Here is a 72,089-nt window from a genome sequence, read left to right on the forward strand (position 1 = left end):
GAGGATCACTCCTGCCATCTATCTGCGATCCACATCCCAGGTGTGGAAAACTGGGAAGCGGATTATCTGAGTCGTCAGACATTCCATCCGGGGGAGTGGGAACTCCACCCGGAGATCTTTGCCCAGTTGACTCAATTATGGGGCATTCCAGACATGGATCTGATGGCGTCTCCTCAGAACTTCAAGGTTCCTTGCTACGGGTCCAGATCCAGGGATCCCAAGGCGACTCTAGTGGATGCACTAGTAGCACCTTGGACCTTCAACCTAGCTTATGTGTTTCCACCGTTTCCTCTCATTCCCAGGCTGGTAGCCAGGATCAAACAGGAGAGGGCCTTGGTGATCTTGATAGCTCCTGCGTGGCCACGCAGGACTTGGTATGCAGATCTGGTGAATATGTCATCGGTTCCACCATGGAAGCTACCTTTGAGACAGGACCTTCTTGTTCAGGGTCCATTCGAACATCCAAATCTGGTCTCCCTCCAGCTGACGGCTTGGAGATTGAACGCTTGATTCTATCAAAGCGTGGGTTTTCAGATTCTGTGATAGATACTCTGGTTCAGGCCAGAAAACCGGTAACTAGAAAGATTTACCATAAAATATGGAAAAGATATATCTGCTGGTGTGAATCCAAGGGATTCCCATGGAATAAGATAAAAATTCCTAAGATTCTTTCCTTTCTGCAAGAAGGTTTGGATAAAGGATTATCTGCGAGTTCTCTAAAGGGACAGATTTCTGCTTTATCTGTCTTACTACACAAACGACTGGCAGCTGTGCCAAATGTTCAAGCATTTGTTCAGGCTCTGGTTAGGATCAAGCCTGTTTACAGACCTTTGACTCCTCCCTGGAGTTTAAATCTAGTTCTTTCAGTTCTCCACATTCCATAGATATTAAGTTGTTATCTTGGAAAGTTTTGTTTTTGGTTGCTATTTCTTCTGCTAGAAGAGATTCAGAGTTATCTGCTCTGCAGTGTTCTCCGCCCTATCTGGTGTTCCATGCAGATAAGGTGGTTTTGCGTACTAAGCCTGGTTTTCTTCCAAAGGTTGTTTCTAACAAAAATATTAACCAGGAGATAGTTGTACCTTCTTTGTGTCCGAATCCAGTTTCAAAGAAGGAACGTTTGTTACACAATTTGGACGTAGTCCATGCTCTAAAATTCTATTTAGAAGCTACAAAAGATTTCAGACAAACATCTTCTCTGTTTGTCGTCTATTCTGGTAAAAGGAGAGGTCAAAAAGCGACTTCTACCTCTCTTTCCTTTTGGCTTAAAAGCATCATCCGATTGGCTTACGAGACTGCCAGACGGCAGCCTCCTGAAAGAATCACAGCTCACTCCACTAGGGCTGTGGCTTCCACATGGGCCTTCAAAAACGAGGCTTCTGTTGATCAGATATGTAAGGCAGCGACTTGGTCTTCACTGCACACTTTTGCCAAATTTTACAAATTTGATACTTTTGCTTCTTCTGAGGCTATTTTTGGGAGAAAGGTTTTGCAAGCCGTGGTGCCTTCCGTTTAGGTAACCTGATTTGCTCCCTCCCTTCATCCGTGTCCTAAAGCTTTGGTATTGGTTCCCACAAGTAAGGATGATGCCGTGGACCGGACACACCAATGTTGGAGAAAACAGAATTTATGCTTACCTGATAAATTACTTTCTCCAACGGTGTGTCCGGTCCACGGCCCGCCCTGGTTTTTTAATCAGGTCTGATGAATTATTTTCTCTAACGACAGTCACCACGGTACCATATGGTTTCTCCTATTTTTTCCTCCTGTCCGTCGGTCGAATGACTGGGGTGGGCGGAGCCTAGGAGGGACTATATGGCCAGCTTTGCTGGGACTCTTTGCCATTTCCTGTTGGGGAAGAGATATTCCCACAAGTAAGGATGACGCCGTGGACCGGACACACCGTTGGAGAAAGTAATTTATCAGGTAAGCATAAATTCTGTTTTTCACACGGTATATATGTATATAAACAAGATACTGCAACTTTTGAATACGCAAGTCTGTCTGGAAAAAGTGTTAGCTTATATGCCAGACTATGGAAAACTAAATTTTAAAGTTTAACTGGTTTTCAGATATTGAATATACATCAGGACTGTATTATGATGGAATATATATATGTATTAGGAGAATGGTTTATGGTTTATAGGCGCAGGACTAGCCTAGCCCTAATTCTCTAGTAGTAAATTGATCAATGTGTGCAGATAACGATTATCCAAAAATTCATGAACAGTATTCGACTCTTATTTATTGTCATCAAAAATTCAAAATCAAAAGGAAAATGGGAAAGTGGTTATAGTTCTCTAATTAAAAAGAACCCAAAGAAATAAAATATTTCTAATTTGTAATAACAAACATGTATATATTGCAATCTTATCAATATAGTAAGTCCACAAATTGGTTACATTTCTTGTAGAGAAGATAAAGAAAGTCCCAACAGGTGAATTATAATAAAGCAGTTCTCAGAAAATCCAAGTATAGACAATTCGATTCCAAATTAAAGGTTAGTTGGTGTGCCCAAATACCCGTGGTGATAGGTAAACTTCCTACTTACAATAAAATACCTCAATCAGAATGAGGTAAGTGCCGCACAGATTGTTAGATAGAAAAGCCTCTCCAGATCACTGGTGACCTACTGTTCAAACGACCCTTTGCTTCAATCCCTTTGTTTCTTTCCCCTCTCACGCTTGTAATGGTACGGTGCGGGGTCCTCTCTGCGGGTACTAGGCGGTGCAGGAGGGTAAGTGCTAAATCCGACCCCCCAGTTGTTATACAGTCCCAACACTGGCCAGTTCTAAATATGGCTGGTACATACCTATATAATTTCTACTATGATTTGTATCATAAATATGTTTCTATACACTCAAAATAACATTAGGAAATGTCCTCAGATAATGGAATATAGTTATATCAGATGGAATACAAATCAAATATATATATCTATAATGATTTAATAATGACATAATTCTACTCACATGTATGTGTATGATATGACAATAACTAGAAAGTGTAACAATATATATCAAAATATGAAATGACACTATTAAAATCAAATTATTAATATAATATTACTACTTAAAATATTATTATATCCCTTAATCTCCAGGTATCAATATAGCTCTCAAAATACATCCCTTAAGAAATACCATAAAGAGAAAACTCTTGGAAACATACATTAAATATAAATATAAATATATATATATATATATATATATATATATATATATATATATATATATATATATGCATTATTTATTATCAGATTATACACATATCTAATATTAAAATATATAAATGCATCCTCAGTTCAATTAAATAGGCCATATAAATATATATATATATGGTCATAAGTGATATTCTGTTTTCTGCATAAACATAATCAATGTGTTTATAGAAATTACCTGATCAGAATTTAGGAATTATTTTAATTTGGGATTAATATTTAATAATAATTGTATTGTCATTAATTGCTGAACACCTCAACAGTATTATTTTGGAGTACACTACAGAAATTATCTAACATTTAGCTGGAGTGTACTGCTAAGATTCTACTATATTCATTAAAGCTGACGATAATTTTATTATTGTTATTGATTATTAATATTCATAATCCATAAACTGTACTAATATTACTGGAGGACACTCCTGAGATGTACTAATATTATTTAGAGGCAAATAACTGAGATCAGTAATTTTTATCGCAGTGTGATATAATATATTTTGTAGTAAGTTATACATATTCGCTAATAACAGGATCATCTTGTGTAAATTATTGTAAAAAAATAGTGATACCTTTAAAATTGTATTAGCGCTTTAAGTTAATTAAATACTAAGCTAAAATCACAATGTCTATGACAAGAAGTGACTCAAATGAATCTGTTAACAATATTTCAAATGTGTTCCCCAAAATTGCCCATTAGTAAGGCGGAATCCCTTAAAATGGAAGCTATCGGTCACATCAGTATTAGGTTTAATATTGAGAGTGATATAAATGATTATGTTGAAATGCTTACAACTAAGGCCAAATATTATTCCCTGGAATAATGTGTGGAATGAAACAAGTGAATTATTCCAAGAATTATCAAAAATTAACCAATTTCAAGGGATCTGAAAAACAGGATGAGATAATACTCAAATCTTGGCCGCTGATAATATGCATTAATGATGAACTGTCCACCCTCATTATAGGACAGGACTTGCAATTACAGCAACTGAGAGATGAGATTCGCTCATTACGCAAATGCAAAGAAAATTAAGAAATAGCCCAAAATGAAATTGATACTGTTACACAAAAAATGGCTACCTTAGATAGACATAATCAAAAATAAATAGCCAAATTAAAACGCTTAAAGGAACACTGAACCCAATTTTTTTCTTTTGTGATTCAGATAGAGCATACAATTTTAGCAACTTTCTAATTTACTCATATTATCATTTTTTTCTTCTTTCTCTTGCTATCTTTATTTGAAAAAGAAGGCATCAGCCTTTTTTTTGTTCAGAACTCTGGATAGCACTTTTTTATTGGTGGATTAATTTATCCACCAATCAGCAAGGACAACCCAGGTTGTTCACCAAAAATGGGCCGGCAAAAAAACTTACATTCTTGCATTTCAAATAAAGATACCAAGAGAATAAAGAAGATTTGATAATGGGAGTAAATTAGAAAGTTGTTTAAAATTTCATGCATCACAAAAGAAAAAATTTGGGTTCAGTGTCCCTTTAAATGAACAATTCACAGAGAGCCAGGAAGAAATAAAATTATTAAAAAAGAAATACTTTAAGGCTGAAAAACAGCATCAGAAAGAAATAAATTAAATCGAAAGATAGTATAGAAATGATAAGCAGACCTTAACCAATAATGAAAATAATGATAATGCAGAAATTATTCACTCCATAAAGGAATTTGTTAGAAATGAACTGCAAGGTATTAGGGAAGAGTTTAAACAGAGAACCCCAAATGACTCAGAAATAAACTTTCCAGATAGGCAATCACCTAATGCTTTAAATTCAGGTAATTTCTACACCTCAGAGGAAGAAGTCAGTTACTATAGTGAGTAAGAGGGCGGAGCGAGTTACTCAGATAACTCATATAAAAATAAGGCACATAAGGGAACTCCCTATAGTAAAAATAGGACAGATAGAGGGCGCCCCAGCCCAAATAATAACCTGGTAAAATGTATGACACCCCCAAAATAATTAAATTCATAACAGATGCAGTACCTATATTTTCCAAAAGGGGGACCATTTCTATAATTCACCACTTAGAGGCCTATGAAAATGCTTTATCTATATTAAATGTTAATAGTGAGCAGTCTAAAATTTACTTTCTGCCATGGGTATTTGAAGGTAAACACCGTAAATTCTTTGCTTCTCTGAAGGATAAGAATATTCATTCTTGGAGTGAAACAAAGCAGAAGCATAAAATGGAATTTGGGCAATACCACACGACCACAGCTGCAAAAGCAGCTGTCTACAGTTTGAAATGTGGTCCAAATCAGAGCCCAATCGAATTCCTTTCTATACTAAAAGGAGATTACAGCATGGCAGAAAGCAAACCCCAATTTGAAAGCCCAGAATTTGTAAATTTATTTTATGAAGCATTGCCCTCACACATCGAAGTAAATCTGGCTAGAGACTTAGATGATAACTGTTCATTGGATTGGCTGATTAGAGAGAGTACAAAATTGTACTCCATACAGCAAGCCAGTGAACATGGGGTTAAAAGAGACACAAGGCCTAACCATAAAATAGTAGCCAAAGCTAGGGTGTCAACTTGCCCTCTAAATTCAGAGTCCAAAAGGAAAACTTATGCGGAGGTGGCCAGAGGAAACATGTCTTACCTACAAAGTTTTAAATCTGCCCCCCCCCCCACCAAGGGCTGAGACACAGAGGCCACTGGCTGATAGAAGGGAATATACTCAAAATGGGGGGGCATACCCAGATAAATAGGTCTCCCCAAGGAAGTAGATACCCCAAAGGTATGGATACCCACAAGGTAATTGGCATCCCTGTGAAAATAGATATCCTGAAAGGCATAGGTATCCTCAAAATGACAATTTTCCAAGAGATAATAGATACCCTGAGGGGCCCAGATACCCTCAAAGTAACCAAACACCCCAATTAAATAGGGCACCCAGGATAGTAATGCAAGACAAGTTGAACCCCAAAGGCAACCACGTCAGAATAGATACAGCCGCTCTGATTCTGACGGATCCCAACAGTCTAGGAATCATTACCCTGGGGCATCAAGAATTCGGCCATAGGGTAGAGATAACTTGTACAATCAATTAGGTCAACTTAGTACCCAGTTAACTCAATTATGTGAACAATTTGCTAATATGAGCCAAGCCTTTACAGCTCAGCAACCTATTAATCAATTTTTAGGGGTAGCGCCAGTGGCCAACAATGCACCACAGGAACAGTCATAAATACTCAGGTATTACCTGAGAAAAAGGGGAGATCAAATGAGATAATAAATGTTAATAATACAAAATCTCTCCCTACAGCCCAGCACCGGAAGGCCTAACTGTGATAACAGATTAACCCAGTCTGGAAGAATTAATAACGCTCCTATTTTGCAGTTGTCCCTAAGGATTATTCCCACTCATGCAGAGCAGTCCGTGCACAGGGAATCAACACCTGACTGCCACGCAGTATGCAGGAAACCCGTCATCTCTATTATAGAGGAGGCAATTGGTAAGTATGATAATTCATCTGCATCAGGTAAGGTGGTTGATCCAAGTAAACCGTGGAGAAGTCCACAAATGTTAAAACATGATAATTTTATGTGTGAACTTGTAGAATCTGAAGGGAGGTATTACGTGTCTGTTGAGCTCCAGGATTCAGTCAGCAACCCTATAATGGGATTAATTGATACTGAATCTCAAGCAACTATTTTATTCCACAGGTGCTACATAAAACATACGGAGACTAACAACCCACAAACCGAAACTTAGGGAATTTGATGGCTCATTACTGGGTGTTGGAGTGACTCTCTTAAAGTCTTGGGCACTGCATGGTTAAAACTAAATCTGGGAAACAGAGTAATAAGACACCCTGCCTTTATAGTTGATCTGCCAAATGATCGCTTAATAATCGGTATTGATCTTCTCAAGAGATTAAATACCATATTTGATTCCATAAATAATATAATTTGGTCCCAGGTCAAAAGACCTATTAATTATGAACGGTCCAGCATACCTCACACAAGACATAAAACAAACAAAATATGAGGAGCACCAGACAAGCAGCGGGTGTTAAAAGACTTCTTTATTGTTATATATTGTAAAAACGAACGGATTATACAAACAACCCTGGTGAAACAGGGTAAAGGGGTTTAGACAAATTGCAAGGCTGACATGTTTTGGCGTGACGCCATACTCTAAGCCCTATGTGACATAACTGTCATGTGGTGGAGGAGAAGCCAGATGCTGTCGAAATTCATTTCAGGAACAGCTCTATGCCTTAAATAACTGTCTTACAAATAGATGAACAAACCCCCATTAGAGGCTCTGATTCACATACAATTAAAATTCCGCCTGGAAAAATAGCAAATATTTCTCTAGAAGGCAATGTATTAACCATATCTCTACACAAAGGGGATCTTAAGTCTTCTAAAGGGGGCGATCATTCTCAGTTCCTTACAGGAATTGAGAAAATTAAGGATGATTTATTTATCCCTTTGCAAATGCATGACCTTGGGAAAACCAAGTATACTAAATTGAATTTAAAACAGGAAGCTAGCTATATAAGCCAAGGCTTATTAGCACAAATAATAGATCCTAAAAGGATGAAATATCTTTCTCCCCAAGATCACTGGGTCCATGACCTAGATGATAATTCTGTAAACTGTAACATTATAGCTAAATGTTTATTATATATTTCTATAGGTAATAAGTCAGCAAAACACCTGTTTATAGTTCTGAATAATCCCCATAATCAAATATATATTGGCAATCATCTCCTGCATAGATATGCCATACAAATAGATTTGATTAACCTTTGCCTCTGGAGCAGGTTAAAAGGGTAAGGTATTTCAGAATGAAAATGCAGCCCTGAAATCAAATCAGCAAATGCCATATGCTGTAAATATGCAGGTGTCTAATGATATTGTTATCCCTGCTGGGGTTAATAAATGTCTATTACCCATACAGGTAAAAAGGGGTCAGAAGTTAAAAACTTCTGAAGCATTAATTTGCATCTCCCAGAGAATGCAAAATATGGGCATAACAATGACCCATAGTCCCATGGTGAATATTGGAAATATTCCAATACATGTTATTGTGCATAACATGGCCCCATAGGATATCACCTTATCCAAGTGAACTACTGTGGGATTTACTCTGGAATCTAGTCATTATACTTTCAGATTCCAAAATAATGTAATAGGGCTAATACCTGAAAGGTATTTAACTGAAGAACAGTTAATAGAACAGTCATTTGCATCCATGTTAGAGGGATTGTTCACAATTAAATTTATTTATCCTATTAGTTCAGAGGAAGGCATCTGTAAAATTGATAAAGCCTACCTGGTATTTGATCAACCGATCAAAAAGCAAGAATACCCCAATATCCAGAATTATGGGTATAATGTAAATTATAACCAAGGGGACCTCACCTCCAGGCTTGAAGAAGCCTATGAGATAGGACAGCCTGAACTATTTCCAGGATTTCAGCAAATAGTCAAAGAGCAAATCTCCTTAGCTCATGGCTCTTCCAATGATGATGAACGCCAACAGCTAAGAAAACTTGTGATGGAGTACAAGAATATTTTTGCTAGGGATTCTTATGACTGTGGGACTACAGACCTACACATTGCAAGAATCCAAACAGATCTCAATGCACCACCTGTATTTGTTAAACAATACAGACTTCCCTTAGTGTCCTATGAATTTCTTTCAGAAGTCATAAGGAATTTGGAAGAAAGGGGTATCATCAGACAGGTACACAGTTCTTATAATAATCCTATTCTATGTATTTGTAAGCCCAATGGACAATCGTGTTTGTGTGCTGACTTAAGACAGCTAAACAAATGAGCATATATGTCTGGCTGGCCTGTACCATACATTGACCAGTGTTTAGCACAGATGCAAGGATCCAAAATATTCATTGCCATTGATTGTGCGCAGGGATATTGGACCACAAAGGTATATGAGAAAGACCAGTATTAATTAGCTTTCTCCTTTCAGAAGATCAAATATGCATTCCAAAGACTACCATTTGAATTCATAAATTCAGGAGATGAATTTGCTGTATTCATGCATAAGGCTATGCCTGATGCACTAGAAAGGGGCGGAGGTTATCTTATGTTGTTGATGTGTTAATCAAAAGCACAGACTTTGAAAAACACATTGCAGAGCTTAAACATTTTCTCAACCAACTTAAAAGGGCAGGTGTCAAATGATACCTAGCTCAATGGTGCCGTACTCGTGTCAACTTCCTGGGACATGAGGTTACTTTTGAACGTTTAAATCCTCAGCAGAAAAAGGTTGAAACAATAATAAATTTTAAGAACCCAACTAACTTAAATTAATTAAGATCATTCCTGGGTGTGACAAATTATTCTCGCAAATGTATTGATAATTATGCAGAATTAGTTGAACCGCTACTACATCTTCTAAAGTAGGATGTAGTATGGCACTGGAGTGAGACCCAAGAGACAGCCATAAGAGAGCTGAAGAGAAAACTCACTCAAGCACCTTGTTTAGCTTACCCTGAAGGCAGTAAACCTTCCTACTTAGAGACAGGTTCCACTGATGTAAGCATGAGTGCTGTTTTATACCAAAAACACGATAATTTAAGTAAAGTTATTGCTTATGCAAGCAAAACTTTATCCCCAGTGGTAATAAAATTTAATGATTGTGAAAAAGCCCTCTTATCTACTGTATGGGCTCTACAAAATTTCCACAGCTACATACAGGGCGAGAAAATTATTGTAGAAATGGCCCACCATACATTGCTATATTTGCAAAGTGAGAAAATAAGAGATGGGAACCTGTCAAATAGCCACATAACAGCTTGGACTTTATCCCTAGCTTACAAGACTGGCCATTAGAAATCTGCTATATGCAAAATAAAAAAAAACAGTCACACAGGGGCTTGCTGAGCTCCATGACCGTACTGCTAAAGATCATGGGAAAGAATTAATAGAAGATCATTTCCTAGAGGAGCGATTGCTTTCCCCATATAAAATATACAATGAAAAGCGTTGTCAAACATTACCTTGGGTATATGTTGATGATTGTTCTTACCATGCCACTCTTGATAATGAGCGTAGATTAGTCGCTGGCATTGGTATAGCTTGGGTAAATGGATTCCCAAATATTGATGTAGGATTCAACATTGGACCGAGATCCAGTCAAGTAGCAGAACTCACTGCTATTATAAACACCATTGAAATGGCTATTGAACAAGGTATTCGTGAATTTGTAATCATCACTGACTCAAATTACTTGTGTGATAGTTTTGTTGAATACCTCCCAACTTGGAAAAGAAATGGCATGCAGAAAACTAACAACAAACCAGTCAAACATGGTAAGTTATTTAGTGAAATGGATAAATTAGTGGTTTCCAATGGGTTAACCATACACTGGAAACAGACTAAGAGTCATTCCATGGTACAAGGTCCTGATAAAGAAGGCAATAATCTAGCAGATTCATTAGCCAAACAGGGAGCGATAACCGGAGAGCTCCTTAATATTGACCTCTTAATAGGTGTTATTCATGTAGAAGCCATTACCAGAAAACAGGCTAGACAACAAAATGAACCTAACATGGTACAATAGAGTCAGGATTCTCCTAGTGAGGACCTGATCACTAGTCAAAAAAAAAACATTATAGGTATTTTCTATAAACATATAGAAAATCCTGAAAACAACCCTATTTCAAAAGTTGACTGTATTGGTAAGGAAGATCTTAGAATCTTAATGTGCTGCGGAATCTGTTGCCTCTCTACAAATAACCGATAATAATAATGATAATGTCCAAATAACAATTCACATGACAGGATGGTTTGTTAATGAGAACCACCAAAACAGGTATCCAACAATGGGTTGTACCTACCAAGTTCAAGGGTCTCATGCATCAACATGCCCATGTTGCTCCCACATCTGACCATCTTGGTGCTAAATTATCATATGAAATATTGCGTGATTATGCTTTCTGGCCACATATGTTGAAGGATGTTCAAACTTACTGTCAAAGTTGTTTAATCTGTCCCCAGTTCCAACCCACTGCACCAAAGCATAGAGCGCTATTGCAGTAAAGGGGGATGGTAATGCCATGGTCAGACATACAAATTGATTTTATTGGTCCAGTAACTAGGTCATCCAGAGGTACCAGATACATGTTAACAGTAGCCTGTTCACCAAATGGGTAGAGTGCATCAGTGCATCTAATAATAGTGCTGAGACATGCGCAGCATTGCTCATCAACCACGTGTTTTCCAGATTTGGTTTACCCCAGAGGATCGAATCTGTGTAAGGATAACTAATTCAATACCCTACTATATATTTTAAAGAAAATCCTGTTTAGACTCACCACTCAGTCTCACACCAGACCGTGGGTGTACAGATTGTTATTAACACCCAGTGTTTTGCTCATTGACTGAGGGTGACCTATGGTGGGGTCATTAAGAGTATATTAGGATAATCTTAGTAATGGAGATAAATAAAAGAAAAGAGAATTCAATTACATATGGTAAAGAATTCTAATTATTAATTCACAAGAGTATATTTGGAATTTAGTTAGTGCACAGAGTAATAATATTTTACTTGAACCTACTATAGAGAGTTATAACTATAGCTAAATATATAGGTTTTATGTTACCAAAGACTTCACATAATATCCAGATAAAAATAGAGTTATGTATTAAAGAAAAGCATATGCATAAAAAATAGTTGCAGTACTGATAGTTGAGAACAGGGAACCGGTATTTGTAGAAGGGGTTAAGGTATTGCAATACAAAGCAGTGTAGACGTTATGGTATTTAGGGTTATTTGTACCGTAATCTGTATTGTAAATCTCCTGATCAGTGATGCAGAGGACGGCAGTCAGTTCTGTGAGCAGAGAGAATCCTGTCTTTGCTTTAGATGTAGCAAGCTGAAAACACACAGGAGCAGGATCTCTGTGTTTGAAGCTCTGGAGAAGCAGCAGGGCGTGACGTCACACGCCGAGATTCAGGGAGTGAGAGAGAGCAGCTGTGGAGAGGCTGTGAACGGTAACTTGATGCTGTAAATCTCTCCCTGTAAAACTCAATAGAATGTTAGAATTGTTAAGTAAGAACTTTAGAGAGCTTAGTACTAGCTCAAATAATATCCTTTAGGAATCAAAATACCAAGCAGGTAATGGAGGGTGAATGTTTCTTAAATAGATGTGGATAGTCACATGATCACAGAGTTAAAGGGGAAGTACAGCAGAATTGTAACATATAAATCCTGACAGTATACCCCCCTCAAAACCCCCTCCCAGAGATCAAGGTTTAGGCCGATCTGGATGTCGACGGTGGAAGAGGGAGACCAACCGTGGAGCAGATAAATTAGTAGAAGGTTCCCAAGAATCCTCTTCAGGACCGTAGTCCTTCCAGCGAACCAAATACTGAAGAGTCCTATTGTGAAATCTTGAATCAAGAATTTCCGCAATCTCATAACTAAGATCTTCAGCGATAGGCGTGGGTCCCTGAGTGCTTGTAGTCATATGTCGAATAGGTAGATATGGCTTTAGAAGAGAAACATGAAAAACTGAATGAATCCGATATGAGGATGGCAATTCCAAAGAAACTGCATTTGAATTGATGATTTTATCAATCTTAAACGGTCCAATGAATAAACTAGCCAATTTTTTACTTGGAATCTGCAGCTTAAGATGTTTAGAGGAGAGCCAAACTAAGTCACCAACCTTGTAATCCGGAGGTTTAGATCTTCTTCGATCATAGTATAGTTTTTGATTGTATTGTGCAGTTTTAAGCGTTTCTTGAACTATAGGAAAAGCCTGTGCCAACGTATTAAGTGTATCATTTACCAATGGTGAAGTAGAGTCATCTCTTTGTAGTAAATGGTAAGAAGGATGAAAACCATAATTAATAAAAAATGGTGTTAACTTTGTTGAAGTATTAATAGTATTATTATATGAAAACTCTGCAGTTGGCAACAAATCTGACCAGTTGTCTTGCTGATAAGTACAATAACAACGTAGGTACTGTTCCAAAGTTTGGTTAGTCCTTTCCGTTTGTCCATTGGACTGAGGATGATATGCAGATGACAGATGTCTCTCGATACATAGAGTTTTACACAACTGAGTCCAAAATCTGGAGGTAAATTGAGAACCTCTATCGGTAGTGATAGAATCAGGCAGACCATGAAGACGTACAATATGCTTCAAAAAGAGTTGAGCAGTTTCAGCAGCGTTAGGTAATCCATGGCAAGGCACAAAATGTGCCATCTTTGAGAAATGATCAACAACCACAAATATAGTATTATAGTTTGAAGATGGAGGTAACTCAACTATAAAGTCCATGGCAATAAATCGCCAAGGACGGTCAGCAATAGGTAAAGAAAGCAGATAACCATAAGGGTGGTTATGTGTAGGCTTACAAGTAGTACATATTTTACAAGATTGTATGTACTGTTTGACAGAGTGTATCAATTTTGGGCACCAATAGTCCCTCTGTATAAGATGTGTAGTCTTACGAACTCCTGGATGTCCAGACATTGTTGCATCATGTGCATTATGGAGAATTTGATCTCTGAGTGTGACCGGAACATAAATTTTATGGCCAAAGTAGAGTAGCCCATTGGAATGTTTGGACAAATTTAAAGTAATAGTAGTGGAGTCCTCTGATTGATGTTTTTTAAAAAGAGAAATACTATCAATGGTAAGACCGATGACTCGATGTGAAGGTATTATAGTATCTGAAATAAATTCAGTTATAGGTTTTGGAGTAGATCTAGACAGAGCATCAGCTTTTACATTTTTTATAGCAGGTCGATATGTGATAATGAAGTCAAACCTTGTAAAAAATAAACTCCACCGCAATTGTCGAGCAGATAAAGTTTTATTTGTTCTGAGATACTGTAAATTCCTGTGGTCGGTGTAAATTATAATTGGATGTCTAGCACCTTCAAGAAGGTGCCTCCAAAAATCTTATGCTGCCTTTATGGCTAAAAGTTCTTTTTCACCCACCGGGTAGTTTAGTTCTGCTGAATTCATAGACCTGGAGAAAAAGGCAATAGCATGTAAAGGCTGATCAGGTGAAGCCTTCTGAGAAAGAACAGCCCCCAAAGCATAATTTGAAGCATACACCTCAAGAAAATACTGTTTTGTGGGATCTGGGAATTGCAGTATGGGAGCTCTGATGAAACTTTGCTTAAGAAGGTTGAAGGCCAAATCAGCATCTGAATTCCAAGAGAACTTCAAAGCTTTTTTAGTGAGATTGGTGAGAGGTTTAACAATACTAGAGAAATCTTGTATAAATTTTCTGTAGAAATTTGCAAAACCTACAAATCTCTGAACATCTTTTTTAGAAGAAGGTGTCAACCAATTTGCAATAGCGTCAACCTTGTTAGACTCCATTTGAATTCCTGAGGGGGATATCTTGTACCCGAGGAAGGAGATGGTATCAGTATGAAAGATGCATTTCTCAGCTTTAGCGTATAAATGATTTTGTCTGAGTCTGAGAAGTATGGTTCTTACATGAGTGATATGATTGTCTAGTGTATCTGAATATATCAGGATGTCATCCAAATAAATGACCATACAGGTATCTAAAAGGTCTTTGAACAGGGAATTAATGAAAAACTGAAAAGTTGCTGGGGCATTACATAACCCGAATGGCATCACGGTATATTCGAAAAGACCATACCGGGTGCGAAATGCCGTGAGCCATTCATCCCCTTTCCTGATTCTTATCAAATTGTAAGCACCCCTTAAATCAAGCTTTGTATATATTTTAGCACCCTGAAGCCGTTCAATTAATTCGGGGATGAGGGGAAGAGGATACCTATTTTTAATGGTACATTTATTAAGTTGTCTATAATCAATGATTGGTCTTAAACTGTTATCCTTGTTCTTTACAAAGAATATTCCCGCACCTGCATGAGATGTAGATGGGCGAATAAAACCTTTTTTAAGGTTATCATCTAAATATTCTTTGAGATGAACAAGTTCGGGTTCTGATAAAGGATAAATGTGCCCAAAAGGTATCTTAGAGTTTGGTATTAGATCAATTGGGCAATCAAAAGGTCTGTGTGGTGGAAGAACCTCTGCCTGCTTTTTGTCAAAAACATCAGTTAAATCAGAATAAACAGGAGGGATTATTAATGTTGAAGTGTCTGAATCTATTTGCAGTAATGTCTGAGACTTCTTACAATGAGTGTTACAGTAATGTGAATTAAATTCTATAGAACCCTTTGACCAATGTATGTTAGGTTGATGTTTCTTCAACCATTTTAAACCCAGAATTAAAGGGAACAATGGTGATTGTATAATTTTGAAGTTACAAGTCTCTGTGTGCCCTGACAAGAAGGAAACAGTGATTGGAGTAGTGTGATGAGTAATAGGACCAGATTTTATAGAAGTACCATCCACAACTCGTATTGCAAGTGGAATATGTTTCTTTATTACAGGAATGTTATTAGTGTCAACAAATGAGGAATTAATGAAATTGTTGGTGGCTCCAGAATCAATCACGACCTGGGTGTGTACTCGGTTGTGTGGCCACTGTAAAAGAACAGAAAGAATAAAATGTGAAGAAGGTTGTAATGAAGTTACAGTTGTATGCAGAGAATGGGTGTTCTTACCCTTCTTAGATTTGTTGAGACTGGGGCAATCCTTCACCCCATGGTCCTTGGCTGCACAGTAAAGACACAGGTTATTAATTCTATGTCTTAGTTTCTCTTCTATCTTTAATGGTCCTTTAACAAAAGCAATGTCCATTGGCTCATCTTGGGTTTTAGAAGAAATATGGGTAGTTGCTAAGGGATTTTTCTTGAAAGTATAATCAGTCACCCCTTTCTCATTCTTTCTCTCCCTGAGGCTTCGGTCAATAGTAATAGATAGTGTCATTAAAGCCTCAAGGTTGTCAGGAATCTCTGTGCGGGCAAGTTTATCTTTTAATGAATCAGAAAGTCCTATACGAAATTGGTTTCTAAGTGCAGGATTATTCCAGAGAGTATCAGGAGCCCATCTTTTAAATTCAGTGATGTAATCTTCTACAACACGGCGTCCCTGTTTTAGATTTCTTATAGCTACTTCTGCTGTGTTTTGTTTATCATGATCCTCATACAATAGAGACATGGCATCAAAGAAAGTATCCAATGAGTTTAATATAGGGTCATTGTTTTCATAATAGGCATTAGCCCAATTCTTTGCTTCTCCCCTTAAATAAGAGATAACAGTAAGTACCTTAATTTTCTCTGTTGGATATGTGCGGGGTTTTAGGGAGAAAAACAAAGTACAAGAATTTTTGAAATCCCTAAATTGTGACCTATCCCCATTGAATTTCTCCGGAGGGCATACTTGGGGTTCAGGAGTTGGGAGATCTATTAATGACGCTTTAGGTATAGCTTGTTCTCGAATGTACTTCCTTAACTCCTGATTTTCAGTTTGTAAATCCCTAAGCCCTTGAAGCATTAAATCCATATTTTGGGATAGGGCCCCCACACGGTTAGCAAGTTCATTTACGTCCATCCTAATGAGTAAAAGAAAATATATAGAAAAGGGTAAATTTTTATTTTAGGCTTGGTATTATGTAAGGATAACTAATTCAATACCCTACTATATATTTTAAAGAAAATCCTGTTTAGACTCACCACTCAGTCTCACACCAGACCGTGGGTGTACAGATTGTTATTAACACCCAGTGTTTTGCTCATTGACTGAGGGTGACCTATGGTGGGGTCATTAAGAGTATATTAGGATAATCTTAGTAATGGAGATAAATAAAAGAAAAGAGAATTCAATTACATATGGTAAAGAATTCTAATTATTAATTCACAAGAGTATATTTGGAATTTAGTTAGTGCACAGAGTAATAATATTTTACTTGAACCTACTATAGAGAGTTATAACTATAGCTAAATATATAGGTTTTATATTACCAAAGACTTCACATAATATCCAGATAAAAATAGAGTTATGTATTAAAGAAAAGCATATGCATAAAAAATAGTTGCAGGGACTTCCGGTGGGCGGGCCAAGGAATAGGCAGCTGGAGTGAGGTGCTCCGGAGCTCCCATAAACTTTTACAAACTCTGCCGATTTTATTTGGGGTTTTGTACCATCCAGGGTGCCTTCAACTATTCCTGACAACATCCAAGAGTGACCTGGCCTTAACACAGAAGGTGTTCGGCATCTAAAGCACTGGCGATATCCATCTCGCCCCCACCGTGAACAAGCAGCACATGCAGGTGCGCCATTTGCAGGAGGACGCAAGCTATTCGTTTGACCTGCACGACCTGATCGTTAACGGCGGAACCCGGAGTGAGGTCTGCTGTCATTCCCAACCCGAGTGGTCCTTAAGGTCTGTACCCCTCACCTGACATACAGCAGAGCACGACACCGGCCACGAGGTGAGGCCTCACACAGCTACCGGTGGGAACACACATGACCAACTGGCACCGGCCGACATGGAGATCTAACCCAGAGCCAGCCACAGGTACCACGGTGGTGCATTGGGCTACTACCGAACGGAGAAGAGCTGCCCAATAACAAGCGCGAAAAAGCGCCATACTGCCTGCCGCAGACCGCACAGCAGGGCAAACGCTAAGACCACGTGGCCTGGAGGCCAGGAGTACAGAACACTATCCGAGCGACTCTGCCTGTGAAAAGCATTCCACGTCTCCACACTGCGCTCCGCGGCCCCCATAACAAGCTGCCGCCAACCGCCTGACAAGGTAATCTTTGTTGCTTACACATTGACTTTGGGGGAACGTGCGCTGCATGAGCTAAGCCATAAGACACGAGAACACTGCTCACACAAGAGCCCCTAGATCAAACAGTGGCGATATTATTTGGGCCTGGACTGTGTTGCAAAACGGCCCAGGGGACACACTAACAGAGGAGAGTCGCAGCTAAGGTCATAATAGGCTTATACAGCAGAGAACTTTTCTCTTACTCTCCTTCTGCTTTCTATCATCCGGCCTACTCCACCTCAATGGTGTGGGCTCTGTACCCCTGCAGACACATACGGTGGGACTATAGCACAGTTCTCACGAGTCACAGTAGCAGAGACAATCTTTAATGGTGACCACAACAACGCACCGTGTGCAGTAAAACTTTTGAAAACTAACATTTACACCTAATCACCGATACTAAGCTCCTGTGCTATAAGGAAAGACACTCTCTCTGATATCAGCCTCTGGCAGCATCACGCCCCGTGGGCCCAAAGGAAGAAAAAGCACATAAGTAAAACTTTACACATTTGACGCTGCACTGGTGCTCCCAGCTACATCAGAGTACAGAACTGCTGTCCTGCAAAGACTTTTTGCTCATTTCTGTTTATGTTTTTGTGCACTGGGGGGTGGTGTGATACTTCCTCTAGTGGGACCTGTACTTGTGTATGGATAGATTTCTGACTGGGGGCAAAGTGTCAGGGAAAAATAAATCCTCAGGAAAGAATAGGGGGCCTGCTGACCACTCACTGGATACACCCCCTGCTGGGCAGGATCTTCTTGGGGCTCCTTCTGAATCACACCTAGTGGTACAGCAGCTCTCCTCCATCTTTCTCCCCAGAATTGATAGCTTACAGAAAGGATTAGACCACCTAACAGGGGAAATGAAGCAATTTTCAGTCCGCTTTACAGAAGTGGAGAACAGGGTGTCAGGGCTTGAGGACACAGCAGTTACCCATGGTACCCAGATAGATGTATTAGTGAAAGAAAATATTGTTCTACACCAAAGGCTTGAGGATCTGGAAAACAGATCCCGCCGCAATAACTTGCGCATTTTAGGGATCCCTGAAAGCGTAAAACCTAGAGACCTAATTCACTTTGTTGAGAACACTCTGCCTCTAATACTTAAACTTATCCCCAATATTTTCAAAGGTAGTGTGGAAAGGGCACATAGGGTGGGGCCTGAAAGACAACAGGAGAGGGATAATGTACAACCCAGACAAGTAATGATCAAACTGCTACATTTTCAATTGAAGGTAGAATTGTTACGCGCATTTAGGAAAATGTCCCCCATAATGTTTGAAGGTTCCAAATTGCTTATTTTCCAAGATTATTCATCAGAATTAATGAGGAAGCGTAAAGAATTTTCCCCACTCTGCTCAAGGCTCAACGCTGAGGGCAGACAGGTGTATCTCTTGTACCCGGCCAGACTTAAGTTACTAACCCCTACAGGCCCAAGATTCTTTGACACCCCACGGGAGGTTACAGAGTACCTAGGTAGAGAACAAAATAGAAGAGGGGGTGACCATTCTGGCTCACCACACTCAGATCCGGGCTGATAGGTTTTGCACTTAGTCTCTCCCACAGTCCTGAATAAGTTTAGGATCTCTCATTAAGAGAAGATGTCACTCAATTCCTATATTGGGTTAAGATGTTCGCTATGTGCATAAAACGTTACGATATCATGTTAATGTATGTTTTACTTCTATTTTTTATGTTGATATTACTGTTGTTTCTGAGTTTGAGTTTTCATAGGTCTGGGACAGATATCTGGACACCAAAACCGGAACAAGGGGGCTACTTTGCCCTCTACTCTATGTGCAAGGTTACAGTGGAAAAGACACATCAGATAGTAAAGTATCCTAACTTTTTCCTTGTTATGCTAGTCATGTTGCAACACTTTAGGCAGAGGGTATTAGTAATTGGGGGGATCGATAGAAACCAAGTCATCTCCCCTGACACAGCACTACACTCGGTTAAATACATTTATATGCCTCTTCAGCTCTGTTTAAATCTTACACATTCTGTTCTCGTACTTATACTGGTCTTTCCAAAAAATGGGACTCAGGCGCTCTGCCCGGGAGTGGCGTCCCCGGACACCATTAGTTTAAATACTCGTGACAATCCTGATGTAAAAAAGGATATCCCCATTCTAGAGTATCTAATTTACCAATACAGTATAAGTTATATCTTGTTAGCTACTCATACACAGATAGAAAAAACTTTTTGTTTCTGCATGTTTTTCTGTGTGTTTGTGCTGTTTCGCTCTATTTTTCCTTGCCCTGCTTGCCCTCTCTCCCCTCGCATCCCTGCATGTGACTCTTTTTACCCTCTCCCCCCCTTTTTTTTTTTTTTTTTTTTTTTCTCCCTGCGGAGAGCCGGCTTAGGAGGATACCGCAAATGCCCACTTAAATGGCGGTGAAACTAGTAACATGGAACGTGGGTGGGATTAACTCTCCAGCTAAGAGAAGTTCCATTCTCTCACATTTACGCCGCCTGGGGACTGATATTGCTCTTGTACAAGAGACTCACCTCTCGGAGGTGGAGCATGAAAAACTTAAACGAGACTGGGTGGGAGCGATTGAACATGTCTCATACACAAATTCCAGCAGGGGGATAGCTATATTGTTTGGTAAGAGGGGAAATACAGAGATTTTACACACACACAAAGACAAAGAGGGCCGTTTTCTTATAGTTAAGGTCAGAATCAATTACAAGATATTGGTAATTTGTAACCTCTACGCCCCGAACTGTAAATCCACATCTTTCTGGACTAGACTCATTCAAACATTGACTCCGTACCTAGGCCACGATATCATACTCGGTGGAGACTTTAATTTAGCGCCAAACCCGGTCTGTGATAGACTGCGGGATCTAGAGCGTGCGGTAGGGAGCAAACAGCCTACCTACGACGGCACCTTCGAAAAAAAGATTTTTGCTAGGCTATCAAACTCTTTACAGCTGGTGGATGTATGGAGATTAAGAAATGCGGAAGGCAAAGACTTCACGTGTATCTCCAGGGCGACACCTACAATGTCGCGCATAGATCTTTTTATGATCTCCTCTAATATAGTGTCAAGAGTTACCAGGGCTAAGATACACTCGGTGGCGATCTCTGATCATGCACCAGTGGAACTTGCGATCACACTGGGAACAGTGACTGCTAACAAGCAGACACTTCGATTCCCAGGTTTCTTATATACCTCAGATGCCTTCCTGAAACATCTAACACATGCCTGGAATGACTTCTATACGGATAACCAAGCTCATCAGGATAATCCAGAGCTATTCTGGAACACAGCGAAGGCGGTCCTAACGGGTGATATCATCTCTTACGTGGCCACACTGCGGAAAAAGGCTCAAGTTAGGTTACAGTCACTACAACAAGCCCTATCGGACTCTTACCAAGCCTACTGTGACAGTCCATGCCAAGCCTCCAGGGACAGATATATCGCCTGCAAAGGCGAACTAGATGTATTCTTACATCATCAAGCGATAGGACAACTCCTTCGCTCCCGTGCCAGATACTATAGAGAAGGAGATAGAGCCGGCAGGCTTCTGGCCTTGCTGATCAACAAACAGGCGGCCCGCAAGCCTATAGCAGCCATCAAATACTCCAACAAGACACACAGAACGCCTGAGTCGATTGTGGAGGCCCTGGCGAGCTATTATTCCAACCTATACACTAGCCAAAAGAAACCGCCCCAGGAAAGCATAGCAGACTTCTGGAAGGACCTTAAGCTCCCTCAACTTAGGGAAGAACAACTTGAGGCCATAAACGCCCCAATCTCTCTAGAAGAGATAGATAAAACAATCTCCTCTATCTCCAATGGAAAGGCAGCGGGACCTGATGGCCTACCCATAGAATTTTTCAAACTATTGAAACCCCTGATCACCCCTACTCTAACTAGGCTATATAACCGGTATTATACAGAGATGATTGCTCCTACCAAAACATTCACCATGGCACATGTATCTCTAATTTTAAAACCAGGGAAGGACCCCAGTCTCCCCGAGTCGTACCGCCCCATCTCCCTTCTCAACTCGGATTACAAGATACTCATGAAAATTCTGGCCAACAGATTGAAAGTAATCCTATCAGACATTATTCACCCGGATCAAACCGGATTTATGTGTCATAGAACATCAGTGACGAATGTGCGGAGGGTGTTACACACCATCGCACATTTTGCAAATACCCCTGAAGCCCCAGAGATGAGAGGGAACTCAGAGGCCTTCCTGCTATCCTTGGATGCAGAGAAGGCCTTCGATAGAGTGGAATGGAGTCATCTTATGGATACATTGCAACGTTTTGGTTTTGCGGGATCGTTCCTTACTTATATAGGGAACATTTACACAGCTCCGTGGATCCATGTCATGGCTAACGGCTTATTCTCCCCCCGTATATCTTTACAAAGAGGCACACGACAGGGGTGTCCTCTGTCCCCACTCCTCTTTAACATGGCCCTAGAACCGCTGGCCATCAAACTACGTTCGTCATACCCAGGCATCCAACTTGGTAGGGAGAGCCTACACCTTGCCTTGTATGCGGATGATATGCTCTTATTTGTTGAGCACCCGGCAAAATACATCCCAAAGATACTAGCGACAATAGATGCTTTCGGGTCGTTCTCAGGCTACAGAGTAAACGAAACCAAGTCAGAAATTCTGTGGCTCCGAAGGCATGAAAACCGACTGACCTCCTACCCATTCCAGGAGGCTAAACCTACCTTAACCTACCTGGGCATTCACTTGTCATCTTCCATGCAGGCCCTATATTATGATAATATAACCCAGGCGTGTCGTGAAGCTGCAAATACGATGGAGGGCTGGAGAAACCTACCACTCTCCCTCTCTGGGCGCATAAATCTGGTCAAAATGGTGATTCTGCCACGGCTGCTATACCCACTACTTATGCTCCCATTTCTGATCTCTAGAAGGGATATGGCGGTATACAATCGGGCCCTCTCACGATTCTTGTGGAAGGGAGGCAAGTCGAGAATAGCTATGGCAAAATTATATGCACACCCTTCAAGCGGAGGGTTGGGATTACCCAACCTCAGGTTATATAACTGGGCATCTCTTGGCCGCCTCATGATTGATTGGCAACTGCAAACAAGCCATTTCTACTCCCCTGAACTAGAGAGACAGGCCCTGGGGGGGCCTTGTCTAACGGTCCTACCCTTTGCCCACTCCACCAACCCCCAGGCGGCACTAAAGGATAACCTCCTCTACAAAGACACGCTAAGGGCTTGGCAACTAGCCCTCAGTCATGTCGGCCGCCTTTGTGTGGCGCCCAGAATGATCCCGTTGCGCAATAATCCTGACTTCCCCCCAGGTACGGACTCCTCCCCCTTTGTTCTGTGGGAAGCTAGGGGACTATGTTGTGTGGGGGATGCCCTGGACCTTCCCAGGAAATGCGTCAAATCATTCACTGATTTGCAGGCCCAATTTGGGCTACCACGAACTCACTTCTATGCCTATCTGCAATTGAGGCATTATATTGACCAACTGATGAGAGACGACCCACAATTCTGGGAACCACATGCATTTGCCTTGACAGTAGCCTCATTTAAAATGGGCAGCTTTACCATCTCGGGAATATATAGATCACTTTTGTTCCACATTGAATCTGAAAACTTGGCCCGGTTGGTGGTTAAGTGGTCCAGAAGTGTGGTGAGGGACGATCTTGCGGAGCTCATTCAGCAGAGCGTGATGAGCGCTCGAAGAGCGACTATGTCCATGTCCCTCAGAGAATCCCAGATCAGAATGCTACACAGGGACTATATCATCCCTCGTCGGTTAGCGAAGTGGAGAACGGAAACAAGGAACGAATGCAGCAAATGTAAATTATGCGATCCAGACTTTCTCCATTTTTTCCACACATGCCCTAAAGTCAACCAGTTTTGGGGTAAAATTGCCTTCTGGATTACGAGAGTCATTAAATTGAGAGTCCAGATAGATGTGGAACAGATTTGCTTCCTAGAATGGCGTGACCACCATCTCACAGATACCCCCTTACTTGATACTATCATCTTAGCTGCTAGGAAGGTCATTCTGGGAGTCTGGACAGAGACCTCGGCTCCTAGCTTTAGCTCTTTTAAACACCGTTTACACAAACAACTGCTCATTGAGCAACTAGACACTAAACTGGACACTAATAGGAGACTCAAGCATTTCATAAACAAATGGAGAAGATACATTATATCTCTGAGCCTTGACCTCCAGAGACAAATCCTACTCCCATTTGCACACACTGAGTACATGTTGACAGCATCCCTGAGGGGAGAATGGGGTTTCTTGTACCAAACACAGAACGGTGGGGAAAATGGGAGGGATAACATCAGCATTTAAATGCTAACAACCGGCTCCGGGTTACGGCTCCTCATGATCCCTTGACTCTTCCTTTTCTTCTCCCCTTTTTTTTTTTTTTTTTTTTTTTTTTTTTTCTTGCTGCTTGCTTGTCTGACTAGTGCTCTCTCATAACACAGAACATTTAGTAGGGAAAAGAGAAATGAATTTCCACAAACCTTTGCGAAGTCCCAGCCTATACTTAGCTGTACAGTTTTTACCAGTTAAACATGTTGTTTTTTTGTTTCTTTTCCTTTTTGTCACAATAAAACTGTTAAACGCTCCCCTCTAAGGGAGGAAAAAGAGAGGACAGGAAAAGACGGATCTATCTTGAGCCTACGAGTGTTTCAGTACCACCTGCTTTTCCTATCCATGTAATGGATAATTGTTATTGTTTTTCTATGTCACTGTATCTGAAACCATGGAATATGTATACACACACTCTGCTGTATCCTTTCTGTTGCTCTCAATAAAAATAGTATATTTAAAAAATAGTTGCAGTACTGATAGTTGAGAACAGGGAACCGGTATTTGTAGAAGGGGTTAAGGTATTGCAATACAAAGCAGTGTAGACGTTATGGTATTTAGGGTTATTTGTACCGTAATCTGTATTGTAAATCTCCTGATCAGTGATGCAGAGGACGGCAGTCAGTTCTGTGAGCAGAGAGAATCCTGTCTTTGCTTTAGATGTAGCAAGCTGAAAACACACAGGAGCAGGATCTCTGTGTTTGAAGCTCTGGAGAAGCAGCAGGGCGTGACGTCACACGCCGAGATTCAGGGAGTGAGAGAGAGCAGCTGTGGAGAGGCTGTGAATGGTAACTTGATGCTGTAAATCTCTCCCTGTAAAACTCAATAGAATGTTAGAATTGTTAAGTAAGAACTTTAGAGAGCTTAGTACTAGCTCAAATAATATCCTTTAGGAATCAAAATACCAAGCAGGTAATGGAGGGTGAATGTTTCTTAAATAGATGTGGATAGTCACATGATCACAGAGTTAAAGGGGAAGTACAGCAGAATTGTAACATATAAATCCTGACAATCTGATCATGGGACTCACTTCACTAGTGAAGAGATGACCAAGAAGTGGAAAATACTAGGGGTTAAAAGAAAGCTCGATATGGCATATCGAGCTGCCTCTAGTGGTGGTGTAGAGCGTTATAACCAGTCCATTGTGAAAATCCTCAAAAAATTTGTGAGTGAAACAGGTATGGACTGGGATGTAAAACTACCTCTAGTCCGAATGGCTTTAAGAGCAATACCAAGTAGTACTACTAAGATGTCACCCTTTGAACTGATAACTGGTAGAAAAATGGTTCTACCTCAACATTTACGGTATAATAAATGCTACCACTACACATCAGTATGCGAAGCATCTGCAATATGCTTTTGCATTTGCCCAAAGGAACATAGAGAGGGCCCCAACTGCTGATAAAACTTGTTATGAACTTGAAACTTCCATTATGAAATTAATGACAAAGTTTATCTTTATAATTTTGGAAGAGATCAGGTCAAGGAGAGAAAATTCCTTCTTTCGTGGAAAGGCCCGTATGTCATTACTGACAAAATATCCCCAGTTGCCTATAAAATAAGGATCCCTAAAATTGATACATTTATGGATAAATGGGTCCATATTAATCAGTTACAAGCGTGCCATCCTAGATCCCAATTCCAAGTCATGGAGGGAGAATGAAATGTCATATCCCCAAACACACTAATGAAGTATTGTAGTTTAAGTATGAATACGATGTCCAGCTAAATAACATAAATATGAGGATTTAAAAATAATGGACTCTCTTCTTGTAAGATTGTATATAGCGCATATACCATCAGTACACTCACTAATTACCAATGGATTTCAATCAATTCCAATACATGTATCCCACATCTCTTGGAATGGAAAGGGGGGTTATGTCATGTAAAAGGTGAGTGACATTGTGACATTGTTTTTTAGATCACTTAATGATCTTAAAAACAGAGACGACATTGTAATTAAATTATCAGATAAACGCGGTAATGTCTTGTTAGATAAAGTAGCCTATTTTGAGGAAGCCATGAGGCAGTTACAGGACCCTTTACAATATAGCCCCATTAACAGGGCAGACTATGAGAGGTCATGCAATGAACTACTGTTCATTCTAAATGAGGGCCTAAGGGAAGGGCTCATGACCCGCAATGAGCATAAATTCATGTATCAAAAACATCCTGTCCTCCCAACATTCTATTGTATTCCCAAATTGCACAAGGACCTGAAAAAACCTCCAGGCAGACCAATAATTTCTGGCATAGGGGGTCCAACAGAAAATGTAAGTAAATATGTCAACTATTTTCGAGACCATTGTCATCTTCTATGCCCTCCTATGTCAGAAATACCAATGAGGTCTTGCAAAGATTATACAATGTGAATGTTCAGGATGACACACTGCTTGTGACCCTTGATGTCGATTCCCTCTTTGCCTCGATCCCCCATCATGCTGGTCTTGGTGCCGCTAGGCATTTTCTGGAAACAAGAGGGATGCATTTCAAGAATCACACTGACTTTGTGATAAAACTGCTTGAGTTTGTTTTGAAAAATAATATTTTAATCTTTGATGGTAAGCTATACCGACAAGAAAGAGGTACAGCCATGGGTGCCACATGTGCCCCCACCTACACATGCCTACACCTAGGTTTCTGGAAACAGACTGAGCTGTTTACTAGTCTGAGTGAGTGAGTGGAGGCACACATGGTACTCTGGTTAAGATATGTGGATGACGTGTTCATCCTATGAGAAGGAAGTGTAGAACAAGTGAGAGCCTTTGTAGAACTTTTAAATACCAACTCCCTGAATATATATTTGATTACATTACTGAGGTCTTTAGGAAAGCAACAGCCACAAACAGTCTGTTGCATGCAGAAAGCCACCATCCTCAGGTACTTAAAGATGGCATCCCGACATGGCAATTCCTGCGATTGAAAAAGAATTGCTCTACGGAGGCAACTTTTGAGAGGCACACTGAGGATATGGCACGCAGGTTTAAAGCTAGAAACTATTCCGATAGACAGGTTAAACATGCATGGACTAGGGCAAGACAGAGCTCCAGACAAGAGTTACTTTTTCAGAGAGGGCCAAAGAAGGATGATGACACTCTGAGAATCATTACCAGATACAATAACCATTGGGATAAGATCAGGTCAATTGTAAAGAAAAATTGGCCCATCCTTCAGGCAGATACCTCTCTAAATGGTATTATCCCTGAGTATCCTCAAATGACAGCTAGGAGGTAATTGAGCCTTAAGGACTCTCTTGTCCATAGTGAGTATGAGAAGGGTACTCCACCGCAGAACTGGCTAACTGCAAGTAGGCCTAGAGTTGGTAGTCACCCCTGTGGGAAATGTGTTTATTGCAGTAATATGTTAAGAAATAAAACATTCTGCACAGATCAGGATCATGTATTTAAAATTAAACAATGGATAAACTGCAATTCAACAGGGGTGATTTAATTGCTCTAATGTTCATGCCCCCTGTTTTACGTTGGCAAAATGACTAGAGAGTTAAAGGAGAGAGTAAGGGAGCATAGGTATTATATAAAAAAAAAACATTAACATCGACAGTCCCATAGGTAGGCATTTTGCAGAAAGACATGGGTCCAGATATGATGATTTAACTGTGATTGACATTGAACAGGTTAAAACCTAGAAGAATGGGAGGAGATCTAGATAGAGTTCTGCTTCAAAAAGAATCAAAGTGGATGTATGTCCTCAATACCCTTTCACCTAGGGGATTGAATGAGAAACTTTGAAGCATTTTGTGAATGTTGTTCTCCTTTAAGTGACCTATAAAAATGCTACCTTAGCTGTCAATAAGATTCATCACTCTATTCTTTCGACATGGTTTGGTTTTCTATCACAATGTTACTATACAGATTTTATGTATAAACATTACAACTATAAAATACAATGTTGCTCTTTTTGTACATTTGCATGCTATGTTTGTATCAGAAAAGATGGATTTTTTTTTACTGTTGGCTGCTATTTCTTTGGCAAGGGGCCATGAAAATCATCTTGCTGATGGTAATATGCCCTTACGGAGACGCCAAAGAGTGCCAAGAGTGTTTTTACCCCATTGTGGACAACCAGCATTGTCCGATAAGGAGATTAAAGGGACATAATACTCATATGCTAAATCACTTGAAACTGATGCAGTATAACTGTAAAAAGCTGACAGGAAAATATCACCTGAGCATCTCTATGTAAAAAAGGAAGATATTTTACCTCACAATTCCCTCAGCTCAGCAGAGTAAGTTCTGTGTACAAAGTTATACTCAACTGCTGCTCAGCTGCAGGTAAAAAAAAAATGAAGAAATGAACAGCAGCCAATCAGCATCAACAGTGCTGAGGTCATGAAGTCTTTTACTGTGATCTCATGAGATTTCACTTAACTCTCATGAGATTTCATTGTAAACTTCCTTAAGCTGAATAGGGAAATAAGATGAGAGTGCATGTAAGCTCTTTCCTTTGCCTGTCCCAGGACAGACATACTGATTTGTTGCTTAGTAGTCCTTTACAATGGGATGTGGCTACTGAGGAACTTTTGAGGTAAAATATCTTTCTTTTTTACATTTGCTTGTTATCTAGCAGCAGGTTCTCTTTGGCTGAGCAGGAAGCTGCTTATCCTGGTGACTGACAGCTGCTGATGCCAAAAGATTGCTGCATTTTCACTGGACCAAGGAGTGCACAAGAGATGATGGAAACCCGCAATGACAAACCTTAAAAGGCGAAAACCCCTGTAACTGGATCACTGATGTGTGAAGATTCTAGTGAGTGCTCACAGGACACAGACGGAACAAGCCGGAAAATAAGAGAAGCCTTTGCTGCCTGTTTTTTAAATACAAGGTACTGCACTTTGCACATCGCTTTGTAATAACCAAAGACATTCAGAAGTAATCGCACTTTTGTGACAAAGATACAAAAGGAAACAGCTAGAAGGATTACCCCTGCACAGGATATCTGTTTGAAATCGCTACTAGCAATACTTTTCTAATGGATCAGCTGTCATTTTCCTAAGGATTCCATCTCTAACCTCTGACGTCACATAGAGAAATCACGTGTCTCCAACGACCCCAGACACACGGAGGAGAGGAGACGCCAATTTAGCATTCTTTGACACCACTGTCTCATAGAGACAAAAGCATTGAAGATATCAGGTAATATCCCTACAGGTACAAAATTACACTCCGTCAAGAGGAGAAAATTTCACTTTGACGAGACATACACGGAACGGATGCCAGGATAGCGTCTCATAAGGTAACAAACCTATGTGATAGAGTGATATCTCTTTTACATCACTCTCTGACTGTATTTGCAGCATAGCGATACATACGTTTCACTCTGATATCCAGGTCACTATTTTGGTCTCCAACACATATACCGGTGTATATTATTGCTACATTGTTTATGTTTTTATTTGCAACAGTGATTGTTTTATTGTTTCTTTGTATTGCAATAGCAGCATTTTAAGTAATCACCTTTAATATATATCTATTAGATATAAGCTGGATAGCTTTGTTTGGGAGACGTCCCAATAGTCCACACACTTCTATTACTGTATGATACAATATATGTAATTTTACTATTTTATAATATTCATCTCTTTTTAAAAAATTGTTATATTTTTACACATCCTTTATGATCCCTATTTGCAGCTTTAAGGTAGAGCTTTTCTCTTATCTTTTTGCATCTGTAACTTTAGTCTAATTAGGAGGGGGTTAGTCTGAGAACAGCAAAATAGGCCTTTACATCATTAGGCACATCTATTTTTCTTCTATCTGCACATTCCCTGTCCCGGGACAGACATACTGATTTGTTGCTTAGAAGTCCTTTACAATGGGATGTGGCTACTGAGGAACTTTTGAGATAAAATATCTTTCTTTTTTACATAGAGATGTTCAGGTGATATTTTCTATTCAGCTTTTTACAGCTATACTGCATCACTTTCAAGTGTTTAGACATTTTGGTATTATGGCCCTTTAAGCAACGATTTCAGATTAATAGGGAGAGTATAATCAATCTTTACTCTCTAATACATTTTGCAGACTTCTAAGGATTGTTTTAAAATTCATTTTGAAACATCTTAATAAGGTTATTTTCATGCCCAGGAATGTGCAAGAATGGCACATAGTAAAGGCCACATTTTATCAAATAGCGGGTATGCCTAATGTTCTTGGTGCCATTGATTGCACCCATATAGCTTTAAGACCACCATCTTTAAGGGAGGAGCAATACAGGATTCTGGTTCGAAAAAGCTTCCATTCATTGAATGTTCAGACCGTGTGTGATGCCAACCTATAAATTTGGGCTGTGTGTTCTGGATTTCCTGGTTCCTGCCATGATTACAAGATTCTCAAACAATCTGCATTATTTACATTGTTTGAACATGAAGACATGCCATATGGTTGTTCAATTTACACCGTTTCAGAATAACAACCTTTTTTTTCCAGTCATGTGACTGCTATTGAAAACTATTAAGAAGCAGTGCATTTATTAAAATAGCCAAAAGGTGGAGCTGTCCGCTTGTGTTGCAGCAAAGCCAAGCAAGCTGAAATTAATCAGTTTAACCAGACCTGAGCTATTGAGCAGATTTCAAAGGAACAAGATCTTCCTGTATATAAATGCATAGAAAGAACTGTTTGCAGAAAATTGTAAGTCAAGTCAGTGTTGTGTGATTTTTTTTATTAGGTTTATAATGCTGTACAGAAAATGTTTTTGTTCATTTAACTTAGTTTAATTATATATCCTGTGTCATGTGATTATTTTATTAGGTTTATAATGCTCTTTAGCATTGAAAGTCTTCATTTCAAAGCTTAAAAATTATGTATTAGGTGGTACTTATGACAATTTTGAGAGGGGCACTTCCCATTGACTTCCCATTGACTTACATTATAAACTGGGTTTCAATTTACAATGGTTTCAATTTACAACCATTCCTTCTGGAACCTAACCCCGGCGTAAACTGAGGGCTACCTGTATTTTATTTTGTGTTATTGCAATATTATTTCTTTCATGTAATTGGCAAGAGTCCATGAGCTAGTGACGTATGGGATATACAATCCTACCAGGAGGGGCAAAGTTTCCCAAACCTCAAAATGCCTATAAATACACCCCTCACCACATCCACAATTCAGTTTTACAAAGTTTGCCTCCTATGGAGGTGGTGAAGTAAGTTTGTGCTAAGATTTCTACGTTGTTATGCGCTTCTCAGCATTGTTGAAGCCTGATTCCTCTCAGAGTACAGCGAATGTCAGAGGGACGTGAAGGGAGTATCACTTATTGAATACGATGATTTCCCTAATGGGGGTCTATTTCATAGGTTCTCTGTTATCGGTCATAGAGATTCATCTCCTACCTCCCTTTTCAGATCGACGATATACTCTCAATTTACCATTACCTCTACTGATAACTGTTTTAGTACTGGTTTGGCTATCTGCTATATGTGGATGGGTATCTTTTGGTAAGTATGTTTTTTATTATTTAAGACACCTCAGCTATGGTTTGGCACTTTATGCATTTATATAAAGTTCTAAATATATGTATTGTACTTATATTTGCCATGAGTCAGGTTCATGTATTTCCTTTTGCAGACTGTCAGTTTCATATTTGGGGAATATAAACATTTTTTAAGAAATGTATTTCTTACCTGGGGTTTAGTCTTTTTTTTCAATTGACTACTTCTTGCAAATTGCGGGCAGTATTATTAGGCCCGTGGGTGCGTCAAATGCTAGACTTTATTGTGTCATTCTTGGCGTGAAAATATTTTTGGCGTGAAAAAATACGTCTATGACGCAACTTCGTAATTTCCGGCGTCATACTTGACGCCAAGATCTTTTACACGGTTGTGTCATTAGTGACGCGAGTGTGTCATTTCTGGTAATTTTTGGCGCCAAAAAAGTTTGTTACATTGTGCGTCATACTTGGCGCCAAACTTTTTCATTATTTTAATACCCCATTGATGTTTGCCTCTTGCTTTTTTCTCTCTATCAGAGGGCTATGCTATTTGCATTTTTTCCCATTCCTGAAACTGTCATATAAGGAAATAGATACTTTTGCTTTATATTTTGTTTTTTTCTCTTACATTTTGCAAGATGTCTCAATCTGATCCTGCCTCAGACGTTTCTGCTGGAACATTGCTGCCTGACATCGGTTCTACCAAAGCTAAGTGCATTTGTTGTAAAATTGTAGAAATTATCTCGCCAAATGTTATTTGTAATAGTTGTCATGATAAACTTTTACATGCAGATAGTGTATCCATCAGTAATAGTACATTGCCAGTTGCAGTTCCTTCAACTTCTTATGTGCATGATAAACCTGTAAATTTTAAAGAATTTGTTTCTGATTCTATCTTGAAGGCTTTGTCTGCATTTCCACCTTCTAATAAACGTAAAAGGTCTTTTAAAACTTCTCATTTAGTTGATGAAATTTCAAATGACCAACAACATAATAATTTATCCTCTTCTGATGAGGATCTATCTGATACAGAAGATCCTTCCTCAGACATTGACACTTACAAATCTACTTATTTATTTAAAATAGAGTATATGCGTTCTTTATTAAAAGAAGTGTTAATTACTTTGGATATTGAGGTAACCTGTCCTCTTGACGTTCAGTCTAATAAACGTTTAAATGCTGTTTTTAAACCTCCTGTGGTTTCTCCAGGGGTTTTTCCTTAGGCTATTTCTGATATGATTTCTAGGGAATGGAATAAGCCAGGTACTTCTTTTATTCCTTCTTCAAGGTTTAAAAAATTGTATCCTTTACTAGCTAAGTCTATAGAGTTTTGGGAAAAAGTCCCCAAAGTTGATGAGGCTATTTCTACTCTTGCTAAACGTACCACTATTCCTATGGAAGATAGTACTTCATTTAAGGATCCTTTAGATAGGAAGCTTGAATCTTATCTAAGGAAGGCCTATTTATATTCAGGTCATCTTCTCAGATCTGCAATTTCTTTTGCTTACGTTGCAGCTGCATCAACTTTCTGCTTGGAGAATTTAGCGCAACAGGTATTGGATTCTGACTTATCTAGCATTATTCGCTTACTGCAATATGCTAATCATTTTATTTGTGATGCCATTTTTGATATTATCAGAATTGATGTTACATCCATGTCTTTAGCTATATTAGCTAGAAGAGCTTTGTGGCTTAAATCTTGGAATGCTGATATGACATCTAAATCTAGATTACTATCTCTTTCTTTCCAAGGTAATAATTTATTTGGTTCTCAGTTGAATTCTATTATTTCAACTGTCAATGGGGGAAAGGGAGTTTTTCTGCATCAGGATAAAAAACCTAAGGGTAAATCTAAGGCTTCTAACCGTTTTCGTTCCTTTTGTCAGAATAAGGAACAAAAACTCAATCCTTCCCCCAAGGAATCTGCTTCCAATTGGAAGCCTTCCTCAAATTGGAATAAATCCAAGCAATTTAGGAAACCAAAGTCAGCCCGTAAGTCCGCATGAAGGTGCGGCCCTCATTCCAGCTCAGCTGGTAGGGGGCAGATTAAGGTTTTTCAAGGATATTTGGATAAAATCTGTCCAAAATCAATGGATTCAGAGCATTGTCTCTCAAGGGTATTGAATAGGATTCAGAGTAAGACCTCCTGTGAGAAGATTTTTTCTCTCACATATCCCAGCAAATCCAGTAAAAGCTCAGGCTTTCCTGAAGTGTGTTTCAGACCTGGAGTCTTCAGGGGTAATCATGCCAGGAACAAGGTTTGGGGTTTTATTCAAATCTATTCATTGTCCCAAAGAAGGAAAATTTATTCAGACCAGTTCTGGATCTGAAAATTTTGAATCGTTATGTAAGTGTACCAACTTTCAAGATGGTGACTATAAGGACTATTCTGCCTTTTGTTCAGCGAGGACATTATATGTCCACAATAGACTTGCAGGATGCATACCTTCATATTCCGATTCATCCAGAACATTATCAGTTTCTGAGATTCTCTTTTCTAAACAAGCATCACCAATTTATTGCTCTTCCATTTGGCCTAGCAACAGCTCCAAGAATCTTTTCAAATGTTCTAGGTGCCCTACTCTCTGTAATCAGAGAACAGGGTATTGCGGTATTTCCTTATTTGGACGATATCTTGGTACTGCAGTATCTCACATGAATCAACTAGTGTTGTTTTTTCGGAAACATGGTTGGAGGATCAATTTACCAAAAAGTTTCTTGATTCCTCAGACAAGGGTCACCTTTTTAGGCTTCCAGATAGATTCAGTGTCCATGACTCTGTCTCTAACAGACAAGAGATGTTTAAAATTGGTTGCAGCCTGCCGGCACCTTCAGTCTCAGTCATTCCCTTCAGTGGCTATGTGCATGGAAGTTTTAGGTCTCATGACTGCAGCATCGGACGCGATCCCCTTTGCTCGTTTTCACATGAGACCTCTACAGCTTTGTATGCTGAATCAATGGTGCAGGGATTATACAAAGATATCACAATTAATATCCTTAAATCCCAATGTATGACACTCTCTGACATGGTGGATAGATCACCATCGTTTAGTTCAAGGGGCTTCTTTTGTTTGGCCAACCTGGACTGTGATCACAACAGATGCGAGTCTTTCAGGTTGGGGAGCTGTTAGGGGATCTCTGACAGCACAAGGGGTTTGGAAATCTCAAGAGGCGAGATTACCAATAAATATTTTAGAACTTCGTGCAATTCTCAGAGCTCTTCAGTTTTGTCCTCTGTTAAAGAGAGAACCGTTCATTTGTTTTCAGACAGACAATATCACAACAGTGGCATATGTCAATCATCAGGGTGGGACTCACAGTCCCCAAGCTATGAAAGAAGTATCTTGGATACTTGCTTGGGCGGAATCCAGCTCCTGTCTAATCTCTGTGGTGCATATTCCAGGTGTAGACAATTGGGAGGCGGATTATCTCAGCCACCAGACTTTACATCCAGGGGAGTGGTCTCTCCATCCAGATGTATTTTCTCAGATTGTTCAGATGTGGGGTCTTCCAGAGATAGATCTCATGGCCTCTCATCTAAACAAGAAACTTCCCAGATACCTGTCCAGGTCCAGGGATGTTCAGGAGGAAGCAGTGGATGCGCTGACACTTCCTTGGTGTTATCAACCTGCTTATATCTTCCCACCTCTAGTTCTTCTTCCAAGAGTGATCTCCAAAATCATCATGGAACAATCATTTGTGTTGCTGGTGACTCCAGCATGGCCACACAGGTTTTGGTATGCGGATCTGGTTCGGATGTCCAGTTGCCCACTTTGGCCACTTCCTTAACGGCCAGACCTACTATCTTAAGGTCTGTTTTTCCATCAGGATCTCAAATCATTAAATTTGAAGGTATGGAAATTTAATGCTTAGTACTAAGTCATAGAGGTTTCTCTGACTCTGTGATTAATACTATGTTACAAGCTCGTAAATCTGTCTCTAGAAAGATTTATTATAGAGTTTGGAAGATTTACATTTCATGGTGTTCTTCTCATAAACTCTCCTGGCATTCTTTTAGAATTCCTAGAATTTTACAGTTTCTTCAGGATGGTTTGGATAAGGGTTTGTCTGCAAGTTCCTTGAAAGGACAAATCTCCGCTCTTTCTGTTTTATTTCACAGAAAGATTGCTATACTTCCTGATATACGCTGTTTTGTACAGGCTTTAGTTCGTATTAAGCCTGTTATTAAATCAATTCCTCCTCCTTGGAGTCTTAATTTAGTTCTGAAGTCTTTACAGGCTCCTCCATTTGAACCTATGCATTTCTTGTGATTCTCCTTTTCTGATTTTTCATCAGGATAAGGCAGTTTTGCGGACTTATTTTCAATTTTTACCTAAGGTTGTGAATTCTAACGACATTAGTAGAGAAATTGTTGTATCTCTTCCTTGTGTCCTAATCCTAAGAATCCTTTTGAAAGATCTTTAAATTCTTTGGATGTGGTAAGAGCTTTGAAATATTATGTGGAAGCTACTAAAGATTTCAGGAAGACTTCCAGTCTATTTGTTTTATTTTCTGGTCCTAGGATAGGTCAGAAGGCTTCTGCTATTTCCTTGGCTTCTTGGTTGAAACTTTTGATTCATCAAGCTTATTTGGAGTCGGGTCAGGCTCCACCTCAGAGAATTACAGCTCATTCTACTAGATCAGTCTCCACTTCGTGGGCTTTTAAGAATGAAGCTTCAGTTGATCAGATTTGCAAAGCGGCAACTTGGTCCTCTTTGCATACTTTTACTAAATTCTACCATTTAGATGTATTTACTTCTTCGGAAGCAGTTTTTGGTAGAAAAGTTCTTCAGGCATCTGTTTCAGTTTGATTCTTCTGCTTTTGATTTAAGTTTTTTTCTTTCAATTATGAAAATAAACTTATTTTTTTGGTTTGTGGATTAATTTTTTCAGCGGAAAATGGCTGTTTTTATTTTATTCCCTCCCTCTCTAGTGACTCTTGAGTGGAGATCCACATCTTGGGTATTGCTATATCATAAGTCACTAGCTCATGGACTCTTGTCAATTACATGAAAGAAAACATAATTTATGTAAGAACTTGCCTGATAAATTCATTTCTTTCATATTGGCAAGAGTCCATGAGGTCCACTCCTTTTTTTATGGTGGTTATGTTTTTTTTGTATAAAGCACATTATTTCCAAATTTCCTCTGTTGATGCTTTCTACTCCTTTCTTTATCACCCCACTGCTTGGCTATTCGTTAAACTGAATTGTGGGTGTGGTGAGGGGTGTATTTATAGGCATTTTGAGGTTTGGGAAACTTTCCCCCTCCTGGTAGGATTGTATATCCCATACGTCACTAGCTCAAGGACTCTTGCCAATATGAAAGAAATGAATTTATCAGGTAAGTTCTTACATAAATTATGTTTTTTTTTTTTTTATTTATTTATCTATGTATTTAATCAAAAAGGATATTATAATATCCATTTATTTATTTTGTTATAAAAAATTAGAAGAACATTTAATCTTTTTAAATGTATTTACCTTATCAATGAATAAACACAAGCTAATATTGAAACTTGTTTTTCATTTTGAAATTAAAAAAAATATTATTTTTTATTTTTATTTGTAAAAGTACATATAATAGATTTCACAATTTCTTTTTGAAACTTTAATTACATGTAATATTTTTATTTATTTATAGGTGACAGTGGTTATCTGTGTAGGCCATGGCTTTTGATACCAGTACCATCGCCTCATACACGTACAGAGTTAAAATTCAATGAGTCGCACCGTAGCACAAGAAGTGCTATAGAGAGAACATTTTGTGTTTTAAAGATGCGATTTAGGGTGTTGGGCCGGGCCGGAGGAGACCTGCAATACTCACCGGAGAAGTGCAATGACATAATTCTTGTCTGCTGCATGTTGCATAACATTGCCATTTCTCAAGGAAACCTAGAGGAATTGTGTCCAGAGGATCCTAAAGATGGCATTTATGTCCCCCAAGACATATTAAACCGTCACACTACTAGGGCCGGTGTTCAAACCGTATTGAAATTATTGAAAGATATTTCTCATGTAAGTGTTGACCTTTAAATAGTATTTTTGATTCAATTTTGAGTATTGTAAATTAATTATTTTTTCTGTTTTATTCTATTACAGAAACCATGGATGACACCTGAATTGTTTAAAATTGGACATGAATAATTCTCAAAAATCCTTATTTACTCCCTTTATGTAATCTGAGAGAAAAAAATGTCTGTGTTTATTTGTTAATAAAACAAATTCTATTCTATTCGATAAATAAAGTTTTAAAAGATCAACAGATTGAATTTCTTGAAATAATTTATTATTATTTTTCTTATTTAAATATCAATTACTTATATTCAACATTTTCAAACATTTAACTGTTTTTCAATATAAACGTCAACATTCAATAAATTGGAGTGCCAAACTTTTCAACAAGAAACCCTTTAAAAATTTAAAGTGCAAAAAAATAAAAATAAAAAAATGATTTCTCATCTTCGATTCAAAATTTCTAATTTTTTGTTGTAATAATCCCTCTTAAATTCAGAATCTGCTTTTAATATTGCATTTCTTTCTTCTTGCAATCTTAACATTACTTTAAAAAATTCACTTTGCTAATTCCTGAATGCCAAAACCATGTCGGTAAGGTTTTGTATGTCATTTCCCCTGCCTGGTACATCTTGTTGGTTTCTCAATTCTCCAGGTCTTTCATCTTCCTCTGATTCATTGACCATTATATTTTGTGGTGTTTCAAAATTAGGTGGAGTTGGTCCCTCTGGTGTGTGCCCCTCTATCTTTGTCTCATCCTCATCTTCTGGACATAGAGAAGTGATTTCGACCTGATCTTCTGTGTAATATATGTAATATATGTATTAATAATATTTAACATTCATTAATATGTTAACAAACTGAAGATTACAATTCAATTATTACATGCCATCGAATAATGACATCGAACTGTCCTTCATAGTCTGTACTAATGCACGAACACCTATAATATTGAAAAAACGTATAACATTAGAATATGAATTTTAAGAACATTAAATCAAAATACAATTTAGATAAAAACTAAATTTGTTTTATTGTGTATATTTACACATTTTATATCGTCTTTTTAAAACTAACAATTACAATTCAAATCTATATTAAAAAAAAGGTGTGAACAAAAGCAAAAAAACAGATTCATAAATGCTATCAATTCTTAATTATTATTATTTTAAATTTAATATGATTGCTGATTTCTTCAACAATTTTACTTTGTTGAAGTTATAATTAGATGGTTATCTGGAAAATGCCAAAAGCCCTATATGCCAGGAAATAGTAATGATGTAATGTTGTTGTCTTGCTAAGGTATAACATTGTTGAAAAAATACTAATCATATGTAATAGAGCTGCAGAATCGTGCATACTATACTAAAAAGGATATTTTAAACTTTAATGAAGTTTTAAAACTCATAAACATTAAATGTGAATCACAGGTACTTTTTATTCATTCTTTAAATGATATCTGATATGTGAACAACGAAAGATATAAGGTATTTTATGTCCTTAAAATCATGTAAAGCTGTGATGTTTAATTTTCAAAGTTTTGATATTTCTAATTTAAAATATTTAACAATTATGAATAATCTAGTCGATTAAAGTACATGTTTAATGTACATATACAGTAAACAAAATTTAAACATCACTGCTCTTGGCCTGTAACTTCAGTTCATACATATATCATTCCAATATCAAATTATTTGCGATGAATTCAAAGAAATAGGAATCAAATATTATAAGTAATTCTTGTACGTTACAAGAAAGTTCAATTTCACATAATAAATTATATATCTAAAAAATATTAAACAAAAATAGAGATTACAAGACAAATTGAATTAAAATTGATTTACATGTACTTTCATTTAGTACATATTACAAAAATTAAATCAATGGTTATTAAAAATGTCTATTGCAATCCATATTGTTTGTTAACCCATTAATTATTAATCTTTATAATAAAAAAAAAAAAATTTTTTCAATCGCTATTATAATTCTAAACTTTTTTAATTTTGGAATTTACACAGCCATTGGATTATGATAACTATGTTCTAACATTTACAATTTAATTATTTTTTTATAATACCAATGTATTATTCACCGAATTTAAAAGTAGTAAATATTTTCATTTTTTTAATAAAAAAAAAAACATAATAAAAAAATAAACAAAATCAATTAACAATCACTTACTGACGCCTTCTTCTCTTTGTGCTATATCATGTGAGGTGGATGGTTGGGGCTCTTGAGAGGTGTTTTCATGTTCTAAAGGTTGATCCTCCTCTTCCTCACGTCCCTCATCCTGTTACTCTAATGAGATAAATATACATGTATTAAAATGACTAAATTAAAGATATTTAACTAAAATCCAAAAAATACAAATAACAATAATATTAACTTACCTCTAAAATCCATAGTGTCTGAGGGAACATCCAGGCCAACCTCAACAGCATCACCCATCCTTCCATAAAGCATCTGCTCAAAGTCAGTTAATTCTGCCCTATATCCGGGGCCTCCATTGGTTCCTCTAGCAGATTGCTTTTCTCTGCAAACCTTTTTCTTAATGTTTTTTCGAATATCGGTTACCCTCTTCCTACAGGCCATTACATTTGTTGGAAAACTTGCAAACATGCAATTTTAAACAATTTTCCAATTTACTTGTATCACCAATTTTTCTTTGTTCTCTTGGTATTCTTAGTTGAAAGCTTAACCTAGGAGGTTCATATGCTAATTCTTAGACCTTGAAGGCCGCCTCTTAAGAATGCATTTTAACAGGTTTTTCACCACTAGAGGGTGTTAGTTCATGTTTTTCATATAGATAACACTGTGCTCATGCACGTGAAGTTACCTGGGAGCAATCACTGATTTGCTAAACTGCAAGTCTGTCAAAGAACTGAAATAAAGGGGCAGTCTGCAGAGGCTTAGATACAAGATAATCACAGAGGTAAAAAATATATAAATATAACTATGTTGGTATGCAAAAACTGGGGAATGGCTAAAAAAAGGGATTATCTATCTTTTAAAACAATAACAATTCTGGTGTAGACTGTCCCTTTAAATTTAGTTCTAGAAAGATCCTTATGTCGCATTTACTATTACATTGAATACACGGATTTCCATTTTATTGTGGTCATGTGATTTTTTGATTTTTTTAAAATGTAAAATGTAAAGAAAACTAATCTGGATTATGATTAACAATGGTTCATTTTAAAATCATGCTACATTTGTAAAAAATATAAAGTATTATTTGACATTAGTAACAGTTACATATGTTCCATTTGTTATTGTTGTCAAAAAATAGTCCTTTTGTTACGTAGTTCTATCCAATGTTTCATTTTATTTCCAATATATACAAATAAAGATACATTTCATGTTATGTAAAAAAAGAATAATAATACAATGTATATTGATTTTAAAGTTAAGTTGCAAACCATTAAAAATATTTATATCTATATATAAAAAATATGTGTTATTTCACAAAACTGCATATTTAATCAACAAAAATAGTTCCGTGAGTGAGTAGAGTTTAGCACTGATCTATATTTTGAAAATGGCACGTTCTAAAAAGTTCTCAATTGGAGAATTACTAATTATTTCTAATACAATGGAGAAATATTTCCCTAAAAAAAAGGAAGGGTATTTTCACTTTGGAGCAGGACAGAAGAAATTGCATTCTTTGTGAGATGGTGCGTCGAGTAAGGAGAGTCTCTGGCCAAAATTGGACAAGAAAGCAATGCCTTAAAAGATACAATGATTTTTACAGGAGGCAATCTAAACTGTGCACTTTGATCAGGAGTTACCTTAAAAAAATGTAAGCATACAATATTAATGTTGTTTAGTAGTAGAATACATTTAAGACATCAGCAAATATTTTTTTTATTTTTTGAATTTTATTATTATCAATCGGCTAGATTTAGGGCTCCATGTACTAAGCCGTCAATTCATCCGTCATTTTAGACGCGGATAAACTCGCCGTTACTACGCCGCGGGCGAAATGGTGTCCGCTGTCACTATGTACTAATAATCCCCAATAAATAGACAAGTCTAGCCAGCCGCGAGCAGTGGCGGATTATTGATAAATTTGACGCCTCGCTCGCCGCGACTAAGCTGATGTACTTAACTTTCAGTTGAACTGTCTGGCCAATTATTAACACGTGACATGCAAGGTGTCACGAACATCATAGTAGTCGCGGGAATAGAATTTTGCTCCTATAAAAGTTCAACTTATCTAAACAACTTTATTATTGTTCAAAATTTTTTGAAGAGTGATAACAGAGCGTTATTTTGTAATATTTATTTACAATTTGGATATGGCTTCATCTGGATCTGATAATATTTATATATTATATAAAAATAATTATAAAAGATTGACAACTATAGCAATACAAATTTAAAATATAGATTTTTACAGTCGACAATTTGGCGCAATTTATGTACATGGAAATGAGAGACAAATTAGACGCCAGTTATGCTGTACATTGCTTATTTTACTGCCTTTTATATATGTCTAGACTGGCGTCTAGATTGACTTTCCTATTGTTTTGTACCTTGCCCGCCACCTAAAGGTGGCGAGGCAAAAATAACGAGGTGGGAGCGGAAATTGTAGCGAGCGGACAAATAGATTTTTTAGTACATTCGTTTTTGGCGAGTTGGTGGTCAAATGTGTCTAATTACAGTGATAAATGGAGAGGTAGCGAGGTTTGGCGGATAAGTACGCTCGCAATTTTAAAGATGCGAGTTTGAACATAGTTGACGACTTTGTACATATCAGTTTGCGAGTTTTGACGCGAGATTTGTTGCGGGTAGCTCGCTGACTGCTTAGTACATGGAGCCCTTAGAGTTTTGTCGGTAACGACCTGTGTAGCTAACGCTCCTTTTTTTTCCCCCGCACCTTTTAAACAATGCTGGTATTTAGAGTTCTCTGAAGGGCTGCGTTAGGCTCCAAAAAGGGAGCGTACAGGCATATTTACCGCCACTCTCAACTCTCAATACCAGCGTTGCTTATGGTAGCGGATAGCTGGAAAAAACGTGCTTGTGCACGATTCCCCCATAGGAAACAATGGGGTAGTTTGGGCTGAAAAAAACCTAACACCTGCAAAAAAGCAGCGTTCAGCTCCTAACGCAGCCCCATTGTTTCCTATAGGGAAACACTTTCTAAGACTGCAACTAACACACTAACATGAACCCCGAGTCTAAACACCCCTAACCTTACACTTATTAACCCATAATCTGCCGCCCCCACTATTGCTGACACCTGCATTACACAATTAACCCCTAATCTGCCGCTCCGTACACCGCCGCAACCTACATTATCCCTATGTACCCCTAATCTGCTACCCCTAACAACGCCAACACCTATATTATATTTATTAACCCCTAATCTGCCCCCCCAATGTCGCCACTACCTTACCTACACTTATTAACCCCTAATCTTCCGACCGGATACTCTAATAAATGTATTAACCCCTAAACCGCCTCACTCCCGCCTCAAAAACCCTATAATAAAATAGTATTAACCCCTAATCTGCCCTCCCTAACATCGCCAACACCTAACTTCAAGTATTAACCCTAATCTGCAGACCGGACCTCACCGCTACTCTAATAATGTATTAACCCCTAAAACTAAGTCTAACCCTAACCCCAACACCCCCCTAAATTAAATATAAATTTTATTCTTAACAAAATAAATTAACTCTTATTAAATAAAATTAATCCTATTTAAAGCTAAATACTTACCTGTAAAATAAACCCTAATATAGCTACAATATAACAAATAATTATATTGTAGCTATTTTAGAATTTATATTTATTTTTACAGGCAACTTTGTATTTATTTTACTAGGTAAAATAGCTATTAAATAGTTATTTACTATTTAATAGCTACCTAGTTAAAATAATCTACAAAATTACCTGTAAAATAAATCCTAACCTAAGTTACAATTAAACCTAACACTACACCTATCAATAAATAAATTAAATCAATTAACTACAAGTACCTAGAATTAAATAAACTAAACTAAATTACAAAAAAAACCCCCACTAAATTTACAAAAATAAAAAAAGGTTACAAGATTTTAATCTAATTACACCTACTGTAAGCCCCCTAATAAAATAACAAAGCCCCCCAAAATAAAAAAAAAATCCTACCCTAATCTAAATTAAAAAAGTTAACAGCTCTATTACCTTACCAGCCCTTAAAAGGGCTTTTTGCGGGGCATGCCCCAAAGAAATCAGCTCTTTTGCTGTAAAAAAAACACAATACCACCACAACATTACAACCCATCACCCCACATACCCCTACTCTAACCCAAACCCCCCCCTTAAATAAACCTAAAACTACCCCCCTGAAGATCTCCCTACCTTGTGTAGTCTTCACCCAAACGGGCACCGATGGACCAAAAGAAGACATCCGGAGCGGCAGAAGTCTTCATCCTATACAGGCAGAAGAGGACATCCGGAGCGGTAGACATCTTCAATCCAAGCGGATCTTCTATCTTCATCCATCGGAAGCGGAGCAAGAGCCATCTTCTTCCAGCCGACACGGATCCATCCTCTTCTACCGACGCCTACTCGCGAATGAAGGTTCCTTTAAATGACGTCATCCACGATGGCGTCCCTCGAATTCCGATTGGCTGATAGGATTCTATCAGCAATCGGAATTCAGGTAGGAAAAGTCTGATTGGCTGATTGAATAAGCCAATCAGATTCAAGTTCAACTCGGATTGGCTGATCCAATCAGCCAATCAGATTGAGCTCGCATTGTATTGGCTGATCGGAAACAGATTGGATGACGTCATTTAAAGGAATCTTCATTCGGCGAGTAGGCGTCGGTATACGCCCGGATAGGATGAAGACTTCTGCCGCTCTGGATGTCTTCTTTTGGTCTATCGGTGCCCGGTTGGGTGAAGACGACACAAGGTAGGGAGATCTTCAGGGGGTAGTGTTAGGTTTATTTAAGGGGGGTTTGGGTTAGAGTAGGGGTATGTGGGTGGTGGGTTGTAATGTTGGGGGGTGGTATTGTGTTTTTTTTTACAGGCAAAAGAGCTGATTTCTTTGGGGCATGCTCCGCAAAAAGCCCCTTTAAGGGCTGGTAAGCTAATAGAGCTGTTAACTTTTTTAATTTAGATTAGGGTAGGGAATTTTTTTTATTTTGGGGGGCTTTGTTATTTTATTAGGGGGCTTAGAGTAGGTGTAATTAGCTTAAAATTCTTGTAATCTTTTTTTATTTTTTGTAATTTAGTGTTTGTTTTTTTTGTAATTTAGTTTAGTTTATTTAATTGTATGTAAAAAGCCCCTTTAAGGGCTGGTAAGGTAATAGAGCTGTTAACTTTTTTAATTTAGATTAGGGTAGGGATTTTTTTTTATTTTGGGGGGCTTTGTTATTTTATTAGGGGGCTTAGAGTAGGTGTAATTAGCTTAAAATTCTTGTAATCTTTTTTTATTTTTTGTAATTTAGTGTTTGTTTTTTTTGTAATTTAGTTTAGTTTATTTAATTGTATGTAAAAAGCCCCTTTAAGGGCTGGTAAGTAATAGAGCTGTTAACTTTTTTAATTTAGATTAGGGTAGGGAATTTTTTTTATTTTGGGGGGCTTTGTTATTTTATTAGGGGGCTTAGAGTAGGTGTAATTAGCTTAAAATTCTTGTAATCTTTTTTTATTTTTTGTAATTTAGTGTTTGGTTTTTTTGTAATTTAGTTTAGTTTATTTAATTTTAGGTACTTGTAGTTAATTGATTTAATTTATTTATTGATAGTGCAGTGTTAGGTTTAATTGTAACTTAGGTTAGGATTTATTTTACAGCTAATTTTGTAATTATTTTAACTAGGTAGCTATTAAATAGTAAATAACTATTTTTTTTTTTTAATAATATTGAGGTGAACAGACACAGATAACAGATAAATATGCACAGTACAGTATGTCAATCTAATAAGGCAAAACATAAGATCTTAAGTATTACCATACATAATGATATATAAACTTATGAGTCTGATTGTTATATCTATGTAGGACTACAAATTAAGTTTCATCTAATCTCATCTAGACCTTTGAAATGACACATCTATTAACAAGAAATGTGGTCCACGGACTATGTTACATTCTTTATACTATGTAGAAATTTAAAGTCGTGGGCATATCAGGACTAGCTCAGGAAAACTATAAGATGTAATGCCCTACATCACGCAGCTGCAAAATACCTACAGTTGACAGTGCAGACAGCTTAATGCACCTCCTTTTCCATTTACGTAATGTAATAGGTACCCCCCAGGATTTTAATAAACTAGGTTTAAACAAGAAATACCCCAACTCAAACGGCAGTGGCCCCTCTCAGGCCACTAGTGTCATATAGGGATGAGGGGTGGAAATTGGGGGGAATTATTAATATGGCCACTATCGGGCCCCATAAAACAAAATAATGTGCTGATGTCTAGTGGACAGCCAACATACAGAACAATTATACTTGTGCAGCCTAGTTGTAATGAATACATTGTGTGACAGTCTATGATAGAAAAAGCTATTATATCTATCACTAGTTCACTGAGTGTATGCTACCATAATCTCCCAATAAACAGAACTAGTATATTGAGAATATAAATGGAAGCAATTTAATCTAAATGGATTTTCTTTTATAGTGGTATTGACAATGCTTGTTTTATCTTCACAAACAAATGTAATCACTGATCTTTTATATAACAGATTCAAATAAAGCAAATAATAATAAGCAAATAACATGAAAATAATAAAAAGAAATAAGAAGTGAAAATGAAAAGAAAATGAACAAAGAATGGAATTAGTATAATGTTAGTGTGATGTTATTGACAAAACAAAGGAGGCAGAAAGTAAAATGGAAGATGTGATAAAATAATAGAATGTAATGTGTGAGTGGTAAGTATGAGAAACTGCGCAGGCTTATTACTGAATGGTTAGATTTAAAGTACATGCCATCCGGAATACTATGCATGATAGTTTTACAGAGTCAAACCTTTTTGCGGTGATCCGGTAAAAGAATAGTGTTTGGAGATATTTCAGGAGACTGTCAGTAAACAGCGTGAGATTCAGGGTACTGACCAGTGTTTGAGTGCGGAAGTCACAGCTGCTCTGATCTGCGTGAGCGTATCCTTCGATGTCGGGTTTAGCGGGTGACGTCAGCAGTTACTGACTGTGATCACAGCGTAAGTTGCAGCGCTGTTGAGGACTAAAAATATAAGTAGATATTTAGGAATCAATATTAAAGGTGAAATACTTTGTAATCCAAATGTATCCGGAATAAACACTAGAAGGAGAACAAAGGAAGTTATATTTAGTAAACTTTAAACAATTTACTGAGGCCTGATGGAGGAGAACAAAAGTAAAGGGAGAAAATAGTACTTCCCTTCAGTGATCCAATAATCAAGCAATGGACACTGGAAGTAAGGAACTTTTATAGGGAGTAGAATGGGGAGGAGATTTGACTTAAAGGGGCAGTATGAAAGTCAAATCCTGACAGATCCCCCCTGTCAAGAAGCCCCCCCAGGCAGTCGAGATCCAGGCTTCGTAGGAAAGGTAGCATGGAAATCGGCCAACAAATCAGGAGCATGTAAATCCCGAACAGGGATCCAGGAATTCTCATCTGAATCATAACCTTTCCAGTGAACAAGATATTCGAGGGTATTTCGGCATCTTCGGGAATCAAGAATTTCATCAACCTCATATTCCAGAGGATCCGCAATTGACATAGTAACGTCGTCAATGCAAGGTTTATCCTTTCCCAAATACGGTTTCAAAAGTGAAACATGGAAAGACGGATGTATGTGCATTGAAGAGGGTAAACGTAAGGTCACAGCATTCTCATTTATGATCTTAACTATTGGAAAAGGTCCAATATACTGATCAGCAAGTTTCTTACTGGGAACCGGTAATTTTATGTTTTTCGTGGATAACCAGACTAAATCATCCAATTTATAAGTAGGTGCAGGGTTCCTTTTTTTGTCAAAATAGAATTTCTGAGTCTTCTTGGCGTTTAACAGATGTTCCTGTAAACTCATGGTAACTTCTTTCAGAGAGTCTTTGTAATGAGAGACCGATGGAGAGTGGGGACATGTTAAATTCATGGGATATGTACGAGGGTGGTAACCATATGTCGCAAAAAAGGGAGAGATTTTGGTGGAACTGTTAACTGAATTATTGTAAGCAAATTCTGCATTCGAAATTAAGTCATACCAATTGTCTTGGTGATCAGAAATAAAACATCTGAGATATTGTTCAAGAATCTGATTGACTCTTTCCGTTAAACCGTTAGATTGTGGATGGAAAGCTGTAGTAAATTTTAATGTTATCTGCAAAGTTTTACAGAGATATCTCCAAAACTTAGAAGTAAATTGTGTACCTCGATCTGACACTATAGACGTGGGTAAACCATGTAGTTTAATGACATGATCTTTAAAAGCAATAGCAGTTGCATAGGCTGTGGGAGTTCTTTTCATTGGGATAAAATGTGCCAATCTTGTGAGGTGATCAACTACTACCATAATGGTGTTGTGTCCCTGGGAATGGGGTAAATCAACAATGAAATCTAGAGAAATTGTATCCCAGGGTTTCTGAGGTATGGGTAGTGGAGTCAAAAGACCATAGGGTTTATGGTGATCTTTCTTTTTGGTAGCGCAGATCTTACAATTGGAGATATAGTTATGTAGGTCCATTTTCATATGGGGCCACCAATACATTCGTTTAATTAATTCAAGGCTTTTGTCCAAACCTGGATGTCCCGCTAGGGGGGTTTCATGATGTTGTTGTATGATCTGATTTCTTAGAGAGTTGGGTACAAAGATTAATTCTTTATACATGTAAAGTCCTGTTTCTGAGTCTGCAATACATACGGGAGGAATTTCATTATCTCTTTGTTGAGCTTGAAACAAATCACTTGTAGTAATGGTTGCAAATCCAATTATTTTGGAAGATGGAATTATAAAAGTTGAGTTTTCAACATCTTTCCTTGATTCAAACGATCTAGATAGAGCATCTGCCTTTACATTTTTTGTTCCTGGGATGTAAGTAAGGATAAAATTGAAACGGTCTAGAAACAGTGCCCATCTTACTTGTCTGGATGATAGAGTTTTATTTCTTTTAAGATATTGCAGGTTCTTGTGATCTGTGTATACCTGAAATTGATCTTTGGTACCCTCAAGGAGGTGTCGCCAATGTTCCATTGCTGCTTTCATTGCCAATAATTCCTTATCTCCCACTGAATAGTTTCGTTCAGCAGGAGTTAACCTTCGGGAAAAATAGGCAATAGGAAAATGGATTGTATCACTTTTTCTTTGTTGGGAAAGTATCGCTCCAATTCCTACGTTTGATGCATCTACTTCTAGGATATAAGGTAAATCTGGATCAGGTAATCTTAGAATTGGTGCTTTTGTAAATTCTTTCTTTAAATTGTGAAAAGCTTGCTCTGCCTTTTGATCCCATATGAATTTTTGTTTACCTGTTAATTGAGTAAGAGGTTGAACTATTGTAGAAAACTGATTGATAAATTTTCGGTAGAAATTGGTGAACCCTAAAAATCTTTGTAAAGATTTTAATGTAGTGGGTTTGGGCCAATTTTCGATTGCAGTTAATTTATCTTGATCCATTTGTATTCCTTGTTGGGATATAATGTAACCGAGGAACTTTATTGTGTCTTTATGGAATTGACATTTTTCCATTTTGGCATATAGCTTATGGTCTCTTAATGTAGCTAAGACCCATCGAACATGTTTCTTATGATCTGCTAATGTTTTTGAATAAATTAAAATGTCGTCAAGATAGACGATAACACATATGTCCATCAATTCTTTGAAAATCTCATTAATAAAGAATTGAAACGTTGCTGGGGCATTTGTCAGTCCAAATGGCATGACATTATACTGGAATAAGCCATACCTTGTTTTAAAAGCGGTTTTCCACTCATCCCCAGGTCTCATTCTAATTAAATTATAAGCTCCCTTTAAATCTAATTTCGTAAATATGGTTGCGCCTTGGAGTCGCTCAATTATTTCAGGGATGAGTGGTAAAGGGTATCTATTTTTAATTGTGACAGCATTCAGAGCTCAATAGTCAATGATCGGTCTGAGTGTGCCATCTTTATTAGTTACAAAAAATATAGCTGAAGCTATTGGTGATGATGATGGAGAAATAAAGCCCTTTCTCAGGTTTTCATCTAAGTATTCACGTAAATGTTTTAACTCTTTTTGTGAAAGAGGAAATATCTTACCAGATGGTACCTCAACACCAGGTTTTGTGTCTATAGGACAATCAAAATGTCTATGTGGTGGAAGTGTTTCAGCATTTTTTAAATTAAATACATCAGTGTAATCTTTATAAACTTCAGGTAATATTGAAGTTATCTGTCCAATTGTAACATATGGAAAGCATGTTGTTTGACAGAAATGTGAATTGAAACTAATAATATTATGTACCCAATTTATTGATGGATTGTGTTTCTGTAACCATGGAAAACCAAGGATTATAGGATGAATGGAACTGGGAATGATATCAAAAGATAGAAATTCTTTATGACCATCTGGTGTAATTGTTAGAAGTGGTATGGTGTGGTGTGTTATAGGACCTTTTAAGATCTGTGTACCATCTATGACTCTCACAAAAACAGGAGAAGTTTTCTGCATAATTGGTATTTTATTTATTCGTACTACTGACTCATCTATAAAGATGCCATCTGCACCAGAATCAACGATAGCTTCGTTCTGAACTTGTTGGTTGTCCCACTGCAAAGATAAAGTTATAGATAAATGACAAGTTGTTGTGGGAAGGTCAGAATGAAATTTATATGTCTGCTTACCCTTCTTTTGACGTAAAAGATTAGGACAGGTAGCCACATCATGGTCTTTGTTGGCACAGTACAAACAGAGATTTTCCAGTCTTCTTCTTTGTTTCTCTTCTGCACTGAGGGGTCCCCGAATTGTTCCTATTTCCATTGGTATAGGTGCTACATGTGATCGGTCTCTTTCAACATATGCTTGATAAGGTTTTTTAGGAGTCACTTCCTGTTGATGTTTTTCAAACTTTCTTTCACGGTATCTTCTATCCATGGTGATACACAATTTTATTAGAGCATCAAGAGTTTCTGGGAAATCCACTCTTGATAACTCATCCTTTAAATATTCGGAAAGACCAATTCTAAATTGGTTTTTGAGACTTACTGAATTCCACTGGGAATAGTAGCCCATAACTGAAAATCAGCTATGTAGTCCTCCACAGGACGTTTTCCCTGTTTTAATGACCTTAGACGTAACTCTGCTGTCTGTTGCTTATTCACATCGTCATATAAAATGGCCATGGTGCGAAAAAATTCATCTAATGAATTTAGTATTGGATCTTCAGTTTCCAGAAACCTATCTGCCCATGCTCTGGGTTCACCAGATAAATAGGAGATGGCAGTGAAAACTTTTATTTTCTCAGTTCTATAAGTCCTTGGTTTTAGTGAGAATAATAGAATACATGCGTTTTTATATTCGCGGAATTTAGTGCGATCTCCAGAAAAAGGTAAAGGAAGATTTACCTGAGGTTCAGGCATCTCATTGGTTTTTTGAGTAATAAACTCATTTATCACTCTTTTAAGAGTGCTATTCTCATTTTTTAACTCAGTTAAACCTTGGGCTAGGATTTCTACTTTCTGATTTAAAGTAGTGATTTGATTAGTCATTTCAGCAGGATCCATGTTAGATCTGAAATTGTAAGTGTAAAACTCATTCAGTTGTTTATGTGTTAAAAAATAAAAAAATTGTTATTGGCTTGATTATTCTGTGACAGTCTATGATAGAAAAAGCTATTATATCTATCACTAGTTCACTGAGTGTATGCTACCATAATCTCCCAATAAACAGAACTAGTATATTGAGAATATAAATGGAAGCAATTTAATCTAAATGGATTTTCTTTTATAGTGGTATTGACAATGCTTGTTTTATCTTCACAAACAAATGTAATCACTGATCTTTTATATAACAGATTCAAATAAAGCAAATAATAATAAGCAAATAACATGAAAATAATAAAAAGAAATAAGAAGTGAAAATGAAAAGAAAATGAACAAAGAATGGAATTAGTATAATGTTAGTGTGATGTTATTGACAAAACAACGGAGGCAGAAAGTAAAATGGAAGATGTGATAAAATAATAGAATGTAATGTGTGAGTGGTAAGTATGAGAAACTGCGCAGGCTTATTACTGAATGGTTAGATTTAAAGTACATGCCATCCGGAATACTATGCATGATAGTTTTACAGAGTCAAACCTTTTTGCGGTGATCCGGTAAAAGAATAGTGTTTGGAGATATTTCAGGAGACTGTCAGTAAACAGCGTGAGATTCAGGGTACTGACCAGTGTTTGAGCGCGGAAGTCACAGCTGCTCTGATCTGCGTGAGCGTATCCTTCGATGTCGGGTTTAGCGGGTGACGTCAGCAGTTACTGACTGTGATCACAGCGTAAGTTGCAGCGCTGTTGAGGACTAAAAATATAAGTAGATATTTAGGAATCAATATTAAAGGTGAAATACTTTGTAATCCAAATGTATCCGGAATAAACACTAGAAGGAGAACAAAGGAAGTTATATTTAGTAAACTTTAAACAATTTACTGAGGCCTGATGGAGGAGAACAAAAGTAAAGGGAGAAAATAGTACTTCCCTTCAGTGATCCAATAATCAAGCAATGGACACTGGAAGTAAGGAACTTTTATAGGGAGTAGAATGGGGAGGAGATTTGACTTAAAGGGGCAGTATGAAAGTCAAATCCTGACACATTGCTGCTCAGGAAGAATAGACCTAAAGCTGTCTTCAGTATATAAAACTAAACATACAACTCCTCAATATAACATATAGGAGGAGCCCCCCTAGAATGCACAAGAACATATATGTAGCCTGTTTCTACCTGCAGAGGATTACATTTGTAGGTGCCCTCTATGTCCAAGCTTATTAGTAAGGTTCAGCATACATATCAGTACTGGACAGAGAAGACCCTATTAAACTTATGAATAAACGTACCAGAAATTAGTATATACAGTTACATTGCAGTTAGGACCTACCTCAGTTAAAGAGCAGCGGCCACTTGTCAGGTCACGTGTGTTTATAATAATTATGGGGTACATATAGAAGATAACAGCTATAGGGGCTCCATATAACCTAACACATTAATGAAGTGTGAGATACTGATCCTGTTGCAGTGCCAAGATACATGACAACAATACATAGAATGTCTGCTTAAATAAAGAACATTGCCAGATGGGCAGCTGCAATCACACACGCTTTGAATGAATTATGTAGCATCCCACTATAGAGGGGGTAGTAGCCATAGGGGCCCCACAGAGCCTAGAGCGAGTTAAGTGGCGTCCCACTAACCAACCCTGAGTTTCCCCAAACTGCTCACAAGTGGCCAGACCTGCCTCAGAGTATATATGTGTAGCTGAACAAACCATGAGGCACTTTCTAGGAAAATAGTGAACATAACATTACTGGTAGATTATCTAAACCTTAGAATTGATTAAATTGAGCAACTAATATGTTTGCACCATCGGCACATCCAACAGTCCGGGCACAGAGCCCTCAAATGTCCTGAGTTTAAGCTTGGGTCGGTCAAATAAAGAGTTCCGGGGCCATAATACCCACACTTCAGCTAGAGCAAGTTCATACCCGCACACACCTACAGTTCAGTGTTTGAGGAGCGAGCGGGAACAAATCAACAGAAACTGAGTACCATTACCCGACACTGGTCCGGAAGGCACTCCTCGCATATGAATCAGGACTCCATGTTATCCGCCAGAAAGCGGCTCCTGCAGATGGCATCGGGACCACAGGCAGAGGGCCCATAATCCCACAGCCCTCCTCAGTCAGCAATAATAGTCCTGAACCAGGCAGGTAAAAGAGACCCGATGTCGGTAGTTGGGGCTTGGCAGACATAGTAGCTCCTGTCATCCGTCCAGCCCCTGTCCCATCTCGGTCCCGCCCCAGAGAGCCGGCCGCATCTCCCCGGGTAGGAGCCAAGGCAGGCAGGGGGATTCCACAAGCTCCCGACTGTGCGCATACCTGAATACTTGTAGCGGTGTCCAAGTAATTGGCATCCAATATGTCTCCTTCTAGCTTACGAAGCTCCGAGTTCGCCCCTTTCACATTTTCAGGTAGATCCCTCCCGCGCGAGCAAGGGCCAAGTGGGACTGAAGGCGGTCAAATCTCGCCTGCATTATACAGTCAAAATCAGACATCCAGCCCTGTACAGCTTCGATTAGCTCCTCCATAATCAATATTGTAGATGGTATAAAGGAGAATGGAGATTAGGAAGATAACTCCTTGTACCCGGTTCCCCGGGGGGGGGGGGGGTGCTGAGAAATTCCCTCTGTAGAGGCCGCCAAGAACTAATCTGCAGCGATCCGGTCTAAGAGACCCTGGAATTGCATAAAATAAGTATCACCATTGCTAGCAAACTATTCTCTATCAGATATTTCACAATTCTGTGCTGGATGGCATCAAATTGTAGGAATTACATGGCGGAGTGCAATTTATTTAGCCAGAGCTCCCAGATTTGCAGCCATCTTCAGCCTGAGCCCAGACACGCCCCCAGTAAATAACTATTTAATAGCTATTGTACCTAGTTAAAATAAATACAAAGTTGCCTGTAAAATAAATATAAATTCTAAAATAGCTACAATATAATTATTCGTTATATTGTATTAGGGTTTATTTTACAGGTAAGTAAAAGTTAATTTATTAGTGGGGTGTTAGGGTTAGAGCTTTAGGAGTTAATACATTTATTAGAGTAGCAGCGAGGTCCGGTTGGCAGATTAGGGGCTAATACTTGAAGTTAGGTGTCGGCGATGTTAGGGAGGGCAGATTAGGGGTTAATACTATTTATTATAGGGTTTTTGAGGCAGGAGTGAGGCGGTTTAGGGGTTAATACATTTATTAGAGTAGCGGCGAGCTCCGGTCGGAAGATTACGGGTTAATAAGTGTAGGTAAGGTAGCGGCAATGTTGGGGGTGGCAGATTAGGGGTTAATAAATATTATGTAGGTGTCGGCGATGTTAGGGGCAGCATATTAGGGGTTCATAGGGATAATGTAGGTGGTCGAGGTGTGCAGTCGGCAGATTAGGGGTTAAAAAAAATTATTAGAGTGGCGGCGATGTGGGGGGACCTCGGTTTAGGGGTACATAGGTAGTTTATGGGTGTTAGTGTACTTTAGAGCACAGTAGTTAATAGCTTTATAAACCGGCGTTAGCCCAGAAAGCTCTTAACTACTGACTTTTTCCTGCGGATGGAGTCTTGTTGGTAGAGGGTCTACTGCTCACTTCAGCCAAGGCTCTAAATACCGGCATTAGGAAGATCCCATTGAAAAGATAGGATACGCAATTGGCGTAAGGGGATCTGCGGTATGGAAAAGTCGTGGCTTGGAAGTGAGCATTAGACCCTTTCCTGACTGACTCTTAATACCAGCGGGCGGTAAAAAGCAGTGTTAGGACCCCTTAACGCTGCTTTTGATGGCTAACGCAGAACTCAAAATCTAGGCGAATGTTAGTGATGCTTTATCGATATTCAAGTCGGTATTTTATTCTTTACTATTGAATAATAAATGCCTTACATCACTAACAAAATTAAGCCTGTCTGTGTTTTGAAATTGTTATTTTCACTCTTCAAAAAGTATCCATTTAAAAGGGTCAGTCAACACCCAAAATAAACTTGCTTGAATAATTTACTTGCCACACTATTATGCCACACATCCTTGTTCCCATTCTGTAGTCCACATTTAATTTTTTTTTTTTAAATTGAATTTGATCCGTTTTGAAAAAAAATGGCTCCATAACTCCTCCTCCTATTGTCTTCTTCCCCGGAGCTTGTTTCAAATATTATCATGCGCGCCAAACTTGATGACGAACATTTAGAAAAACGCATGCGCAAAGTGTCATTTTGGTTTTTTTCATACAGAAAGAGGTGGGAATCTTATTTAGTGCTGCACCAGTCCCACCGCTATTCCGGATGTATCTTCTGCTTCTTCTCATTTAGCGCGCCTTGAATACTCCGGTAAGTCCAATATATGGCACACCTCCCTGCACCTTCTCTTATAGCACTCTCTGCAACTCCCTGTGGCACCCCACACACTGCCTGCAGCATTCTATGGAACACACTTCTTACACTACATTTGGCACACAGCCCCTGCAGCTTTCCACGGCACCCTCACACACACACCATCTGTGGCACACATTGCCTGCAGCATTCTATGGACCACACTTTTTGCACTCTCTATGGCACACACTCCCTGTAGCACAATCAGGCTGGCTGCTGACTACTAATGCTGTATCAAGCAAAAGTTAGCTGGGTGTAGACAGATTATAATTTATAAACAGTCAACGTGGCACAAGATAATATGAGCTGCATTCTAGTAATAAGCAAAGCAGGAATTTAAAAAAGGACAACATCCTCAACTCTTGGAAACAACAAAATAAAGACTTACATTCACTTAAAGACCTCCACTCTTGTGTTAGACACACCTCGGCACTGTGCTGTAGCAAAAGTACCCTCCTTCTCTTTTTAACTATGCTTCCTCTTCTGTGTGTTAATTCCTTATAGCTCAGGGGTGTATCTATCCAACTAAGAGAATAGGCGAGACTTCCCTGTGTATATAGTTATTACCTCAGGTACCTGCTCTGTGATTCTCCCTGGCAGCTATACTTCCCTCCTCCCTGTACCTGTAGAAAGCAGTATCCCTGCCAGATAATCGGCTACAATGAAAGTCAATAGACAATAAATAACATTTCATCATGTGATCAGGGGGCTGTCAGAAGATGCTTAGATACAAGGTAATCACAGAGGTAGAAAGTATATTTCTATAACTGTGTTGGTTATGCAACACTGAGGAATGGTAAATAAAGTGATTATCTATCTTTTTAAAGAGACAGTTCAACACCAGAATTTTGGTTGTTTTAAAAGATAGATAATCCCTTTATTACCAATTCTCCAGTTTTGCATAACCAACTTAACAAGTAATTCAATAAAACTCAGTCACTTTGCTCTCCATTATTAAGTGAATGGGCTTAACAGAATCATATAGACTTGTAATGACTATTATAAAATGTGTAATTTATTTTGTCCCCCTCTCTTATCTCTACTTGACTGTCTCCTCTATACTATTGCTTTAGGCAGTTTCTCTATATTAATATTCTGGAATTTCTGGTTCAGTTTTCCTCAAATGACAGATATATTGCACAAAATCACAAACAAACACCTCTGCACATATACACATAACCAACACGTAAAATACACAAACATTATAGGCACATACACCTTTATACATGCACACAACCACATAGACACAATTAACATTTGTTAATCTACTAGGGGTTAATGATTTCCCTCTCACTAACTGACAGAAGCAGAGCGGCTCTCACTACACCATCCCAGATGCTCACACTTCCCTGGGCCACTTCCAAGTAGTGCACATCAGCCAGCTCTGACACAGAATCAGGCACAGCCCGCCTCCCCGCCTTGTGAGAGGGGTGAACAACCCGCACCTGGCCGATTGCCCGCACAACCTCCAGTCCCTCTATAAGCACTATATAAACAAACTGGGAGTGCAGAGTGCCACAAACAGCAGATGACTGATAGTAAATGGCACAGACTTTAGTTCTGTGCTGAAAATAAAGAGCTTATGTTGTAGATGTTGGCATGGGTACTGAGCTGAACGACCGTATCTGTCTGAGAGCACACACTGAAATATAGTAGCCGGCATATACTAGGCAATCGCTCTTACCTGTTGAACTGATGGTCCGTCACTGAAATAGGAACCTTCATACAGTTCCTTGAATAAAGAGTCCGCTAGCGACGATACTGAATAACTGCACATGCGCAATTGGGCGTGAACGTTCATGAGTCGTTGTGGCCGACATTCATGCGATTTGCTGTTACAATCTGCTTCAAAATGATGTACACGTAGGAGGAGTTTGGGTACCATTTTTTTCCCTGAACGGCAGTTGGCTTTTTGAAAAAAACAGCGATTCAGTGTGGACTACAGAATAGGAGCAAGGATGTGTGGCATAATCGTGTGGCAAGTAAATGATTAAAGCAAGTTTATTTTGTGTGTTGACTGTCCCTTTAACTATATAAAGCTATCTATTTGTCATTGTATCAATCTGAAAAAAAAGTTAGACAATAATAGGATTAACAGATTAGCCTTGTAAAAAGCTAACCGCTAGATTTAGAGTTCTGCGGCCAAAGGGGTGCGTTAGCTACGCGTGCTTTTTTCCCCCCGCACCTTTTAAATACCACTGGTATTTAGAGTTCACAGAAGGGCTGCGTTAGGCTCCAAAAAGGGAGCGTAGAGCATATTTACCACCACTACAACTCTAAATACCAGCGGTGCTTACGGACGCGGCCAGCTTCAAAAACGTGCTTGTGCACGATTCCCCCATAGGAAACAATGGGGCCGTTTGAGCTTGAAAAAAACCTAACACCTGCAAAAAAGCAGCGTTCAGCTCCTAACGCAGCCCCATTGTTTCCTATGGGGAAACACTTCCTATGTCTGCACCTAACACCCTAACATGTACCCCGAGTCTAAACACCCCTAACCTTACACTTATTAACCCCTAATCTGCTGCCCCCGCTATCGCTGACCCCTGCATATTTTTTTAACCCCTAATCTTCCGCTCCGTACACCGCCGCCACCTACGTTATCCCTATGTACCCCTAATCTCCTGCCCCTAACACCGCTGACCCCTATATTATATTTATTAACCCCTAATCTGCCACCCCCAATTATTAACCCCTAATCTGCCGACCGGACCTCACCGCTACTATAATAAAGTTATTAACCCCTAATCCGCCTCACTGCCGCCTCAATAACCCTATAATAAATAGTATTAACCCCTAATCTTCCCTCCCTAACATCACCGACACCTAACTTCAAGTATTAACCCCTAATCTGCCGACCTCACCGCTACTCTAATAAATTTATTAACCCCTAAAGCTAAGTCTAACCCTAACACTAACACCCCCCTAAGTTAAATATAATTTTATCTAACTAAATAAATTATTTCTTATTAAATAAATTATTCCTATTTAAAGCTAAATACTTACCTGTAAAATAAATCCTAATATAGCTACATTATTATATTATATTTATATTGTAGCTATTTTAGGATTAACATTTATTTTACAGGTAACTTTGTATTTATTTTAACCAGGTACAATAGCTATTAAATAGTTAATTATTATTATTTAATAGCTACCTAGTTAAAATAATTACAAAATTACCTGTAAAATAAATCCTAACCTAAGTTACAATTAAACCTAACACTACACTATCAATAAATTAATTACATACAAATACCTACAAATAAATACAATTAATAAACTAACTAAAGTACAAAAAATAAAAAAGAACTAAGTTACAAAAAATAAAAAAATTATTTACAAATATTAGAAAAATATTACAACAATTTTAAGCTAATTACACCTACTCTAAGCCCCCTAATAAAATAACAAATCCCCCCAAAATAAAAAAATGCCCTACCCTATTCTAAAATACAAATAGAAAAGCTCTTTTACCTTACCAGCCCTTAAAAGGGCCTTTTGCGGGGCATGCCCCAAAGAATTCTGCTCTTTTGCTTGTAAAAAAAAACATACAATACCCCTCCCCAACATTACAACCCACCACCCACATACCCCTAATCTAACCCAAACCCCCCTTAAATAAACCTAACACTAAGCCCCTGAAGATCTCCCTACCTTATCTTCACCACGCCGGGTATCACCGATCCGTCCAGAGGAGGCTCCGAAATCTTCATCCAAGCCCAAGCGGGGGCTGAAGAGATCCATCATCGGGCTGAAGAGATCCATCATCGGGCTGAAGAGATCCATCATCCGGCTGAAGAGGGCTATCAATCGGGCTGAAGAGATCCATCATCCGGCTGAAGTCTTCTATCAAGCGGCATCTTCAATCTTCTTTCTTCCGGATCCATCTTCATCCCGCCGACACGGAACATCCATCCTGGCCGACGACTTCCCGACGAATGACGGTTCCTTTAAATGACATCATCCAAGATGGCGTCCCTCGAATTCCGATTGGCTGATAGGATTCTATCAGCCAATAGGAATTAAGGTAGGAAAATTCTGATTGGCTGATGGAATCAGCCAATCAGATTCAAGTTCAATCTGATTGGCTGATCCAATCAGCCAATCAGATTAAGCTTGCATTCTATTGGCTGATCGGAACAGCCAATAGAATGCAAGCTCAATCTGATTGGCTGATTCCATCAGCCAATCAGAATTTTCCTACCTTAATTCCGATTGGCTGATAGAATCCTATCAGCCAAACAGAATTCGAGGGGCGCCATCTTGGATGACGTCATTTAAAGGAACCGTCATTTGTCGGGAAGTCGTTGGCCAGGATGGATGTTCCGCGTCGGCGGGATGAAGATGGATCCGGAAGAAAGAAGATTGAAGATGCCACTTGATAGAAGACTTCAGCCGGATGATGGATCTCTTCAGCCTGATGATGGATCTCTTCAGCCCGATGATGGACCTCTTCAGCCGGATGATGGACCTCTTCAGCCCGATGATGGACCTCTTCAGCCAGATGATGGATCTCTTCAGCCCGATGATGGATCTCTTCAGCCCGATGATGGATCTCTTCAGCCCGATGATGGATCTCTTCAGCCCCCACTTGGGCTTGGATGAAGATTTCGGAGCCTCCTCTGGATGGATCGGTGATACCCGGCGTGGTGAAGATAAGGTAGGGAGATCTTCAGGGGCTTAATGTTAGGTTTATTTAAGGGGGGTTTGGGTTAGATTAGGGGTATGTGGGTGGTGGGTTGTAATGTTGGGGGGTGTATTGTATGTTTTATTTTACAGGCAAAAGAGCAGAATTCTTTGGGGCATGCCCCGCAAAAGGCCCTTTTAAGGGCTGGTAAGGTAAAAGAGCTTTTCTATATGTATTTTAGAATAGGGTAGGGCATTTTTTTATTTTGGGGGGCTTTGTTATTTTATTAGGGGGCTTAGAGTAGGTGTAATTAGCTTAAAATTGTTGTAATATTTTTCTAATGTTTGTAAATTATTTTTTTATTTTTTGTAACTTAGTTCTTTTTTTATTTTTTGTACTTTAGTTAGTTTATTTAATTGTATTTATTTGTAGGTATTTGTATGCAATTAATTTATTGATAGTGTAGTGTTAGGTTTAATTGTAGATAATTGTAGGTATTTTATTTAATTAATTTATTGATAGTGTAGTGTTAGGTTTAATTGTAACTTAGGTTAGGATTTATTTTACAGGTAATTTTGTAATTATTTTTTTTATTTTATTTTTTTAAAAGTGTTTTTATTGAGGCAATAAAATACATCAAAGTACAAACATAGTGGGTAGGGCAATATCTCAAACAAAATTGCATGACATCAGTTCCATCATTCAAGCATAAATACAGTAGACAATAGTAGGAGTACGGTACTGACCCTAATGGAAATTCATTTTATAACTTAATATTAGGACAAACATGTGTCAACAAAGAAAAATAGATCCACTTATGGGACCTGGAAATTAGTACTTGTCTGAAGACAGATCTTACAGGGGTAAAGATTCTCAATATTTAAACACTCTAGCGTCTTCAATATATTAAAGATCCGCTCATGGGATCTGGTGGCAAGGATCAATCTGAAGACATCTATAGCAGTTCAAAGAGTCCTCGTCATATGTTAGCTTGTTATTGCATATAGATTATAGGCAAACTTAAGTGAAATAGATAAACATACTAATAAGGTACAAAACAACGTTATCTAAATTACTCTGCTAAATGATATCAGTGATGTACCAGAACTGATCACAGTTGTCACAATAAGGATATAATGACACTCTTACTGAGCATTGGTAGAAACTTGAACGGTGATAAAACTGTAGTTCCAAAACTCTTTGATTAACCAACATACAATAAACAAAGGAGAGTTTCTTATATTGGGGCCCGAAGATCCTTTTTACATGTATGCAGGGGAAAACATAGGCTTAGGACTTCGGACTGGGTAGAGACTACTTCACTCTACCAGAAGAGAGTGCGGAGGAGAAAGTATTCGTCCCTACCGCACAAAAATGGTGGGGGGGGGGGGGGCGGGAGATAGTCCAGCAACAGGTTACTCTAACTTTGCTGGATAGGATAGATAACCAGGTAATAACATCTTGCAAAGTAATATATACTGGAGTAAGCTTAGCGCATATATTACTCAAATCATTAACTCAGTTGGTACACTGATAATGTAAAACTTTCTTACACAAGATAGATAGGTTAGACATATAATGCAGCCACGTCCCATAATAATAAATATGCTGTGCGAGGGTTGTGAAGGGATAAAAGTGTAATAGTATCTAGGATGAAACACACAAATGATCCAAGCGAGGTTACATGCAACTACTTTGAAGGTGTAGTACAACAGTCATTCTAACATACCTCATCAACCCTTAAGTAGATATGTGATATTATCTGCCTAAGCCTAATGCATGCAGCTAACTAGGATACTATGCAAATATATACCTCTGGTGTCGTTAATCTCACTAGCAAGGTGTATAAACAGTGAAGAGTGTTAGCATACAGTTATGAGAAATACCCCAATGTGTTAGTGATATAAATATGTGGCAAAAATACTGAAAAAAAGCTTAGCATTCATAACTATTAATATTAAGGGCCAATTTGACTGCTCTTAAATAGAATAGGGCTGTGCTGCACAGTAGTCAATCTATATGAGAACTATTGTACCTCGTTGCATACAAGGAGAAGTCAGATACACATTTTATGCAGTTTTAAATGTTATTCACTATTAGTCCGGTATCTTGAAACAGTGACAATAAGCTAAAACCATAAACAAAGTATAATTACTAAAAGGTGCATTAGTGGTGAGCTGTCTGGAGCTGAAGATGCAATATTAGATCCGTTTGAATGTTTCATTAAGTCTTGCATATCGATCAGGACCTGACTTAGGTGTATTGTGAGGGCAGATTACCAGACATCACCAACAATATAGCCATAGTGTCCTGTGTATTTATGCTATGGCCATAGCCTCACTTCTCACCCTATTCCTTGCCTACAAGTTAGAGAGGCGGCTACTTGCCCGACAGTCAGGTTGTTGTCAGCCATCCTTTTAGACACGGGCCGGAAGAGCAGAGGACTCCCCCCGGCAGCACTATGGGCTATGTGAGCAAAGTCATCAGCCTCCAGCAAAGGCCAAACAGCCCAAAGATCCCAAGAGGGGCTTAAGGATATAGACCGGAGCATCTGGGGGTTCCGGCTGCAGTCCCAGTCAGTTGACCGTGAGAGATCCCCAGAGGTAGTGACAGAGAGGGGAGCGCTTGTTAGCGTGTAATCTCTACGCACTGCGCCACGCTCGTCTCCATGTATGAATAGATCAGCTCAGTTTCCTCCCCGCTATGGAAGCCAGTAGTGGCAGTAGAGGGAGTGTGTGGTTCCAGCATGAGAGCCGCTTCTTCCGATATCGGCAGTGCAAGATGCGTCTGGCGAGTCACAGGCGGTGCAGTGTGATGTGCCTTCCATGTTCCTCCATATTCCTCCGCATCTGAATTATGATGCGTTCGTGCCTCTTGAATTTTAGCTAGGAAGGCGTCGAGTCTTTCACATAATTTCTTCTCATGTTCTATCAGCAAATTTCTGATATCTGCATGCAACATCTGGGTCTCCATGTCGATCAGCAGCATATAAAATCCCCCAAGATGGCGTCTCAGCCTGTGATAGATAGCTCAGACACTCTTTCCCAGTATATTACCGTGCAAACAGTGCCCAAAATGCAAACATCATGCCGCAGGCGGCCTCTTAAGTTTGTACCCGTTAGGTTCAGTGCTTGTAGTCAGGGTTTTCTTGATCTATAGGGCTAATTTGAGATCTGTATACTCGGAGCTCTCAAATCATGCGCCCATCTTGGTTGCTGGGTAACTCCGCCCCATTTTGTAATTATTTTAAATAGGTAGCTATTAAATAGTTATTAACTATTTAATAGCTATTGTACCTGGTTAAAATAAATAAAAAGTTGCCTGTAAAATAAATATTAATCCTAAAATAGCTACAATATAATTATAATTTATATTGTAGCTATATTAGGGTTTATTTTACAGGTAAGTATTTAGCTTTAAATAGAAATAATTTATTTAATAAGAGTTAATTTATTTTGTTAGATAAACATTATATTTAACTTAGGGGGGTGTTAGTGTTAGGGTTAGACTTAGCTTTAGGGGTTAATAAATTTAATAGAGTAGCGGTGAGGTCCGGTCGGCAGATTAGGGGTTAATACTTGAAGTTAGGTGTCGGTGATGTTAGGGAGGGAAGATTAGGGGTTAATACTATTTATTATAGGCTTATTGAGGCAGGAGTGAGGCGGATTAGGGGTTAATAACTTTATTATAGTAGCGGTGAGGTCCGTTCGGCAGATTAGGGGTTAATAATTGTAGGTAGGTGGCAGCAACGTTGGGAGCGGCAGATTAGGGGTTAATAAATATAATATAGGGGTCGGCGGTGTTAGGGGCAGCAGATTAGGGGTACATAGGGATAATGTAGGTGGCGGCGGTGTGCGGTCGGCAGATTAGGGGTTAAAAAAATTTATTAGAGTGGCAGCGATGTGGGGGGGGGGCCTTGGTTTAGGGGTGCATAGGTAATTTATGGGTGTTAGTGTACTTTAAAGCACAGTAGTTAAGAGCTTTATGAACCGGCGTTAGCCCAGAAAGCTCTTAACTCCTGGCTTTTCTCTGCGGCTGGAGTCTTGTCGTTAGATTTCTAACGCTCACTTCAGCCAAGACTCTAAATACTGGCGTTAGGAAGATCCCATTGAAAAGATAGGATTGGCGTAGGGGGATCTGCGGTATGGAAAAGTCGCGGCTGCAAAGTGAGCGTTAGACCCTTTCCTGACTGACTCTAAATACCAGCGGGCGGCCAAAACCAGCATTAGGAGCCCCTAACGCTGGTTTTGACGGCTAACGCAGAACTCTAAATCTAGGCGTAAGTTTTGATTGAATCAATAAAGTGTTTGCTCTATTTGCAGACAAGGCATTTAGGCAATGCATTTTAAAATATATTTTCAATTCTTTTTGTAATAGTAAAAATCATAAAATTTTAAAATGTAATTGAGTTTCTATTCTTTTATGTAATAAGTCAAAACAAGAAGAGCGCCCAGGTACCTTTGCCTCATTGAGATGACGTCTTCTAGTTCTGGTGGTGAATCAGATCCACTGCCTATGGTTTTCATGGACGATGATGGGACTGATGTAACAGGTATAAAAGAAGTAACTGAAAATATCATTACTAAATAAAATCAAATAAATGTAATTGGTAATTATTATTTTTTTGGATTAAAGGAAGACATAGTAGTAGTCCAAATAATAGTAGGAGGATCAATGAAGCAGAAGAAGCTGAAATTCCAAACATTCAAGGTAATTTAAAAATGGATTATAATTTCAATTGTTTTTAATTATATCTTATATTTGAAATTAATGGAAATTTGTATCACAATTAATGTTATTACATGAAGAGAATATAAACAATAATGAAATTAATCATGAAGAGTCAAATGAGGCTGAAGTCCCAACAATACCCTCCGTGGCACCCTCATCTACAGACCTCCCGGACCTCGTCCGGCCTTCTGTGACTCCATCACCGACCTCATAGCACCCCACGCCCTCCCCTCAACCCCAATAACCACAACACTGCCAACCTCTTAGAAAATCTTGGAACCATCGGACTAAAGCAACTCGTCAACTCCCCAACCCACTTAGCCGGACACACACTCGACCCTTTCTTCTCTGCAGGCAACCACATCCTATCTTCTCTGCAGGCAACCACATCTCAGTCAACCACATCACTGAACTCCATTGGACCGAACACCATTGCATACATTTTTCCTTCAACAAACCCACCGCACACCTCTGGCAGCACCACCCACCCTGCAGAAACTGGAACAACATCACCGAAGACCAACTGCACTCCAACCTAAACAAGTGCCCCCCAGCTACCTCTACAGATGCCAACTCCTCCGCCCGCAACCTCCACCACTGGCTCACAGACTGCGCCAACACCCTCGCCCCTCTCAAGAAACCGTCCAACCGCCAACCCACCAACAAGGCTAGTTGGTTCACCCCTGCCCTCCAGGACTCCAAACACCACTGCAGGCAATTGGAAAGGACCTGGAGATCCAGCAAGACCCCCTCAAATAAAACAGCCTACAAAGAAGCCATCACTACCCACCACCACCTCATCAAAACCACCAAGAAGACAGCCATCCAAGATAGAATCAATGCCAAAGTCCACAACAGCAAGGAGCTATTCACAGTCATCAAGGAATTCTCCAATCCCAACAGCGACACCAACAACATCCCGCCCTCTCAGGACCTCTGCTATAACCTCGCAATGCACTTCCACTGCAAGATCGTCGACATCTATGACAGCTTCGCGCCCCAGAACTCACCCACCACCGCCTACCCACCTACTCCCACCAATACCTCACCCAAATACACCACCGCCTACCCCCCACTGACCATCTGGAGTCCCCTCACCACAGAGGACACCATCAGAATCATGAGATTGATCCACTCCGGAGCACCCTCGAACCCATGCCCGCATCACATTTTCAACAAAGCGGGTGACACCATCGCCCCCGAGCTCTGCAGCACCATCAACTGCTCCATCAAAACCGGCACCTTCCCAGATGACTGGAAGCACGCAGAATTAAAAGCCCTACTGAAAAAACCCACGGCTGACCCCAATGATCTGAAGAACTACCGCCCAATCTCTTTGCTCCCCTTTGCGGCCAAAGTCATTGAGAAGTCCATCAACGCGCAACTCGTTGACTACATCAAAGCCAACCACACCCTGGACCCCTCCCAATCCAGTTTCAGGAGCAACCAGAGCACTGAGACCGCCCTCCTTGCCGCCACAGACGACATCCTCGCCCTTCTTGACCGAGGAGAGACCGCCGCCCTCATTCTCCTAGACCTCTCAGCAGCATTCGACACTGTCTCCCACCTCACCCTCCACAACCGACTACACGATGCCGGCATACACAACAAAGCCTTGGAATGGATCACCTCCTTCCTCACTGGCAGAACCCAGAAAGTTAGACTCCCACCCTTCACCTCCAAGCCCACAGAAATCAGCTGCGGTGTACCCCAAGGCTCTTCGCTGAGCCCCACCCTATTCAACATCTACATGGCCCCTCTCTCCGCCATCGCCGGACGACATGACCTCAACATCGTCTCCTATGCCGACGACACCCAGCTAATCATCTCAATCACCAGTGACCCCACCACCGCCAAGAGAAACGTCCACGAAGGGCTGACAGCAGCCACCACCTGGATGAAATACAACTGCCTAAAGCTGAATGCAGACAAGACCGAAGTCCTCCTCCTCAGTCCCACCACATCCGCTTGGAATAACTCATGGTGGCCCACAGCCCTCAGACACCCTCCAACCCCCACCAACCATGCACGAAATCTAGGCGTCATCCTGGACTCATCGCTCTCCATGGACCGGCAAATCAACGCTGTCTCTTCTGCATGCTTCCACACACTTCACCTGCTGCGAAAGATCTTCAAATGGATCCCAACCGAGACCAGGAATACTGTCACTCGCGCCCTCGTCAGCAGCCGACTGGACTATGGTAACGCACTCTACGCCGGCACCACCATCAAGCTCCAAAAGAGACTACAGTGCATCCAGAACTCCTCAGCCAGACTAATCCTTGACATCCCTTGTCAATGCCACATCACCAAACACCTGCGGGACCTGCACTGGCTCCCCATCAACAAAAGAATAACCTTCAAGCTTCTCACCCACGCATTCAAGGCCCTCCACAACATCGGTCCCGAATACTTGAACCACCGTGTTACCTTCTACACCCCTACCAGACAACTTCCATCGGCCGACCAAGCCCTCGCTGTCATCCCCCACATCAGGAAAACCACAGCGGGAGGCAGATCCTTCTCTCACCTGGCAGCCAAGACTTGGAACACCCTCCCACTGCACCTCAGACAAGCTACCACCCTAACTAAGTTCAGAAAGGACCTCAAGACCTGGCTTTTTTCGACTGAACTGCAACCCTCAGCGCCTTGAGACCCTTACGGGTGAATAGCCACGCTTTACAAGAACCCAATAGATAGATAGATAGATAGAAGTGCATAATATTAATGTTATTCAACAAAAGATTGAAGAGGAAGAAGATTTGGAGCAAGTAGATGAGGTGGAGCATGGTGAAGAGGAGGTTCATCCAGGAACATCAGGTGAAACACTATTGAAAATGATATCTCAACTATCATTACAAACAAACATATATATATATATATATATATCTAATGATTTAACAGAAAAAGATTTTAATTATAGAAAAAGAGAAAGAGAAATATAGATAGACTAGTCCTAAAGCCCGTGCACACGGGCCATTTTTTTGCAGTACAGCGGTCCCACCCTTTGCTCTATCTCTCCCCTCTCTTTTACTCTCTCTCTTCCCCCTCTCTTTTACTCTCTCTCCCCCTCTCTTTTCCTCTCTCTATCCCCTTTCTTTTGCTCTCTCTCTCCTTCCTCTCTTTTGCTCTCTCTCCCCCCTCTCTTTTGTTCTCTTCCCCCTCTCTTTTGCTCTCTCTCCCCCTCTATTGCTGTCTCTCTACCTCTCTTTTGCTCTCTCTCTCTCCCCCTCTCGTTTGCTCTCTCTCCTCTCGTTTGCTCTTTCTCTCGGGCTTTAGACTAGTCCTAAAGCCCGTGTACACGGGCCATTTTTTGCAGTACAGCGGTCCCACCCCTTGCTCTATCTCCCCCCTCTCTTTTCCTCTCTCTCCCCCTCTCTTTTGCTCTCTCTCCCTCCTCTCTTTTGCTGTCTCTCTCCCCCCTCTCTTTTGCTGTCTCTCCCCCCTCTCTTTTGCTCTCTCTCTCCCCCCTCTCTTTTGCTCTCTCTCCCCCTCTTTTGCTGTCTCACTCCCTCTCTTTTGCTCTCTCTCTCTCCCCATCTTTTGCTGTCTCTCTTCCTCTCTTTTGCTCTCTCTCTTCCCTCCTCTCATTTGCTCTCTCTCTCCTCTCGTTTGCTCTCTCTCTCCTCTCTTTTGCGGTCTCTCTCTCTCTCTTTTGCTCTCTCTTCCCCTCTCTTTTGCGCTCTCTCCCCTTCTCTTTTGTGCTCTCTCCCCCTCTCCTTTGCGCTCTCCCCCCCCTCTTTTGCGTTCTCTACCCCTCTCTTTTGCTCTCTCTCCCCCTCTCTTTTGCGCTCTCTCCCCCTCTCTTTTGCACTCTCTCCCCCCTCTCTTTTGTGCTCTCTCCCCCCTCTATTTTGTGCTCTCTCCCCCCCTCTATTTTGCGCTCTCTCCCTCCCTCTTTTGCGCTTTTTCCCCCTCTCTTTTGAACTTTTCCCCCCTCTCTTTTGCGCTCTCTCCCCCTCTATTTTGTGCTCTCTCCCCCTCTCTTTTGTGCTCTCTCCCCCTCTCTTTTGCGCTCTCTCCCCCTCTCTCCCCCTCTCTTTTGCGCTCTCTCTCCCCTCTCTTTTGCACACTCTCCCCCCTCTCTTTTGTGCACTCCCCCTGTAAGGATCACAGTTAGCTAGATTGTGGATCTCAGCTGCGGAGCTAATAAGTTTGAATGTATGCCAGTGAGGTTTAAATACAAAGCTAATTGTTGCTAAGTATTCCCAACAAGGCAAAAGAAAGTTGCTGTTAAGTGTCTATCCTGATCAGTATTTCTGAATCAGGATAATGAGTAAATAAGGAAGTTCCCAGAGATATTGATTAACTTGAATTAATAATTCTTGGCAGAGCGTAACTTGGCTTCTGATTCAAGGTAACAGGCACCTGTGTAAACTGAGTTCAGTGCAAGTCTGTGTTAGCGGTGAGTCAGATCTGCCTGTGCTGACAGGCGTGTGTGCTGCAGAGGAATGGACACGCTGTGAGTAGCGTGTGCAGCGTGCAGGAGCTGCGTTCTGAAAATGGCATAGGTGATTTGGGGAGAGCAGGTAAGGAGAGCTCTAGTGCTGGGTACTTGTTGAAATGGTTCAGGAGGCTTATTACATAAACCGGAGGTCAGAGACAAGGAGGAAGGAATATTCAGAGAGAAGATTAAGTAGGTAGTTTATAGCTCCGGTCTCACTTGTTGTTAGGAGGTGCTGCTGTAAGAGGTAATGATTTCTGTAGCAGTTAAGTGTAGTACTAGTTTGTGAAATCCTTTCAAACACAAACAATCCTCTTCTTTGGTAATGGTGGTAGTCCGTGACTTTGAATAATACAGAGAGCCTGGAAAGGTTCAGCTGCAGAGTATAGGTACTTGTCCTAGTAACCTCAAAACAATACTGAAGCAAGGTGGAAGGGGCGTGACCAGGTTAATATAAGCTTGGAATCTGACTCCAGAGAATCCTTAAAGGGACATAGGTGATGAGCGGCAAGAAACCTTGACACCCCCTCTCTTTTGTGCTCTCTCCCCCTCTCTTTTGCTGTCTCTCTCCCCCCTCTCTTTTGCTGTCTTTCTCCCCCCTCTCTTTTGCTGTCTCTCTCCCCCCTCTCTTTTGCTGTCTCTCTCCCGCCTCTTCTTTGCTGTCTCTCTCCCCCTCTCTTTTGCTCTCTCTCTTCCCCCTCTCTTTTGCTCTCTCTCCCCCTCTTTTGCTGTCTCTCTCCCTCTCTTTTGCTCTCTCTCTTCCCCCCTCTTGTTTGCTCTCTCTCCTCTCGTTTGCTCTCTCTCTCCTCTCGTTTGCTCTCTCTCTCCTCTCTTTTGCGGTCTCTCTCCCTCTCTTTTGTGCTCTCTACCCCTCTCTTTTGCGCTCTCTCCCCCTCTCTTTTGTGCCCTCTCCCCCTCTCTTTTGCGCTCTCTCCCCCTCACTTTTGCGCTCTCTCCCCCTCACTTTTGCGCTCTCTCCCCCTCTCTTTTGTGCTCTCCCCCCCTCAATTTTGTGCTCTCTCTCCCCCCTCTCTTTTGCGCTCTCTCCTCCTCTCTTTTGCGCTTTTCCACCCTCTCTTTTGCGCTCTCCCCCTCTCTTTTGTGCTCTCTCCCCCTCTCTTTTGTGCTCTCTCCCCCCTCTCTTTTGCGCTCTCTCCCCCTCTCTTTTGCGCTCTCTCCCCCTCCCTTTTGTGCTCTCCCCCCCTCTCTTTTGTGCACTCTCGCCCCTCTCTTTTGTGCACTCTCCCCCCTCTCTTTTGTGCACTCTCCCCCCTCTCTTTTGTGCACTCTCCCCCCTCTCTTTTGTGCTCTCTCCCCCCTCTCTTTTACTGTCTCTCTCCCCCCTCTCTTTTGCTGTTTCTCTCCCCCTATCTTTTGCTGTCTCTCTCCCCCCTCTCTTTTGTGCTCTCTCCCCCCTCTCTTTTGCTGTCTCTCTCTTCCTCTTTTTTGCTGTCTCTCTCCCCCTCTCTTTTACTGTCTCTCTCCCCCTCTCTTTTGCTGTCTCTCTCCCCCTCTATTTTGCTGTCTCTCTCTTCCTCTTTTTTGCTGTCTCTCTCCCCCTCTCTTTTACTGTCTCTCTCCCCCTCTCTTTTGCTCTCTCTCTCCCCTCTCTCTCTCCCCCCTCTCTTTTGCTGTCTCTCTCCCCCTCTCTCTTTTGCTGTCTCTCTCCCCCCTCTCTTTTGCCGTCTCTCTCCCTCCTCTCTTTTGCTGTCTCTCTCCCCCTCTCTTTTTTGCTGTCTCTCTCTCCCTCTCTCTATCCCCCCTCTTTAGAGCTCTCTGTCTCTCGGCAGCCCAGGCATCTGGCCCCGCACAGCCCCACCCGTGTCATGCCCGGCTCCGCTCATGTCACACCCGGCCCCGCCCGCGTCACGTCCGGCCACGTCCGTCTCACGCCCACAACGCACCCGTCCAGCCACGCCCACATTGCATCAGACTGACCACGCCCACTCTGCACCCACCCGGCCACGCCCACTCCAACACACGACGCCAGGTCAGTTAGAAGGCCAGGTGTGTTTGTCCTCTTTTGCGCAATCTCTACTGCGCATGACAGCTTTGGACAAACACACTTGCGCCTAGATTTAGAGTTATGTCAGTAAAGACCCGCGGTGCTAATGAGGCTTTTTTTTCAAACACACCCTTAAGCCAACGCTGGTATTTAGAGTTGTCTGCATGGCTGCGTTAGCCTCAGAAAAGGGAGCGTTGAGCATAATTTAGCTCCACTTCAACCCTCAATACCAGCGTTGCTTAAGTCAGCGGTAAGCTGGAAAAACGTGCTTGTGCACGATATCCTCATAGGAAACAATGGGGCTGAGCCGGCTGAAAAAAAAATAACACCTGCAAAAATGCAGCGTTCAGCTCCTAACGCAGCCCCATTGTTTCCTATGGGGAAACATTCTCTAAGTCTACACTTCCTAAGTCTGCACCTAACACCCTAACATGAACCCCGAGTCTAAACACCCCTAACCTTATACTTATTAACCCCTAATCTTCCGCCCTG

The 72,089-nt window shown here is 39.7% G+C and overlaps 1 protein-coding gene across 1 annotated transcript; it reads left to right on the top strand.

Annotated features, from left to right (window-relative positions):
- The first annotated feature begins 5,417 nt into the window (after positions 1-5,417).
- Positions 5,418-37,855, top strand: LOC128652266 (uncharacterized). Its single transcript, XM_053705204.1, has 4 exons — positions 5,418-5,573; positions 6,501-6,690; positions 37,353-37,726; positions 37,811-37,855. The coding sequence occupies exons 1-4, from the start codon at positions 5,418-5,420 to the stop codon at positions 37,853-37,855; spliced, it is 765 nt and encodes a 254-aa protein (XP_053561179.1).
- The last annotated feature ends 34,234 nt before the right edge of the window (positions 37,856-72,089 follow it).

This window comes from Bombina bombina, chromosome 3 (genome assembly GCF_027579735.1).
Source record: "Bombina bombina isolate aBomBom1 chromosome 3, aBomBom1.pri, whole genome shotgun sequence".
Lineage (NCBI taxonomy): Eukaryota > Metazoa > Chordata > Amphibia > Anura > Bombinatoridae > Bombina > Bombina bombina.

Bases quoted from the DNA above. Each gene is read 5' to 3' on its own strand.
- LOC128652266 (XM_053705204.1), top strand. From the start codon at position 5,418: ATGGAATTTGGGCAATACCACACGACCACAGCTGCAAAAGCAGCTGTC. The intron at 6,691-37,352 runs GTAAGTATGATA...ATTTATTTATAG, and splicing joins TATTATAGAGGAGGCAATTG to GTGACAGTGGTTATCTGTGT. The intron at 37,727-37,810 runs GTAAGTGTTGAC...ATTCTATTACAG, and splicing joins TATTGAAAGATATTTCTCAT to AAACCATGGATGACACCTGA.